This window comes from Alexandromys fortis, unplaced genomic scaffold (genome assembly GCF_014885135.2).
Source record: "Alexandromys fortis isolate MF-2015 unplaced genomic scaffold, M_Fortis_MF-2015_v1.1 scaffold_3, whole genome shotgun sequence".
NCBI lineage: Eukaryota > Metazoa > Chordata > Mammalia > Rodentia > Cricetidae > Alexandromys > Alexandromys fortis.
Genome location: NW_026067909.1, coordinates 8,461,247 through 8,531,182, shown reverse-complemented (window position 1 = coordinate 8,531,182; position 69,936 = coordinate 8,461,247). Strand labels below are relative to the sequence as shown.

Below are 69,936 nucleotides of genomic sequence, written 5' to 3'. Positions count from 1 at the left end.
GCTGATAATTTTTATTTTTTTCAGTAGGAAAACCAGTTTTGCCAACAGTTTTTATTGAGTAAATTATCCTTGTGGATTATGGTAAAAAGCTTCACACAGAGGGAGGTCTGGGAGTGCATACCTTTAATGCCAGCACTCGGGAGGCAGACAGGAGGACCTCTGAGTTCTAGGCTAACCTGGTCTATATAGAAAGTTCCAGGACAGGCAGGAGTATAGAGAGATCCTGTCTCAAAAAGCAAGACCACACACACACACACACACACACAAACACACACACAAACTTTACACATAACAAGCCCACACCTGGTTTATGACTCCGTGTACTCACCTATCAATTACTTACAAATTCACTCTTTCAGTGAAAGAATAGTTTAAAAACTTCTTCAGCTGGGGTTGGAGAGATGGCTCAGAGGTTAAGAGCATTGCCTGCTCTTCCAAAGGTCCTGAGTTCAATTCTCAGCAACCACATGGTGGCTCAAAACCATCTGTAAAGGGGTCTGGCGCCCTCTTCTGGCCGTCAGGCATACAGACAGAACATTGTATATATAATAAATAAATAAATATTTAAAAAAAACCTTCAACTGAGCTGGACATGGAGGTTCATGCCTTTGATCTTAGTACTAAGTTTAAAGTTAGCCTGGTGTACAGTGTGAGTTTCAGGACAGCCAGGACTACACAGGAAACTCTGTCTTGGAAAAAAAACAATAACACTGGGGCTGGAGAGATGGCTCAAAGGTTAAGAGCATTGCCTGCTCTTCCAAAGGTCCTGAGTTCAATTTCCAGCAACCACATGGTGGCTCACAACCATATGTAAAGGGGCTCAGTGGTTAGGAGCACTGGTTGTTCTTCCAGAGGACCCAAGTTCAGTTCCCAGCACCTACATAGTAACTCACTGGTGTCTGTAACTCCAGTTCCAGAGGATCCAACACCCTTCCACAGACACAACAAAGCACAGAAAAAATAAAATAAAACAAACTATTAAAAAAAAAAACCGAGGCTGGAGAGATGGCTCAGTGTTTAAGAGCACTGACTGCTTTTCCAAAGGACCCAGGTTCAGTTCCCAGCACCCACATAGCGGCTCACAACTGTCTGTAACTCCAGTTGCAAGGGATTCAGTGACCTCATACAGACACACATGCAGGCAAAACACCAAAGCAAATGAAATAAAAATGGCAAGTGGTGGTGGCACACACCTTTAATCCCAGCACTCAGGAGGCAGAGACAGGTGGATCTCTGTGAGTCTGGGGACAGCCTAGTCTACAGAGTGAGTTCCAGGAGGGCCAGGGCTACACCTTGTGAGGTGGGGAGGGGGGGAGGATGATCAGTTAAAAAAATAAACAAACAAATTTATTCGGTCATAAATTCCCTCATATTTTAGGTAGGCCTGAGGTCCCATCCATGGAATGGGAGCGTTCATACCACGACGTACAGGATGAGGCTACCGTACCAGGAATGTAAAAAATGAACATCTAAACCGGGCGATGGTGGCGCATGCCTTTAATCCCAGCACTTGGGAGGCAGAGGCAGGCGGATCTCTGTGAGTTTGAGACCAGCCTGGTCTACAAGAGTTAGCTCAGGACAGGCTCCAAAGCTACAGAGAAACCCTGTCTCGAAAAACAAAAAAAACAAAACAAAACAAAAGGAACATCTACCAGGCATGATTTGTGAACTCTGCCAGTGGAAAGGCATAGAATAAAGTGCTTCCTCAAAAGACACACTTTGTCATGGGCATAGTGCACAAACCCAGAGACCCAGAGACAAAGCTGATCCCAGTGTGTGTCCCTGGCTGCCAGGGTCTGGGAGGTGGGATGTACAGGCAGAGGCCTGGGGACTTGACCCACTTGACGGAACTCCCAGGAGGAGTCAGGAGCATCATGAAAGCCAGGGCAAGAGTCCTCACAGGTGTGGTAGCTGTGAGTCATGTTCCAGGGTGGGAGACAGGGAGAAAGAGGGAGAAAGTCATGCTGCATGCTGAAGTCCCCAGAAGGGTGCATTCAGAGGGGAGTCCTGAGTTGGACTTTTGTTTCATTTGATGATTCTGAAACCATGTTTATCTGTAGAAATCAACAAGCCCAGAGTAGGAGTGAGAACCCAGCCCAGCTCAACCTGATGTTGGCCCACTCACCTGCACTTTTTACCCATTCTAGGGACCCTAAAAATGAATGGGGTTAAAAGACATCCCCCCAGCCGGGCAATGGTGGCGCACGCCTTTAATCCCAGCACTCAGGAGGCAGAGGCAGGCGGATCTTTGTGAGTTCGAGACCAGCCTGGTCTACAGAGCTAGTTCCAGGACAGGCTCCAAAGACATCCCCCCAAAGTACTAAGTCTGCACCGGGTGCTGTGGGTTGAGAGGCAATGGTGTAGGGCTCCTTGTTCAATCCTAGGGTCGAGGAGGGAACACTGGGTCCACAGGCTTAAATACCATGCACATAGGGCATGTTTCCTAGTTCACAAGGGCTACCATGGCTTGGGGCCTGCAGGTGGTGAGCAGATGAAGGGGATGGAATGGCCCAAAGGCCAAATTCTCATCAGCTGCCCATCCCTGTTCCGGCATCACACGCAGTACTAACAAACAGTCACCCAGTGCTTCGTGTGAAGCAGAGTCCAGAGATACTCAGCCCCGATGACCAAGGGACCCAAGGTTTCCTTTTGTTTTGTTCAGACAGTTTTGTTTAATGCATCCTACAGTGCTCTTCCTATGTCCACACGGACAAGGCTCAGAAACATCTGTAGCCAAGGTATCCAGTGTATGGGGGGGGAGTGGGGAAGGAGGGGGTTGCAGCCCCCGCTGATTCAAGAATGACTGCCCTGTGGCAATCACCCACTTGTTTAATAATGAGCCAATCAGTGCAACTGTCGAAAAGAATGCTCCAAATCTACACAAGCTGCTAAGGAATGGAAGCCACCAAGGCAATACACAGTAGAGAGTTCAGAGGTGGCACTGAAAAAATAAAGCCGCCCTCCATGACTTTTGCTGCTGCTAATGGCTGTGTTCTCTGGTGTCGGCCTCCTGCATGTCCCGTAGTCCATGTCTGGTTCCGAGCGACTCAGTTTCGTCTGGAAGGTTGTTGCTAGCAAAGACGGCTAAAGGGAAAAGTAACATTTACTGTTTCCCGGGATTTTTGGTTTTTGTTCGCTTGTTTGTTTTGTCTTTTTTGTTTTGAGACAGGGATTCTCTGTGTAGCCCTGACTGCCCTGAAACTCACTCTGTAGACCAGGCTGGCCTCAAACCTACAGTTCTGCCTGCCTCTGCCACTCAACTGTTGGGCTTAACGGTGTGCGCCACCACCACCACCACCGGGCTATTTCCCGGTTTTTATTCTGGGCCTGGTAGAAGCTCAGTACTAAGTATTATAATCCTGAAGCAGCTGCACTGTTGGGGGATGATGGGCATTCAGACTGGCCTTGAACTCAAGGTAATCCTTCTGCCTCAGCCTCCTGAAGGTTGGGATTCTAGGTGTACTCCTCTACAGGTGGCGCTAACTGCATATTTTATGACATGATTCCAACATTTGTAAGTCATTTCATTTCTCAGGTTTGTGTGTTGGATTTTTGTTTGTTTGTTTTTGATTTATTACATATAGTGTTCTGCCTGCATGTACACCTGAAGGCCAGAAGAGGGCACCAGATCTCATTACAGACAGTTGTGAGTCACCATGTGGTTGCTAGAAATTGAACTCTGGACCTCTGGAAGAGCAGTCAGTGCTTCCAGCCCTTGATTTTTTTTTTTTTTGAGACAAGGTTTACCTGTATAACCCTGACTGTCCTGGAGCTTCTCTGTAAACCAGACTGGCCTCGAACTCAGATCTGTCTGCTTTTGCCTCCTAAGTGCTGGGATTAAAGGCATGTGACACTACTGCCCAGCTTTTTAGATTTACTTATCTTATGTGCTTGAGTGTTTTGCCTGCATATATATACATATGTGCACCACATGAGTATCTATGGATGGTCACGAGCCAACATGTGGGTGCTGGGAACCAACCCAGGTCCTCCACAAGAAGAGCAGGTACTCTCAACCACTTAGTCATCTCTCCAGCCCCTTCATTTCATGTCTTTCTTTCCATTTTTTTCTTTTCTATTGTTTTGAAATAAAGTCTTACTATATAACCCTAACTGGCTTTGGACTTTCTATGCAGACAAGGCTGGCTCTGAACTCACAGAAATATACCTGCCTCACACCTGAGTAGACAGGATTCGAGGCCTGCGCTACCACATTCAACCTCTTCTGCTTCCTGTGTAGGTTTATAGCCCACGACACTGTCTAAAGACTGGGATTCTAGGTGTGAACCACCATCACGGTTTCCCACATCATAAGTTCTACCTTTCCTGTTTTTAATTAATTAGTTAATAACTAATTTTTGAGACAGGGACTCACTGTGTAGTCTTGTCCGGTATGGAGCTTGCTAATGAAGACCTGGCTTGGCTCAGACCCACAGATATGCCTGCCCAATGCCCAGCCCTCTGTTGTTTTGATGTTTCCTAATTTTTTTATTCTCACGAGCGTTGGCACTCTGCCTTTTGTACAGCATTTTTTTTCCCGATTTTTAAAAATCGCATTATTTTCTGCTGGGCGGTGGTGGCGCACGCCTTTAATCCCAGCACTCGGGAGGCAGAGGCAGGCGGATCTCTGTGAGTTCGAGGCCAGCCTGGTCTACAAGAGCTAGTGCCAGGACAGGCTCCAAAGCTACAGAGAAACCCTGTCTCGAAAAACTAAAAAAAAAAAATCGCTTTATTTATTTATTTTGGGGAAGGAAGTGACACATACCTGTAGAAGTCAGGGGACAACTGGAGGGAGGTGGTTCTCTCTTGCCACTAAGTGGGACCTAGCGTTGGAGGCAAGCCCTTTACCCGCTGAGCCACCACACTAAGCATCTTCCAGCAGGGTGCACTAGCCCCACAGAGGTCACCTAGGCAGGAGTGCTGCCAGGGATTCTAAGCCTTCTTTTCCTAAGAAGCTGTCCTCAGAAACAGTAGACAGCCTACAGGGCCCTAGTCTGGACAAAATGGTGTTGCCCAAAAACTGCTACCATGAAGCCCCAGTTCCTACTATAGCTGCACCTCAAGATAGGGCCTTCAGGTGGTCATTAAAGTTGAAAGACGTTTTGGGTCTGCTAGAATCAATTTAACCAGAGTCTTCACCAGAGGGAAACAGCTGGGCAACCAGAGAGAATCAAGGCCATAGAAGACACACAGAGAGCGTCTGTCAGGCAGCCACAGAGTGGCCTTGGGGAACTAGGACTGTGTGGAGGCATCCAATCTGTGGGTGTGGGGTTTTGTTTTGGGAACCCTGGCAACCAAAAACACCTTTGTCTAGTTCTTTGTAATCACCTCGAAGGTCCAGGCTCAGAGCCGTCAGATAAGAAGAAGCAAGCGTGAAAGCTGCGCTTTCAGGGAAACAACTACAATAAGCTGACAACTGAAACTGGGAAAACGGGCGGGGGGGGGGGGTGAACACGGGGGGGGGGGCACGGGGGCGGACACGACTCCCATAAAAACCCAGATACAAAGCCACACACGGCTCATGTTTGGAATCCCAGCAGGCAGGACTTTTGAAGAAGTTTCAAGACAGGCGGGCTTAGTAGAGATACCTTGTTTCAAAAACACAAAAACAAAACAAAACAGAGCTGGCAGGATGGCTCATTGGGTGAACCAGCTTGCCACAGAAGTTTAGCAACCTGAGTTCCACCCTCAAACCCAAGAGGAGATAACCTTGTCCATAAAGTTGTCTTCTGACTTCCATAGGGCGCTGTGCAGGGCAGATATTCTAGAACATACAGGTACATAGAAAATGATTGTTTGTTTGAAGCTGGGGATGTAACTCGGTTGGCAGAGGGTTTACCTAGCATGCCTAAGTTTGATCCCCAGCGCCACACAAACCAGGCACAGCACGCACGCGCGCGTGCACACACACACACACACACACATACACACACACACCTCTGCTATCTCTTCACGGTTCTGCCTGACTAACCTCCCAGAAGCAGAACCACGTACTTTCTCTTTTGAAGCTTTTAAGCCGGGTGGGGGTGGTTCCCTTCTTTCCGGAACCAATCTCCGGATTTAAGTCTCTCCACTCCCCTCCCCAATCGCTCCTGCAGGCAACTCCTCTTCTGAGTAACCCGCGCTAGTCCCGGGTGTCTCCCCTTCACCTTCTTGCTCTTAAAGCCCTTCTAGAGAAAGCGCTACCCCGGTAGACGCGGTGCAGTCTCCAGGCCCAGGAACCCGCCCCAGCACTCCTCCAAAAACGGCGCATTGATTCCAGGGAGCATAGGGCGAGCCTCAAGTTCAAGCGCTAACCAGGATCAAGAAGATCCGGAATTACAGCCTTCACACCAGGGGCCCTTGACCCAGCCAGCCCACTCCTTCACTCACGTGACCACCCCCGCCTTTCTACACTCTGCTCCCCCCCCCTCCGCCCCCAGACTTTCTAACCCTTTCTTCCCCCATCTTTTCTCTACCGACCCTCTACCTCGTACCATCCCTCATTTCCTCCCTATTGGCCTTCTATGCTAATCACAGCCCCACACTCATCCTTGTTGGCTCTCCAGACCCTCCTTACCCCTTGCCCCAAACCCGCATGCCTTTAGTGGAGAGCGGAAGGCTGAGTGTGGGGGCTGCGTGGGCATCAATTATGTCCTAACTTGGCCAACCTTGGGAAAGACCTCCTGGTAAATGGAAGTTTCTAGGTTCTCCGAAGGTTGAGTCCTCCTGCGCATCTAGGGAGAGGCTGCCTTCGGTCCGAACCTCTGAGCGCCTTTCGGAAGTAGCTGCTCCCAGGACAGAGTGCTTTTTGCTGTATGTTTAGGAAGGGGCTTGCTTCGGTTTAGCCCACCGCCTGTGGTTCACCACGGCTCTCAGAAGGGCTCGGTGAGAAGAGAATGTGGTGAAGCTGAGGCCAAGTTTGAAAAAACGCCCCCTCCTCACTAGGAAGCTTCGTGGCGTGTGGGAAGGCCCGGTCCCAGCAGGAGAGTAACTGAGAGGAAGGCTGCAGCTGCTGATTGAGCTTGTTATGAACGCTGTGGGCAGGCGGCCCCCTGCTGGTACTCAGAAGATTAGAGCGCCATCTCCCGGGAGGGGGCTTGTTTCCGCCTTGCATCAGGCTTGGCCCGGGCATCACTAGCTTCACCAGTGCTAGGACAGAAAGGACCTTGCACAGAAAGCTCAGTCTTTGCTGGCCCCAGGCTTCCAAACAGCTCACCAACCCCTCTTAATGCTGGTGATTTAGAAGCCCTTAATGTCTCTTGCCATGTGACCTTTGAGTGTGTGACTTCCAGGATGGCATGCTCATGACTCTCTTACTGTACAGAGAACCCCTCCTCTCATGGGCAGTCCGTTAAGATGCCGTGTTCATAGCATGACAGTAGCGTCACCTTGACTGGCTCTTGAGATGCTCCTCAAAGATAATAAATAGCAGGAGTGGGTGCTGAAGGTGAATTTGGTCCTTAAGGGTTGGTTGGGAGCTGCTCTCAGATAGATGACTGAGCAAAGAGCCCTGGCCAGTGCCTCTTTGTGCCAACTTTAGCGCCCCCAGGGTTGTAACCTGTGCTGGAGGGAATAGAATTTTGTACTGGGACAAATTTAAATAGAAAGTGCACCCAGCACAGATAGGAATAGAATTATGACCCCCGAGGCACTTGCGGCTGGTAGTGTCTTGAATTAAAGGAAATCAAAAATTCCGTTTAACATGGTTTTGGTGGCGCATACCTGCAGTCCCAACACTCAGGAGGCAGAGGCAGGCAGATCTCTGTGAGTTCAAGGACAGCCTAAGGTACACAGTAAGACCTTGTCTCAAATGAAATAAAATTCAGTTCTGTGGTTATACTGGCCAGATTCCAAGGGCTCAGGTGAGTTCTAGAACATTCTACAACCCCAGGAATACTGCTAAGCGAAGGGTACTGGGTTCACCAGTGCTATGAGAAAGTCATCAAGGACTGAGACAGCACACTTTTAAACACAAAAGTTCAAGACCTTGTACTGGAAATGAATGACAGAGATGATGTTAGTGGTTCCAGACCAGGAGAAAAGAGATCTGTTTTTAAGAACTCACTTAAGTTGCCAGACATAGTAGCGCACTCCTTTAACCCCAGCACACCAGAAACAGAGGTGGACAGATATCTGTGAGTTCGAGGTCTACAAAATAAATTTCAAGACAGTCAGGGCTGTTACACAGTGAAGCCCTGTCTTTAAAAAAAAAAATTAAAAAAAGAAGTCACTTAAGTGTAGGTAGCATATCCCAGGATAGTCACATATGGTGCCAAGGGACACACTGCCTCAAGGTTGAGGGAGGGGCCTGTGCACTCAGGAAACTAGAGCAGCTAGCTATGGGCCGGGGAGGGGGGGGGGACAGGAAGCACCACAGAGAATCAAAAGCACAGGACCAGAGAGGGATAGGAGCTTGGGCCTCGTCAGATGCCTCACCAAGCCCCAGTTAGAAGCAGGACCTGCAGTGACAGCCATGTAGGCAACTGAACATTAGTGAGAAATGATACAACCAGTAAACGGGGGTTGATGGTCACAGAGGAACCAATGAGAGTAAAACTCTCCTTCAGATTGGCACGGGCATCATAGAGAAGCAGGAGAATGGAACCACAGTGTTGCAGTTTAGCCTGAACAGGAAGGAAGTAACTAGACTCTTCACTTAGCAGAAAACTCCCGTGGAAGAGCAACTGCTCACGTGTGTGTGACTGGCTGAAATCAGGCTGACCATCAAGGGAAAGGATTGTGATGCCCAAGGCCTGGGAACAGCCATGAGCTGGCATGGTTATTCTCCGTCAAACAGAAGATGAAGCTAGATTTACCAGGCATGGTGATGATGCTAAGAAATGCCAGCAGGTGACCAAGAATCAGACAGCCCCGCAGTGGGCATCAGGTGAGCAAGACCAGCCAGTGACTGACTGGACAGCTTTAGGATGTTGGAGGAAGAGCTGTGGGGAAAAGGCAATCTTTGAACCTCCGAAGTCATACAAAGAGGGTTTCCAAAACCCAAAGATGTGTTCTTTTCCGATAGGTCAATGTCTTGGTTAGTAAAGTCAATAGTCCCAAGTCTGTGAAGGGATTTGAGGATTCATAAGATAAAAACAATTTGCTGGGCATGGTGGTGCACACCTTTAATCTCAGCACTTGGTGATAGAGGCAAGAGGATCTCTGTAAATTTGAGGTCAACCTTGCCTGCAGAGAGAGTTCCACGATAGCGGGGGCTGTTACAGAGAAACCCCGTCTCAAAAAAAAAATCAATGAAACAAACAAGTAAATACCACCACCACCAACAACAACAACAAAAAAACTTGTGGGACATTGTTTACCTGACATAATTCAGAAAAGCATGTGTAGATCAAGCATTAATTTAGAGAGACAAGAACCAGGAGATGGGGGATTATGAACTCGAAACTGGAAAGGATTTATCTATGCATCGGTGGTGTTAGGGCTGGAGCTGAGGGCTCAGTGCTTGCTTACAAGAGCTGTTCATCATTTACATTTGCTAAATTTTAAGAAGAACAGAGGTAGGAACACAGCTCTGTTGTAGACCCTCACCCAGCATGGACAAGGCCTGGCCTCTTATTTCCATCACAGCAAAAACAAAACAAAAATATCATAAAAGCCACAGAGCCGCCTACTCCTGGGATAAAGAGCCCCAAACTGATAAGGTTGTCCGCATATAAATATTCATTTATCAACACTGTACTAAGCCACTCGAAGAGCTGACTTTACAGATCATATATTAGGCATAAATTTGAGGAAGCATCAGGATGCTGGTTCCCTCACAGCATCCTGTCCACACAGGCTGTCCAGTGAAGAAGCGGGAAGCCTGGTCCTCACAGTGGGGGGCTCATATACAAAACCTTTGTCTCGAGGACAGCCCAGTGGTAGAGGGCGTTACCCAAAGGCCCACCGCAATTTCTTACGGAAGCCCGCTCCCAGCTCAGGGTAGCAGTAGTCAGGTACTCACTAACTGAGCTGGGAGACCGAGTTTCTGAGACCAGGCTCAGAAAATGGGAAGGCTGCCCAAAGGAGCAGGTCTGCCTTGTAGAGACACCATACTGACAGGCTACAGCACAGAACTCTAAGCAGGAAGCACAGTCCACTGGGATGAGGGGGAAAACAAAACACTCACTCATGACAAGGGCATTTCCGTAACTCCATCAGTTGTAAAACCAGGTGTGAACCTCACACCCAATGGGATGGGGACAACTAAGTTTAAAGACTTAAGAAACCAGGCCAGGTGGTGGTGGTGGTGCACGCCTTTAATTCTAGCATGTGGGAGATAAAAACCGGCAGATCTCTGTGAGTTTGAGGCCAGCCTGTCTGCAGACCAAGCTTCGGGACATCTAGGACTACACAGAGAAACCCTCTCTTGAAAAGAAAGAAAAAAGAAAATAAACTACTGGGCTAAGAGTGGCAATTCACAGCTTTAATATCAACACTCCAGAGGCAGGAGTGGTCAGCTTGGTCTACACCGGGAGCTCAAGGCCAGACAGGTTAACATAGTGAGATTCTGCTTCAAAACAAAAACCCAAAAACCCAGGTCAGGTCAGCTAAAGTATTAGTAACAAAACCCAAAACTTTTCATCTCTCTAAGGCCATTAAAAACAGACAAAACTTATTCCTCAAGTTTGAAGACAGAGCCAGTTCCTAGGTCTCCTCAGGCTCACAAGTAGCTAGTTCAGCCAGACCGTCAGGTGAGTCTACCTCAGGTCCAGGGAACAGCTTCTTCAGAACTAAGGTTACTGTGGGTACACTTGCTGGTAAATACAATTAGATAGATAGATAGATAGATAGATAGATAGATAGACAGACAGACATATTTTATTATCTATCGAGACAGGGTTTCTCTGTGTAGTCCTGAACTCACTATTGACTGGCCTTGGACTCAAGAGATTCAATTCCCTCTACCTTCTGAGTGCTTGGATTAAAGACGTTGTCATCCCCCCCAACCCCCGATAAGAGAAATACAATCTTTTAGAGTTGTAGAAGCACCTGGGCTGTACCTGAGGCCCCCACCTCCAGTGTCTACATCCTGTGGCTCTGCTGACCTCCCAGGTGTATGTCTGGGCTGGTAATTTGCAGGGTGAGTGCATCCTTAAAGATTCAGGAACTTTTTTATTTTGTTTTTCATGGAGTTTCTTTTTTTTTTTGGTCTCTTTTCTTTTTTTTTAATTAATTAATTAATGTATTAAAGATTTCTGCCTTCTCCCCGCCCCCCCCCCCCCTTTCCCCCCCCCCCCCCCAATCAAGTCCTCCTCCCTCATCAGCCCGAAGAGCAATCAGGGTTCCCTGCCCTGTGAAAAGTCCAAGGACCACCCACCTCCATCCAGGTCTAGTAAGGTGAGCATCCAAACTGCCTAGGCGCCCACAAAGCCAGTACGTGCAGTAGGATCAAAATCCAGTGCCATTGTTCTTGAGTTCTCAGTAGTCCTCATTGTCCGCTATGTTCAACGAGTCCGGTTTTATCCCATGTTTTATTTTTTTGAGACGGGGTTTCTGTGGCTCTGACCTCCCACGTATGTATGTGCAGGGGAGGTAATTTGAAGGGCCGAACTTTTTTGTTTTTCTGAGACAAGGTTTCTCCGTGTAGCCTTGGCTGTCCTAGAACTCACTCGGTAGGCCCGAGTGGTAGGATTAAAGGCGCGCACCACCACCGCCCGGCTGAGACTTTTTATCTCAATATTGAGCGGGGTCCTCCCCAAATTGGTCTCTCACACGAGGAGGCCCAGTACCTGGCTGTAGATCCAAACCAACAGTCCGTGCATAAGGTCCATTCCCAGTCTTTGAAGGGACTGAAGACCTTGGGACCACCTGAACAAACTCCTCAGGACTTCCCTTCAGCAAGACTGCAGCAGTCCTGGGGCTCTCAGTGTGGCCGGATGGACCCAGAATTTGTAAAACGGTCGCAGTCGGAGGAGGCATTGTCATGCTAGTGAAGCGCTTACAGCTACATCCTTTTCTAACTGCGGTCCAACCCTCCCCCACTCGGACTCTAGTCTCGGAGGACCTAGGCATTTCAATTAAAATTAGAAAATTCTAGCCGAGAAGCTAGGCTGTGGGTTGCAAGCCAAGCCGCCTCTCTTAAGGACCAGACACTCCGAGAATCTTCCCCCGGAGCTGTGCTCTTGACTATCGATCCCCGTTAACAAGGGCTGGAGTACAGCTTGTATTCAAACTGAGTTTGGCTCAAGATGGTAGAATTGTAGGGACGTTCTACACGTCCAGCCTGCCCCCCCGCCCCCCCCCGCTTCACTCGCTGCTAACCAGTGCTCCTGGTGGGCAGAGTCCCGCACCTTGAGAACACTGGTAACCCAACGAGCAACAACTGTGCAGCATCCCACACAACCCTTCACCGAAACGCCTGCACGATTCTGGGGAGTGGGGCTGCTTAGCCTTTCCCTTAACGTCCTAGTATCCTCATATCCGTAGGGGTCCATTCTTACTTAGACGTGACAGTGAAACCCAGACTCATTCACAGGATTAAGTACAAAACACAATCTTTATTTTAATAAGCTAGGTTGGGGTAGGGATACTAATTGGGGTCAAGGTAGACTGGGGGTCGGCTCTGAAGGGGAGAACTGACAAGCTTTATTGGCGCAGGTCGCCAAGGATGCCCCGCTCGGAGGCTGCACTGCCCAGAATGAAGCCCACAGCCAGGGAAACTGTTTGGTCGAAGGAACCTCGCAGTTGCTCCACGTGCTGGTTCAGGGTCGCCAATTGGTCGCGCAGAGGGCCCAGAACTGTCGAGATGTCGCCCAAGTGCGTCAAGGCCTGCAGCAGAGCGCTGTTTAGAGACTGCGGTGCAACTTGCGGGACCGCACGATCCTGGGGAAGGCCAGGAGACTCATTTGGTTCCTCCGTGTCATAGTTGAGGGTTGGTGGCGGGGAGGATCCGAGGGCCCGGCCGGGCTCAGCAGCCAGAGTGCCGAGGGCCGTAGGGGCAGGGGAGCTAGTGATGCGGCGGGAATCTGCAGACTTCGTAGTGGAGGAACTGAACCTGAGCGCGGACGCGGGGTCCGCGTCTTCCGCAGTCACCTGCTGCGTAGCCCCTACGAAAGAAACGCGTGGTCCCGCTAGTGGTCCGTGTGTAACCTTACCTCCGGGTTCCACCCCCACCCCCGCTAGAACCAGCCCATTCCAGCCCGCACCAGGTGCTCCTACCTGGCTCGACTGCTGTAGGTGCGGGCGCTAACACCGCGAGGGTTGAGCGGCCGCGGCGCTGGGGACGTCCAGGCCCCGCAGGGCGACGGCGGGTTCGCCGATGCCCATCGTCGCCCAGCAGCCCCATGAGCTGGCGGATCTGGTCGTCGTAGGGTCCGGACGGCTGGCCGTGGGAGTCTCGGAGTTTGTCCTTGAGAAACTTGTAGCGGCGGCGGCACTGAGCCGGAGTGCGCTTAACTTGCTGCCGGGCCAGCGCGGCCGACACGCGGCGGTAGGTGGGCAGAGCCTGCCGGCGGTCGAGCAGTAGTGAGCGCCACATGGCCGGCTGCAGCAGGGTGCCCAGAAGTAGCTCCGTCTCTCGGGCACTCCAGGGAGTGCGCTGCGCCGAACCCGGGGACACGGGAGCCTTGGGAGAACCAGGCTCCGCCATCGCGCCCGGAGTAGGGGCGAAGGCATCAGACGTAGTCACCCGGACGTCCCCGGTCGGCCGCAGCTCGGCGTCGGGGCTAGCTGGCGACGGCGGTGAGAACGAGGTTAGCCGCCGGGGACGAAGCAGCATGCCGGAGCCAGAAAATGCGCGTATTCTGAGGCTGTAGCCTCACTGAAGGAACGCTCCTCCAGAACCGCCCACACACGCGGTAAGGACCCCGCGCGCCGTCCTTTGCGTCTGGGTTGAGTCGATACGACCCTCCCATTATCCAGCCGCCCCGCCCTCCGCGTCCCGCCCCTCTTGCCCACCTTGTTCCGTTTTGGAGGTGCTTTTTTAGCCCAGCCCTTTTCTAGCTCTTTCCTTCAGGGCCCTAGCCCCGACAACAAAGTTTTGCCCCATTACACTAAGCAGACTGTGTAAAACAAAACAAAACCAAAAACCAAACCAAAATAAAACAAAACCCACTTACAAAAAGAAGTTAAAAAAATCATTTAATGAACCGGAGGAAGTGCCCACACCTTTAATCCCAACACTGGGGAGGCAGAGGCAGGCTAATCTCTGTGAGTTCGAGGCCAGCTGGTCTACAAAGTGAGCTCTGGGACAGCTAGGGCTACATAAAGAAACCTTGTCTCGCCACCCCCCTCCCCAATGAAGAATCCAAAAAATATCTAATCTAGGTACAACATAATAAGACTGAGTGAGGAATATAGCGTGTTTTTACATTTGTTATGTCCGTTACTGCTCACAAACAGTTCAGGAATACCTCTAGAAACACAAAACTCTGGAAACACCAGCACCCTTTCTGTCTTTGTGCACAGGAACTGTTACTCATTCATATAATTAGTGAGACAGTGTTACCCTTCCTATTTTCATCTGGCCATGGGCTTTGGAAGATAGACATATTTTGTATCTAACTTACTAATCTAGCAAACAGTGGGGTGTTCATTACTGTAAGGAGGCCACTTGGATGCTAGATTTATAGAGATCAATGACCCACTGCTGGGATTGGAGTCCTAGTTCACATACACTACAAGAAATCTCTTTAGTATAGTAACATATATCTACTAATATCACCTCCCCTCCCCAAAGTTAGGATCAAGAAAAGGACGCTGTGGGGTGGTGGTGCATGCCTTTAATTCCAGCATTCCTCACACTTGCAGTGGGGAGGCAGGAGGCTGATGGATCCTGAGTCTTCAGAGTGAGTGGGTTCCAGGACATCTGGGGCTACACAGAGAAACCTTGTATCAATAAAACCAAACCAAAACAAACCAAACCAAAACAACAGAAAAGGATGCTTAAAGTTAGATGTTTTTGACTAGCATAGTAAGACAAGAAAAAGAAATGTAGCCGGGCAGTGGTGGCGCATGCCTTTAATCCCAGCACTTGGGAGGCAGAGACAGGCGGATCTCTGTGAGTTCGCGGCCAGCCTGGTCTACAAGAGCTAGTGCCAGGACAGGCTCCAAAACCACAGAGAAACCCTGTCTCGAAAAACCAAAAAAAAAAAAAAAAAAAAAAAAAAAAAAAAAAAAAAAAAAAAAAAAAAAAAAAAAAAAAAAAAAAAAAAAAAGAAAGAAAGAGAAAAAGAAAAATAAATGTATAAAGATGGGAAATAATCCCTTGTGACCTGTGGGTTGGTTAGACAAACCGTAGCTTTACAGAGAGCAGTAGAGTCAGGAGGAAGTACCAGTCTTGTGCCCTACCTCTGGGATTTTACTGGTCTCCTGCTGCAGGACGGACTGCTACAATGCATCGCTAAACTGTTTTATTATTTAGTGACTTGTGGTCAAGGGCTTGAACAGAGACCAAGGATCACCAGTTGGGCTTCTCCTGACTAGGGCAGGCCAGGATGACCTCTAGCTGGCCATATCAATTCAAGTCAAGCCTAGCTGCCTGAGACAGCATTCTGAGCTATAGCTTGTTGTTTTTCGGGTGTTCATCACCTGGTTCAAACCCCACCGGGCTGGTACTTCCTGAGTGGCTCTAGGGTGAGGCAGCTGGTGGGGGCGCCATCTTTGCCCATTCAACACACCAAGTGTCCATCTTGAGCTTACTCTCAGTATTGTGGTTTTAGGGTAGTCAAACTCCATCTTGTGTTGGAGGCTTCCCTCAAGCACAGTACTCAGGACCAGACTACAGGGCAGAGACCAGAGAGGTGGGAATTACTGAGCCTTGAAGGCCAGTGACTGTCACCTTTTCCTCTGCATAACCACCAGGCAGATCGCTCTGTCATCATTATGGAAACACCCCTAAGAACCTGCTAGTTTTCATTAACAGCAACAATAACAAAAATTCAGTAAACACATTTAAGAACCCCTGGCCTTAAGCCTGTCTCTTCACGGCGTCCTGAATGAGTACACTGAGCTGCAAGCCACTCCCCACCCCCTTGGTGTCTCTGAGACACCGTGGGAGCTCAGGAGTGGTTCCAATGGGTGGTCAAGCAAACCAGCCAGCTCTGTCCTGTCCACAGGCTGATCACTAGACACTGGTTGAGGTGGACAGGTTACAGCAGGCACACCCCTCCCCCTCACTATAGGAAAATGAGCTGTAATCATCAGAAGTCTTGGTTTGGGGGGAAGACAGCTGACTGAATCAGAGGTGAGTCTCTCACCCCTGGTCCCTGTGATAGTGACGGTGTGAATGTCACCAAGAACGTGGTGTGATATGGAAGTATGGTTTTCAGTCCTGGACTGGGTATATTTCCTATCGAAGTCCTTTGAGACCCTAGGTGAGGTGCCCCTGCCAAGCCAAGGAGAACTTACTTTAGCCTCAAAGTGAGCGTTGTTTTTGAAATCTCCGAAAACAGACCATACGGCAGTAGCTTGGTAGAAATGACTTTATTTAGAAATCTGTATCTTGTGACATCAGGGCGCCATGCAAACAGGGCTGAAGCCAAAAGCCTGTTCACTTCCCTACGCAATAAGTCAGCATTATTGCACCGTTGGAATGCTGGTTTGCGCTGGACACCTCCTGCACTAGATACAAAGTCTGAAAATGTCGGCGTTGATCAACAGAACGAAATCCTTATAGAAAAGCTCCCAAACGGTTATGTTGCATGTGCATGGCCAGGACTCCCGGTCCCACTTACATCCAGTGTAAGGAGGGCCTGGTGTCTCCAGCAAATTCATGTGAGGAAACATACATCTCAGCATTAAAGATCCAGCATCTGGTCACAAGTCACAGCTTCCTAGAAATACTGCTAGCCTTCTTCACTACAAAATCCCTACTTCTAAAATACGGAACAGTCTTGGTCTTGTGGCAGGCAGGGCTCAGCCGGTGCCAGTTGCTTAAGGTGTCTGGACAACCAGCTGCGCTCCATCGTATTCTCAGCCCTCCTGGCCAGCGGACCCCTTCCCACGAAGCCAGAGCCCAACACTAGAGGCTGAGGATCCAGAGATCCAGGTGCCTGATGCTGCGTGGGCAGCAAGCTTCGCTCACACCTTTGTCTGGCTAACAAAGCGCAGAGCGGAGGGAACACAGTGGACGGGTGTGCGCATGCACGGCTGCTGAAGGCTGATAGGCAGCCATTCTCGGGGCCCACGTGGCTCCCAGAGACCCCAGGAAGGCGAGCCTGCGTTGGTGCTGCCGTCAGTGTACAGTGTTCTTTCCCCTTTGCCAGGGGGCAAGAGCCTCTGCCCAGCAGCTCTGTCAACTGCAGCTGTTGTAAGCTGGGGGCAGAAGGCAACAGGCCATGGGGAGGGTCAGTTGCTGAGGCAGAAAGCCCAGCTGGGACAGAGGCTTCTCCCACTCTCTGGAGGCCGAGAGGACGGGGGTGGGGGGTGGGGGCTTGGCAGGATCAGCTGCAGATGGGTGGGGGTGGGAGTATAAACCTGGCCAAGACAGGTTGCTAGAAACCTTGGGCTCCAGTGGTAGGTTCCAGACCCTTTGGAGCTGCTAAGTGCAAAAGAGAGTTTTGGTCCTTCTTGCTGAGTGGAAATAAAAACACTGGTCAGCAAGCGGCTAAGTTTGGGCTCTTCTGGAGTCAGATGTGGGTCTGTGTTGGGGTTTGGAGAGATCAATGAAAAATAGGGGGGAGCCGCAGGTATTGGAGTCTGAAGCTCTGGGGGTAGTTTACTCGATTCCCTTTTCATTTGTAAATTTGATTTTTTAAATTCCAGCCAAAACAGGCCCGCCCACCAAACTCTGTGTTCACCCTGCCTTGGGGGTGGGGCCAGGTTGGAGTTGGCTCAGCCCTCCATGTGAGTGACCTCAGGCTAGTCCCTTGCAGCTTCCAATTCTGTTCTGGGAAGTAAAAGCAGTTTTCTCCAGGCCACTCAGAGGGTCCGAGCCTCCGCAACCAGACCTGGGAGTTCCTTCCACCTGAACCCATCTTCTGGTATTACTCGGAGAGAGTCTACACCAAGATGGAGCCCTTGGCTACTGGAACGTGGCTTTCATTCTCCTCAGTTTGTCTTGGATCTTCCGGGAGTGCTTTTCGCCTGGGATCTGGTGAAAATTGGCCCTGTTATCTGCCGCTAAGATGGAAACATCCGCCCCGCTAAAACGGGCAATTCTTTGTTTGAGGTGCGCCTGTAGCTTGGGATCAGGGCTGAATGTGTAGGGGTTCTCCTGGAATGCGTGCACCTGGCTTGCCACCTTGGCGATGTTTCTTTTGTGGGGGGGGGGGGGAAAGAAAAAGTTTGTTAGTTTGCATGTTAGCCAACTGATCCTAATGTCTTCTCGGGAATGGCTCAAACCACGCCTTTCCAAAGCGCAGCACCGCAGGGGCAGTTTTCTGTACTTAGTCACAAGGGCACACTTCATGACTGTGCACCCCCATCCCCATTCTCCCACCCCCCACTCCTTTCGCCCTTCATAAATAGTCACTGAAAACCTCTGTGTCGGGCTGCTCCACTTGAGGTCTTCAACAACACGGAAAAACAAACCTCCCAAACCTATGCTTATTGTCCTAGCTCTGCTAGGGCCTCTGGCTCTTGTGTACTGGGAACACATCACTGGTGGTTCCTGGAACTCAGAAGCCCTTCCTCCTGCCGGGGACAACAGACCTGCAGATACGCATGTCCACCTCAGTTCGAGAACAGTATGTTCGTTGCTTTTGTTCTTTAAAGGACGGTCATGTCTGTGCGTACATAAAGTTGTGAAGAGCAGATAAGAGCTCTTCACCCACCTCTGTGGCATTCCCTCGTCTTTAAGTTTCTTTTTGCCCACATAGCTTTCTATTGCAATAGGCATGTACTGCTAGTGAGTTTTCCCTTCCTTCCTTCCTTCCTTCCTTCCTTCCTTCCTTCCTTCCTTCCTTCCTTCCTTCCTACTTGGTGGCTATCTAAAAAGGGGATCTTGGGGCTGATTAGAGGCTCAGTTGGTAAAGTGCTTGCTGTACAGCATGAGAACCCAAGTTGATCCCTAGCACTCATATAAATAAAAATGCCAGAGGCAATGGCAAGCACTTGTGGTCTTCGTATTAGGAACGTGGAGCCATTTAAAAGCCCGAATCCTGCTGGTCACACAGCCTAGTCTCCAGCAAGCCTCAGGTCCCAACCCAATGAGAAACTCTGTCTCGAAAAACAAGGTGAATGGCTCCTAAGGAATCACATCTAAGGTTGACCTTGGGCTTCCATATGTGTATGCACATGTGCGCGCACACATACATAGACACACACATACACGTGCACACACACACACACACACACACAAAAGGCGGATCTTGCATTAGGCAGGTTGTAGTCACTGTTCACCAGATCCCCTGGGTTTCATCTACCTAGCAAGACCATTCTCTCATCACTGTAGACAATGAGAGGAGATGGGAGGATGGGAGAAGAGAAGATTGTCTGGGGCCATGTGGACGGCACTGGGCAGAGGACTTGCACTTGACTGTGCTCACTGGTGGGACGAATTGAACTGGGTGCAGCCCCTTACCTCTGCTGACTTCATCTGCGCAATCTTTTGGTCACAGGGAAGCCCCCTCACCTCACCTTGCTCTACCTGTGGGCTCTGCTGGGCAGGGTGAAGGCCCCTTACCTCAGCTTACTCCACCTGTGGGCTCCATTCGTCATGGTGAAGCCCCCTGTCTCTAGCTGCTGGATGTGCATGGCCAGCAGGTGGGCAGAGGGCAGGGTAGGCTGGGCCCGGAAGCGCCGCCCTTCCATCAGACACAGGCTGTCGCTCTTCAGGAATACCTGGAGGAACAGTCAGGGAAGTGAGCATGGGAAATGGATAGTCATTACCTAGGAGGGCCTGCTCACCTGTCCCTGTTAATACCTGTCTTCCTCGGGCATGAGAGCCCCCCTCAGACCTCACTGAACATACAGTCCAAAATGAGTCTGCAGTTTCTGAACTGTAGGTCAAAAGCCCAGATATCATAAGCTTGCTGCCATGGAAACACTGACAGCCACAGAAAGCTTTTGCTACTCAAACAGCCAATTCCTTACTTCCGATTCCAGAAAAGAATCCCTTCGCGCAGGAGCTGCTGCAGGCCCTGGGCTTTGAATTCTGCGACAGCACAGGCTAGAACTACTCTGGGTATTTGCCTCAGGCTAATGTCTGTGAGGCTCCTGCTGCCTCAGTAGGAAATGCTCAGTCATTTAATCTGTGTGTCCTGCCTGTCAACTCACTAGGCCACCTCTGCCACTGGGGCAGGCCTCCTACTTGCCCTGGTCCAGGCATCCCTTGCACCCATAGCCTGGGCTGGGATGTCAGACTAGTCAGGTAAACCAGCAGGCAGGCATCTTCATTCTACAGGCCTGAGGCAGGGTCTCACTAGGTGGCTGTAGCTGGCCTAGTACTTGCTCTGTAGACCAGGCTAGTCTTGAACTCACTGAGATCTGTTTGCTTCTGCTTCCTGAGTGCTGGGATTGTAGAAGTGTGCCACCACACCCAGCCTATGTGTTTCGGATTCCCTGCTGTGAGTTCCCTGAGATGCATGGAGCAAGTCGTTCAGGGGAAGCTCTGCAAAGAACTATACAAACCTCCACAGCTTTCAGCTCCTCCATGACCTCAGCAATCTTCGCAGGCAGGATTTTCCAGGCCTGAGATGAAAACACAAGTGAGATCTTGTGGTCTTGTGTATTTGCCCATACCCTTAGCCCCCTAAATCCCACATGACGCACAGGGGACTGCCTTACAGCCAGGTGCTCCAAACCTCCCAGGATCTGCATGGCTGTTGCAAAGTTCCTCTGTTCATAGCAAGACTTGGCAATCAGCAGGAATTTGGACAGCAAGTTCACTTGCAGCTGAAACGAGAAAACGACGCTCGGTGTCTTTAAAGATGTACAGCTCAGCGGAATTCTGCACAGGCTTGCACAAAACAGTAAGCTTGTGCCCCAGAACCGACATGACAAGACTGAACAAAAGAGATGAGCAACAGGAACAACCGAGACCCGCTGAAATAGCCCGTTCTCAAGCAACAGAGCCCCATGACTTTGAATTATTTGTTCAAAAACAAAGTGGTATATAGATGTAGAGCCCTGAGTGTTGCCTGCAATTGGTTTGGGGTATCACGTGCAATAGCTTTGAGAAAGCCCCCATGAGCTCCCAGGACATCATTTGAATGGATCAGACTTTTTCTCCCCAATGCCTTTGGTTGACCCCACTGTACTGTCTGTCCAATCTCCATGTTTCAACAATTTTCTGTAAGTTTATAGGTGTTAAGACTCAGTCTTTGGCCGGGCGGTGGTGGCACACACGTTTAATCCCAGCACTTGGGAGGCAGAGGCAGGCGGATCTCTGGGAGTTCGAGACCAGCTTGGTGTACAAGAGCTAGTTCCAGGACAGGCTCCAAAACCACATAGAAACCCTGTCTCTAAAAATTAAAAAAAAAAAAAAAAAAAAAAAAGACTCAGTCTTTGGAGTATCTTGGCACCCTAGTAAGTAAATGCAGAACAGCAATACAACATGTATTTTAAAATGCGATAAGCTCACTGGTCAAAAGGACATGGTGCAGTCTTATTTCATGTCTCCCAGTGAGAGTTCCTGATCCATAGCTGAACACGGCTCCTTCTACAGCAGTGGCCAAGCTGTCACTGTGGTGCTTTGTATTTAGATGCTCGGAGGGCAGGATGTAGGTCCTCATGTCCCACCCTGCAGACCCAGAAGGATGCTTATGCACCAGGATGTATCACTCTGGCTTTTACCATTGGGTTCGGTGACTTCAGGCTGGGAGGGGCCCTGGGTGCCTGGGGATGGGGCATGCCCAGGGACACTGAGGTCTGTGACATGACTTCCATCATCTTTCTTCTGGTCCTGTACATCACAGTCACATGGACTTTGTTGAGGACCTGACCTTTTTTTTTTTTTTAAAGCAATTTATTTCCTCTTATTTTATATACATTGGTGTTTTGCCTGCATGTATGTCTGTGTGGGGGTGTCAGATGTTGGAGCTACAGACAGTCATTAGATGTCATGTGGGTACTGGGAATTGAACCCAGGTCCTCTGGAAGAGCAGTCAGTGCTCTCAACTGCTGAGAGCCTCTAGACAGGGTCTTTGTATGTAGCCCTGGTTGTACTGGAACTTGCTATATAGATCAGGCTAGACTTGAGCTCATAGAGTTCCACTTGCCTCTGTCTCCCAAGTGCTAGGATTAAAGGCATATGCCACCCTACCCAGCCCCTGACACATTTTAATGTCATACATGATACTAATGGCATCACAGATTACAGCAAACTAAGAAGCCCGCACCCTGTGCTCTTATGTTCTGGCAGAAGTGTGACTGTTGAATTCATGTAGCTAGTGTGGGTTTCATGCTGGGGGAGCCCTGATCACTGGGGTTCAGTTATCTTTGGGGGAGTTGTGGTCCTGGTGGTGATGGGAGCCCAGCATGTTCTGAGGTCTCCATCCTTCTTGCTGCAGAGGGAATAAACTGCATTGCACAGACAGCCTTTGCATCCTGATGCTCAGTCAGATCTTCTGTTTGCTTGTGTGGTAAGGAACTCATTTGATCCTACCTTGCACTGACTAGGAGAAGAAATTAGAGCCTTGTGTAACAGAGTGTTTACTGGGTGAAGGTGCAGAACTTTAGGATTGGGAGGACCCTGTCTTGAGAAGCTGAGGACAATGGATCTTCCTGGGTGGGAACCTGGAGGGAAGTCCTGACCTGAGGCAGGTGATAGTCCCTTTGCTGGCTAGATTTATGTCAACTTGACACAAACTGTAGTCATCTGAGAGGAAGAACTTCGACTGAGAAAATGCCTCCATAAGATCAGGCTGTAGGTCAGCCTATAGATTATTTTCTTAATTAGTGATTGATGGGGGAGAGTCCAGCCCATTGTGGGTGCTGCCACCCCTGAGCTGGTGGTCCAGGTTTCTATAAGAAAGCAAGCTGATCAAGACATGGGGAGCAAGCCAGTAAGCAGCACCCTTCCATGGCCTCTGCATCAGCTCCTGCCTCTAGGTTCCTGGCCTATTTGAGTGCCTGTCTTGACTTCCTTCCATAACAAATAGTGATATGGAAGTATAAGCCAAATAAAGCTTTTCCTCCCCAATTTGCCTTTTGGTCATGGTGTTGCATCACAGCAATAGAAACCCAAACAAAGACAGCCTCTTTTAGACTGCCAGGACATGTCTGTGAGCAGTCTGAATCATCCACAGTCTAGCTCAAGGCCCATAGGATTTAAGGGAGAACCTGGGTTTGGGCCCACAAAAGCTGGATCTTGAGCAGATACTGAGCAAGTATTGGAATTCCACAAGCTTGGTGAGAGCCTGCAGTGTAGGGGTCTGTCAGCGAGGAATAGTGGCCAGCAGTTTAGCCAGGAAGATCACTGCCTCGGCGCAAGCAGGGCAGCTCAGGATGACAAGTTTTTCATGGACAGACTCAGATAAAGATGGGACAAGATACCATGGTGATAGGGATGTGTTGTGAGTGGATGGGGGTGGGGTGAGGGAGTGTGCTTGAAAGAAACTGAGTGGAGGAATGGATACATGTGAAGAATTTTGCACGTGGGGAACTGTGTGTGAGAAGAACTTTGTGTTTGGGAGTCTGTGGGTATGGAGGAGTATTATGAAGACCGGTTGAGTGTAAAGGACTGTGGGGGACTATGATGGACTGGGTGTGAGGAATTGTGTGTTTGTACAACCGTGCATGAGGGAGTGTGAGGATTCTCTGTATAAGAGGCTATATTGTGTGTACGAAGCAGTTGGAGGATCATCCGCGTGAGAGACTATGTATTCAATGGCTAATCCTTGTTCACTTGACTGGACTGGGGCTCTAGTCTAATGAATGGTTTATTCTACTGATGGTTTCCACATCCGAATGGACTCTGACAGAGCTGTGGAAAGATGGCATAGCTGAAGAAGTGGGTCCGAAAGGGCGTGTCTTGCTCTGGCCCCTTCCTGTCTCGACTCTATGTCTTATCCGCCATGATGTGAGCAACTCCGTCATGCCGCCCCTACCGCGATAGACTGAAAACTCTGGAGCTCTAAGTTAAACAAATCGCTCCTCCTCCTCACTTAAGTCAGACATTCTGTTGCGGTTACAAGAAAGCTGACAGCTTTGTAAAGGGCAGTGTGTAAGCTATTGTGGGTGTGCAAGGGACTGCGTCCATGAAGGACTGTGTGTGCTGCAGGTGACTGATTGCAAAGGGCTAGATAGGTGAACTGTGGGTGTGAGGGGCCGTGAGAGAGGGAGACTGAGGGATTGTGTCAATGCGTCGGTTTCTTTCTTTCTCCCTTCCTGCCCCGCCATGTGTGACCGTGTCTTGTGAGGGACTGTGTACGAAGGATTGTGTGTACAAAGAACGGATGAGTGACTGTGTGTATATAAGAGACTGTGTACAGTCCCCTGCTGGAGGTCTCACACAGCCTGCTTTCCAGGTGATGCACAGGTCTGGGTCATCCCCAGCAGAGAGAGGAGATCGTCTCAAGCTGGGCTGTGACCACCGTGCCCTCAGGAGCTCATGGCGTGGGATGTTTCTGCTGACATTAGTAAACACCTCACTCTTGCCCTTTGCCTTGAGTTGACTGTGGCGCTGAGACACAAAGTGTGGATTCCCTGCACCCGGAGAAGGGACTGGCTGTGGTCTCGCAGGAGCACGGCCATGCAGAACCCACCCCACAGGTCATTCTGACCCCAGAGCCATGGAGGTGTCTACCTTGGAGGTATGGCTGGTCACAATTTCAGCAGCCACCCAGGTGCTGACATCATCGGCGTTTCTTAAAAGCTGTAGCAGATACTTGTCCTGGACGTAGTTGGGGAGGAACAGACTGCAGGCTTTGGCGGACAGAGACTCAGAAGAGCTGGCTCTGGAAGAAAAACATGGTGCTTGTCGCCTGGGGGTGTGAGAATGTGTCTTGCCAAATCCTGGGGGCGTGGGGTCTCTGTGCAGAGTGGGCAAGGTATCCTTCCGTCAGGATGAGAACCAAGTGTTTCCCTTCAGCCAGGACCTTGGGGGAATCCCCTTTCCCCAGACCCTCTCACCTTCCAAACCAAGGACTCCCAGGGCCACCCTGAGGAGTGAATACTCACTTGGGAATGGCTGCATTTTTGTCCATGACACCCAAGGCCCGTGAATTTAGGAAGTGGACAGGGTGGCACTTTTGAAACAGTTCCTGTCGGGGACATGGAAGTAGATGGTCAGCCCACTGTTCCCAAGGGCCTGATGGTCAAGGCGGTGTCCCAAAGAGAGTTTCAGTATTTTGAAGCCATTTGTGCAACCAGAGATCAACCTTGCCAAGCATGTCATGGCTCGGCTGGAAGAGTTTCCTGTGTGCAGGTCTGATGATAGTGACAAGGATCACTTGGCACTGTCACCTGCCTCATGACATTGGGTTACAGGATGGTGAAGACCTGGGTATGGCCTGCCTGTGCCTAGGTTCTGGGCTGAGGGCAAGGACAGAGGCAGTAACTGATCAGTGCCCAGGCTGGGCAAGGACCTAAGGAACTGCGTTGGCAAGGGATGCCCTGTGCCCTGTGTAGCTGGAGACGAGGTTCCTGCTGGGCACAGTCTTCTTTCTTTAAAGACAGAACTTGTGTGCCCAGCAACCATATCCCTCTATTGACCATCCAGCTGTTCCCCTACAAAGTGTGCACTGTGTCTTCATCAACACCAGAGCATCCCTGGGCCCATCCCATGACACCAGCAGCTGACCCAAATGTGGAGGTGTGTCCCCTTCGTGGTGGTGCTAGCTCCCACACACCTGCTGCAGTAGTGTCAGCTGGGTGAAGAGCTGGTTGGTGCTGTACTCCGTCAAGAAATAAGGCCCCTTCTCACTGGCTTTGGCATAGGGGCCATAGAAGTCTTCAAAGAAGCAGGGCTTGGGCAGGGCTGATGCAATGGTGTACTGGCGTTCCTTATGGTGAGGCAGCACCAACCCGTTGGCCCGGGGCAGCCTCCAGGAGAAGCTCTGCAAGTAAGACAGATGCCCCCCTCCAGGGTGAGTGGGCCAGGCTAGGCTAGGATGGGGCCAGTGAGGGTAGGCTGGCCCAACCTAGAACTCTTCAGACTGGCTCAAGTAGAGCCAGAGAATAAATCCCTTCCATGTTGGTAGGATTCCCGTCCAGGTCACTTGAACAGACCACCCATGCACATTGCTTAGATTTGGAGCTATCTCCATGTACTGGTGGGAAGACCATTCATTGACCCCCGTGGATCCTTCCACTCAGTCTGCTGCCCTGGGAATCAGGAAGGTGAGTTCAGGGAGTCACAGTAGGACCCTGGCTAGGATAGAATGAACCCTGCTAATCCATGGCTTTCCTTCCACAGGACAGGAAGTGCAGGTCCAGCAGGGAAGTGCCTGGGTCATGCATAAGCAGCACTCATGCGTATGTGTACATGTCTATATGTGCGCTTGCATATGGGCATGCGTGCATGCATGTCTTGTTTCTGCATGTGTATATATGCACACGTCATGCCTTCCAGCATGCACTACTGGCTAGAGAAACCATCCCCAGGAAAGATTCCCCACCTTCCGGGAGATGCCATCCTCTGAGAACCTCTTGCAGAGGGCATTAAAAGGTCTGGTGTCCTCCTCTGCCTCCTTAGGATCCTCTAGGTCTGCACCTCGCGAGGTACTGTCAGCCCGCCGATCGGTGCCCACCTCCAAGAGGCCCAGCAGATGCTTGGCAGTGCCATCTAGGGGCAGGATCTAGGCAGAGGCACAGGGTGTCACTGTTGTTCATGGGACGTGGCAGTGAGTGCTTTTCTCTGCCAGACCCCAGAAGTCGCTGACTGGGCTGGCCAGTGCAGCAGTCACCTTGGAAGAAATGAAGTCCTCAAGCTGTCCTAGAAGCCCCGCGTTCCTGATGAAGTCCACGGTGTAGCAGTCTTCCACCCAGGCCTGCAGGACGCAGAGGCTCCGCCTGTAGATCTTAGTGAAGGTCGAGGTAGGATCCTGGTGAGCCCTGGAGGTAGATGGTAAGGCTCAGCAGAGGCCCCAACTGGGCACGTGCAGGGTGAAGAATTCGGGGAGAGCCCAAGTGATGACAGGCCAGGTGAGGGTTGAGGACAGATCACTTCCTTCATGTTCACCACCCATCTGGTCACCGATCTGGTGCCCCTTCCCCAATCTGCTGGCCTGGGTGCCCTGTGGAAGGAAGCTATGGTCCACAGGCCTCTTTCCACTTGGACTATCCTTGCTAGGCTGGTGAGCTTGGCTGCCTCTTGTCTTCTAGCTTGGGCCTCGGCTACCCCCTGCTTTCTTTTTTTTTTTAATTACTTATTTATTATGTGTACAGCATTCCTTCCATGTGTGCCAGAAGGGGGCGCCAGATCTCATTATAGATGGCTGTGAGCCACCATGTGGTTGCTGGGAATTGAACTCAGGACTTCTGGAAGAGCAGTCAGTGCTCTTAACCACTGAGCCATCTCTCCAGCCCATACCCCCTGCTTTCTTTCGGAAGCAGTCAGGCCCCTGCCAGTGTTCTTCCCCACCCTAGCACATAGACTCCAGCTGCCAACTCCAGCTGGGTTCCTTTACCCATGATCCCTCAGTTCCTCCATCTTGCCCTGACTTTTCCCAGGGACACTTCATCTGTAGCCTCATCCCTGTCCTACCCCTGTTAGCCAGGAGCCCGTGTGGTACCTGGATAGGGTGCTGCTGATGCGGTCGAGGAGGAAGTGCAGGAAGTCGTGCGGTGTGCAGAAGTACCGGAAAGTGTAGAGAAACTGCTGGACGTAGCCCTCAAGGAAAGCGTCACTGAGGGTAGAATGTGACATTGGTTCTTGAGCCTACGCCATCCGGGACCCTCCCTCCAAACTTGCCCTGCAGTGAGTGAGTGTCCTGGAGAGAGTGTGTGTGCCTGTGTGTTCTAAGTGTATATGTGAATAGGTGTGCAGCCTCTCAGGGTGTGTGTGTGTGTGTGTGAAAGAGAGAGAGAGAGAGAGAGAGAGAGAGAGAGAGAGAGAGAGAGAGAGAGAGAGAGAGGTTTGTGTGGTGGAGATCATTTATAGTTTGAGAGTATGTGTGAGTTTTCTCACATATATGTATTGTTTGATGTGTGTGAAAGCTATGTGTGGTGTGAACAAACTGAGCTTTGTGTAATCTTGTGTGTGAGCATATATGAACTGTGTTTGTGAGCATGTGTAGGGAGAAGTGGTAAGTTTTTTTTTGTAAAAGATTTATTTATTATGTATACAGTGTTCTGCCTGCACACCAGAAGAGGGCACCAGGTTTCATCACAGATGGTTGTGGGCCACCATATGGTTGCTGGGAATTGAACTCAGGACCTCTGGAAGAGCAGCCAGTGCTCTTAACCTCTGGGCCATCTTTCCAGCCCCCGAGGTGGTAAGTTCTATGTGAGAACAGCACACGGTAGTTTGTTGAAAGACTCCTTTGGGGAGCAAAAGAGAGTCAGTGACCTAATTTCAAACCCATGCCTTTCTTGAGGCTTGGTGAGGCCCTCCTCATTGCCAGACCATCACCGTGGCTCTCAGTGCCTGCAGTTCTGTGTCCTGTGTACCGAGGGCTGGGACGACAGGCAGGTGTGCGTGCTCAGTGAGGTGTACAGGAGGAGCTGCTGTGTGAGGTAAGTGACCCTGTGTGCTCCCAGGGACAGCCCTCCTTAGTACAGTATGTGTATGTTGAGGGGATCTGGGGTCTGTCGCATCTCATTGGACATCTCTACCCAGAGCAGTGGTTTCTAGAAAGTCTCATGCAAGGGCCGTTAATAGGAGCTCTAAATGTGACGCTTCAACAATCTGGGCAATGTGATGGCTGGCAATTATAAAGTTGAGGGTCTTGTGCAGGAGTTCCAGGGTGGAAGACACTGTCTCCAAGGTCAAGGATGCTTAGTCACTGGTCTGTCTCTCTGAGTTTTCTTAAACATGAGGTTTCTGATAGCCATATTTCAAGCCACGGACTAAGCAGTCCCCTACCCAGCCTGTCTTGTAGAGGCAGTGCCCATGGAGTACTCAGAGCTGAGAAAACACCTTGTGAATGTTTACTTCAATGGGGAGGCTCTGCCTTCCTCTGCTCTCTGCTCAAACATACACCACAGAACATAAGCATCCATGACCCAAACTACACAGTACTGCCACCCACCACATACTCCCACACATGTGTTCACATCCACTAGAAACACCTCCACCCACTCTAAAGGGAGGCTCTTTAAACAGGATGTTCTAAAGGGAGACTATGAGCAAGTCAACAACTCAGAAGTCTCAGGAAGACCCTGAAGTTTACCAATACACCACAGCCTCCCCTTCTCTAAGTTATAGAGTAGTCAGGACTGCTGAGGAGACCCATACCGGCTGAGCTGCCTGGGAGAGGCTGAGACTACCTGTGTGGAAGAGACAGTCTCTGACCAACTGTGCTGCCTGAGGAAAGGAGACCGTGACCCACTGATTTGCCCACAAGTTGTGCAGTGAGCTCAAGGGTTCTAGCTTTCGTGAGTAGTCACTCATGCTGGGTGGGCTTCTAGTTATATCATTGCTGCCTTTGAGCCATTCATGCTCTTGAGTCACCCCTCAACCATATTCCTATATGTAACTTCAATAAACTCATTGGTTTACCAAGAAAGACTTTGATGACATCGTTACTTTTGTCTGTCATTGGTTCCCCATCTGGGGTGAGTAAATATTTATTCATGTCACCCCAGGAGTAATGTCACACACCACCAGCATACACACCGACACACGTATCAGATATACCACATTACACAGTACCCCCAGTACACACCAGGCCTCATTTTTACATGTGCATCATGCACACATACTCACACATTACACACACCATATAATAGTGACAGCATACTACATATATGTATACTTAAACACATGACATGCATACAGTAATGCATTAAACTCACACACACAAAATTATGTATACTATGTATGTATTCCACAGCCCACTACATGCCTGTACATTACATATGCAGTACATGTCATACTACATTATACCTCAAAACACCATACATATGCATGTCTACTAAACATGCACACATCAAGTGTATCCCAGAAGGCCTGGGCTTCTATAAAGGGAAGTTTGTTTTCTAATTGTTTTCTCAATGCTACTTGCCAATCAGATCTGAAGTTGATAGCCTCTTGCTCAAAGAGGACTCTAAAAGTGTGTCAGGACTATGGAGGTGACAGTGGCCTTTCTGGCTCCAGACCTACACACAGGACCAGCCATCAAGGCGAGAAGAATTTTATTCAGGGAGCTTGAATTATCTAGAAACAAGGCAAGACTGGAGCTCTATGGGGCAGAGGAAGGCAGGGTGAATGGAAGGAGGGAGGGAGGGAGGAAGGAAGGAAGGAAGGAAGGGATGAGAGTCCAGTCCCAAGTCCCATGAATGGCCCTGCAATCCTGGGCACCGGTGCATAGATGTGAGGACTCTTCCTGACTTGGGGGCAGGCATTGCAACATTTATCTCCCAGGCTGCCACCAAAGCCATGTGCACACTCAGAGAGACAGAAGATAAAACTACCACAGCTAGAGCTCTGTGTCCGTTATGGCATATTTTGATTAGTGATTTGGATCCAGACAATACCTTGGAGGCCCTTGTAGATGATCGTGTTGAGTTTTTGGTTTTTTCACATGTTAACTTGCAGCCTGCCCTAGGCTCTCCCACAATGCTGCTCCCACACCCCGTGACCCAGTATCAGGAGGTCTTGAGGGGACTCGGACAATCCTCAAAGTCTAAATAATTACACAACCCATACCAGACAGTACTTTCCTTGCTTTTCTGCCCTTTGTTCTCAAAATCTCAAAAAGGTCCTTCTGGGGCACCGGACACACCTGGAGTAGAGGTAGGCCATGAGTCCCAGGGGCGTGCCAGCCTGCAGGATGCGGGCCTTCTTCTGCCGGCCGCTGCACGGGTGCTTGTTGACGTTGTAGAAGATGAGGGAAGAGGACTCGTCCAGGGGGCTGAAATCTAATGTGTCACAGGGGGCCGCTGCGATGTTCACAATCACTGGCAGAGCACAGGGCTCCAACCCCCAGCGCTCTGCATACATGACCTGTGGGGAAAGGAAGTGAATTATGGCTGACCACTAGATATGTGTCTATAGGTCACTTTGCTACCGACTTAGGGGTGTCAGGGCTTCTCAGTACTTTGAACCTAGGGCCTGTGTGTATGGCTAACATGTCTTGATACATAGAACGATGGAAGGAAACCCATCTGAGGGCCCATACTCATTCTTGGGGTGGGGGTGGGCAGGGCAGACGTCTGCTTGCCTGGAGGTACTTTTTCACCAGGCCCAGGAACTGCACCTTCGACTTCATTTCTTCTAGCTGTCCTCGAAGTTTGGACAACATGGTCCTTACCTCAGAACCTGAGGGCAGAGCAAAGTCAGCAGGTGGTTTCCAGGCGCCCCAACATACCTCCTTTGTTGCAGGTAGCTGATGTACAGTGTTACCTTTGTTCCGTTTTTCCTTCTGTAAGAGTTTCTGGTAAAACTTGAGGGTCTTCCTGTAGTTTCTTTTCTCGATCATGAGCTGCTGCTCCAGCTCCTAAGAAGAAGCACAGCGCCATGAAGCCAGAGCAACTGAGCGTTCGGATACCACTTGTCTTCCACACAAGATGCAGACACAGAAGGCACAGTAGCCTGGTGAGTTGCCCGAGCGGCCACAGGAAGAACAAGTGTGTCTTCGGGCTGCAGCCATTTGGTTGGCATAAGAAAGGCAAATGAAATAATTGAGAGAACACCGTAGACGTGGGCTCTGAGGGGCTGGAGAGACAAGGCTCAGCCATTAAAGGTTAGGCTCACAACCAAAACTAGGAGTGGGCTCCAGAGGTTCACCTTGAAGCCACTGCTTGACGGATGATCTCTCAAGGATGCCAGACCCCACCTGTACCCATGGGTTGACTGCCTAAAGGGGAGGCACAGTGAAGATCCCCATCATCCCCTAGGGATGATTCCTGAGACATGGTCCAGTCTTAGGATGTGTCTGTCTTTTGAGGTATCCTTCCCCTCACCCACCAGGCTGGTCCCACCTGGCTGCTTCTGGAGAGTTCTCTAGACTCTGACTCAGAAGGGCCAGGGTCAAGTCTCTTTGTGGCTTCCCTGCTCTTAAGGACCATCGGCAGAGTAGGGGTCTACTAAGACAGAGGCTTGTTCAGTAAGCAAAGGCAGGCCCCGTCGGTGTAGCCCCAAACCCCTCTACTGTCTCCAGCCTCCCGGGCTCATCCTGGCTCAGGGTAGACTACCTTCCTTCTCTGTTCACAGGGAGCCTCCTCTCCAGGCCCTTCACTTTGTCAGGCTCCTGGGGACACAGATGACCTTATGGACAGTGGGCTTGGGTATGTGGTTGTCATGTCTCTGTATCTCATTGAAGTGAGTTTTGGCTCTGATGTTTCCTCCCTGTTTGGACACACAGTCTATATAGTATGTTTCTGCCTATGGCCAGATCTGATTCTGAATTCATTATAAAAATTTAAAAAGCTTTGGTTTCTTGTGTGTGTGTGTGTGGGGGGGGCTTGAGGAATAATTTAAGCAGGAAGGCAACTGGGTTTAGTTGGGAAAAGGCTGATGAATATTGATCAGATATACATATAAGACAACAATCAGAAGAAAGCAGAGTAACCAGAAAATGTAGACAAAAAGAAGATAAAGATGAATCGAACCGCAGCACTCCCCTGGATGCCAAAAGCAAGGCCTAGAACCAGGCCAGGATGCTGGGGTGGCAGGAGCCGCCTGTGTGAAGTGTGGAGATGCCTGTAGTTCACAGATGCCATATATATAGGCGTACTCAAGCTACTGACACTCCCTCCTCCCAGCAATGGGTCTGCCTGTCCATGCTAGAGCTATCAAAGTTCTTTTGTATACCATGCTGGCCAGACTCCTTTCTTCCTATTGGCTAGGTCTTTCCTGGTGCTGTCTGTCAGGGAAACCCTTGTTAGTCCACACTGACCCCAAGTCCAGCTTAAACTTGCTGCAGGCATGCTGCTTCTGGTGTTTTCTCTCACCTAGGGTCAAGACCCCATCTGCAGGAGGCTTAACCCAACACTTCTCATGCTCACAAAGACCAAGTGACCCCTCCCTGAGTAGTGTCATCTGGAAGTCACAGACTCAGCTAATAGGAAAGAAGTCATTCTCTGCTTCCAGCTGTGGGAACATGTGCCCACAGTATAGAACCTCTAACGCAGGCTACAGGGAGACAGGCCACCAAGTGTTAGAGCTCTGAGAACAGACACAGCCGGGATAGGGTGTTCTCGGAGTCTTGTCATTGGGCCTAGGTGGCCTGGAAGCCTTGCCTGAGGAGAAGCCTCCTTGCCCGTGGTGCTCCTGAGGCCACAGATGCCCTCCCCGTCAGCACTGGGTAGACTCCTCAGACTCACTGGACTCTGGGCTTCCAGTTCTGTATGCCCATTGGCCTTCTGCCTCTCCAGGTCCTTCACGTAGTTGTAGACATCAGCTCCAAAGCAGTCAGCTTCGTAGAAGGCACTGGACCATCCAGGGCTGCAGTTCTGGAAATCGGCTGCACCTGGGGACACAGCTGGGCCACCGTCCTCCGATTTGGCCAGCCGGGTCACCGTGTCTGAGGCATTGCTGGTTGGCTCCTGGCTCGGGCCTGGCTGCCCATCCACTTCGGCCTCTGGTTGTTGCTCTCGTGTGACTTTTATTGACCTCTGGGACCGAAATCCAACCTCAAAGTTTCCCTGAGAGAGCGCGTCGGAGTCTATATCTGATAGTGCTGTGGGCGAGCAGGGCCCCCCACTGCCCCAGGCTGTGGCTGGCTTCTCCTTGCCTTGAAAGAAAAATAGCAGTCAGTGGGTCACACCCTCACCACCCCCCTCAGCTGTGGAGGAAACCCAGACACCCTCATGAAGGACCTTAGCCACAGCTACAGTGCTAGGTGGAACTGAACGGGGGTCGGGGGACACAGCAGTGCTTGTGAAGGGGCAGGCTCAGCCAGGCCCAGCTCCCTCAGGAACTCACCCTGCTGTCTCAAACCTCTCTGGGACCTGGACTTTCTCCTCTCCCAGAACTGATCCCAAGCGGATATGTTCTCTCAGTTCCTATGTGCACTTTTAGAGTATTTAAGAATCAAACCTAGCTCACTCATACACATTTGTTTCATATACAAACCTGTCAGGGTACTCGGAACTCTGGCCACTCCAGAAGCTTCTCTCTGTGCTAGCAGCCTTCTGGCTCCTTGGCCATGTGGGAGCAGGTAGACTTCGTGCCCGAGACATGATCACCCTGCTCCTTGACTTACTTAAATAGGGATGAAGTCACCACCATGGTCTTATCCTAGCCAGTAGACACACCCAGGTGATCACAGCCCTGCACTGGTCCCTAGGGACCCCCAGACGGTTGGTGGGCCTCTCTCCCTCAAACTGCTTATTGAGGTTTTTGTTTGTTTTTTTTGAGATAGGGTCTCTTTATGTAGTCCCAACAGTCCTGGAGTTTGCTCTGTGGAGCAAGCAGGCCTTGAAGTCACAGAGATCATCCTGTCTCTGCCTCCTGAGTGCTGGGATTCAACGCGTGCACCCCTAGGTCCAGCTCTTTGAGTTTTTAAGTTGACCTGGTTCTAGCTAGCAATCTAGAAGGCCAGCTCTGGTATTTAAGTGGCTTCTACTTTCAGAGGAGCTGTGGACAGCCAGTGTCAATGCTGGCTAAGGAAAGCACGGGAAACTGTCCTGTGACATTCCATGCCCTAAAATCCGGGCTGCTTGGATGTCTCCCAGCACAGGGCTGTCCTTGACAACAGAAGTCTTCCTGCAGCTGTCCAGGGGACCCCACTGAGTATAGTCCTTGCCTGTCCTCGTGATGCAGGCTTGTCTCTTACCGAGTCCATGTAGTGAGGGCCTTTTGCTTGACAGCGAGCATCTGCTCGGCGAGTGTTCTGGCTGGGATCCAGGCTCCTCAGAAGTGCTGGGAATAAGAGCATCAGTCAGGCCCCCATTTGGATGAGGCCTGTGCAGAGTGGCACCACCATGGAAAGTCACCTGAGCATACTCTGGTAGGATGGGACCCTGTCATCTCCCTGGTGTCGGAACCCCTGGGCACTGGCTCCATAGTGCCCCACTTGGAAGAGGGTGGGTATAGTCTCAGCTGTGGAAATGCTATAGGATTGGGTGCATGGGAAAAGCATGTTTGCCTGTGACTATTCATTTGCTTGTTTGCTTATCTATATTTTTGAAACAGGGTCTCACTATGGCTTACCTGGAACTCAGTACGTTGGCCCCTAACTATGGCAATGCTCTGGCCTCTGTCTTCCAAGTACTAGAATTAAAAATGTATACCACCATGCATGGCTGCCTGGTGCAATTTCATTGTTAAAAAGCAGAACTTGTGGTCACCAGTGTCTCCTTCCCTTCCTGCCACTGTCCCCAACTGTGAACACCAGCAACAATCACATGCAGCACCACAGAGTTGCCCTGGGGTAGCCAGAGTGGATGAGGGTGGCTGTAGGCACTGAGCCCACAGGGTTTGGTGGCTCGATCTGCCCAGAACAGGGATGGCTGGGCCCAGGTACTTACCTCTCAGAGGGTGAGGCTGGCCCGTTGACCACCCTGAAGAGGTTCTGCAGCAACTGCTCATCCCAGTACAGGTCACAGAACTTCTCAGATATGGCACCACAGAAAGTGGCAAAAGTGAGGTCTTTCAAGGCGTAAATATACTCCCCTGGTTTGCAAAGGATGGCTCAGGTTATATAGGTAGGCTTTCTGGTTCCCTTGCACTGGGTCACTGGGAGGCAGTCTCAGGGCTTTGGGATCAGAAGGGTACAGGCCCCAAGACTCTCTTCCTTCATGATATAAACTGTAAGCTGCCCTTGTTTGTCCTGACTGACTCCAGCAGGACAGATGTGTGGACCCCTGAGTCCCCTCTAAACTGATGCTCTTTGGACCACCTCCCTCTACCTCTCCCTTGTCTTGGGCTTCCAGAGAGGCCCCTGTGGCTTCCATACCCATGATCAGTGCCTCTAGCCCGTTGTCCAGGTAACCATCGAAGGCAAATTCCTCCTGGATGAGGCGCATGGCTTCCTGCAGTGAAGGGCAGGCTGTCATCTTAGGGGGTGATGAGGTATCCACACTGGATGGACAGAGTTTGCGGTCTGCTGGCCGAGGCTTCTCAGGATGACCATCTGGGCCCCTAGGGCTGCCGGGACTCACTGCAGCCTTGCCCCTGGGTGGCTTAGATGGGTGTCGAGGGCCTTGGTTGGCTGAGGTGGACCCTGAGGGCAGAGTGGTTCCTAGAGAACCCTGACCATCTGACCTGTGCTCAGGGGGCAGGGAAGAGACAGGAGAGCTGGGTGTTCCTGATGTTCCTTTTTGTTGGCTGGCCAGAGAGGGGCCGTGTGGGCAGGAGCACTTCTTGGCTGAGCTGTGGGGCACTGAGTCACCAGCAGGGTCGGGTGGCAGCTGGTCAGACATCTTCAAGTCAGTGTCTTCTGCCAGCTCCCGGGAGACCTGCTTTCCTGGTCCCTCCCTTTCCAGCTGACCACTTCCATCTTCGGGCTTCTCATTTGGCTTTGAAGACAAGGCAAACTGGTCTCTGTGGAGAGAGAAGAGACCTCAGGAGGGGCCGCTTGTGCCTGGGACCACTGCTAGCAGGGGATGGGGACACTCACCTGGCAACACCCGTGTCCTGAGCCAGGACTATGGGCTTAAAGTGAGTGGCCTCAGAGGTGAAGGCCGCTGGCAGCTCGCAGGCTTCTTTGCAGCAGTGGGGTAGACTAGGCACAGGCCCTGGGACAGCAACAAGCTTGGTATCACTGCTGACCTGCAGGAAGCCTGGGGACAGTAGGCAGTTGGGGCCAGAAGGAGCAGTGGGCCTTTGTGTGACCCTACACGTACAATCTCACAGCAGGGCACCTCATAGGTCCATAGGCAGTTCTATGTCAAGCTTAGCCCTGGAGCCTAAGGGTGCGTGTGTGTGTGTGTGTGTGTGTGTGTGTGTGTGAGAGAGAGAGAGAGAGAGAGAGAGAGAGAGAGAGAGAGAGAGAGAACACCTGGGAAGAGCAATAGCGAAGAAACAGGGCCATAGCCAGGAGGCTGTGATGCTGCTATAAGGTGGGGGGGGGGTCCTTTATCCACTGGCTTATAAATGATGAGGACTGGGGAAGGAAGGTTGGGACTGACTGTGAAGAGCACCTGTAGGTGGCAGAGTCCTCAGTGAGGGAGGGTAAGGCTCAGGCCAAGGGCAGACAGCCGTTCTGACCTGGCCATCCCGCCTTATGGGTGTAATGTGTTGCAAGTGTCCACTCGGGGCAGGACTACGATGGAGGACAGAGGTCAGCTGCGGCTAAGGGGTACAGGGGTCAATGAGAGGGAAGGCTTGGGCAGGCCCACCTGGACTACTCTCAGGAGCAGGCTCCATGGCAGGTTTCAGATCAACCACTGAGAAGGCATTTTGGAGACCGATGGTCTCTTCCTCTGGGTGAACCTGGGGTGGAAGGTCATAAATGGTCAGTTGGGGTCCACTGGGGCTGAAGAGGAGGTGTGTACAGATGTGTGCTTTACAGCCACAAGACATAGCCTCCAGGCTAGTTCAAGGAGGTTTCTGTGGCATGGGGGAGCTGGCACAGGCAGAGTGGGAGCCATCGGGCCCCTTCAGTGAAGCTGGGTAGCTTTCTAGGGAATGTGAAGATGGTGGAAAACCAACCCGCAAAGCCTGCCAGAGAGCCCAGTGTTCCTGCCCACTACCTGTAATCCTCAGTTTGGGACCCCTTCTGGGTCCCCCTCCCTGTTAGGAGACTACAGATTCCTATGTAAAGGTTGTGGGGGGACCAGAGAGAAGGCAGTCTTTCTGAGGAAGTGCATGCACTGTGCAGTGGTTGGCATCACATCTCGGCAGGGGCTGCTGGGAAGGCAGCTGCCTAGTCACTACCTCTTCCCTAGATTCCCCCTAAGTCTCCAAAGCAGCTAGAGACAAGCAGGGCCCTGTGGGAGCTAGCGACAGCATGGCGGAGTCCTTGTGAGTTTTGGGAAGCATTGTCTTGCCTTGCAGGTAGACGCCCGCAGGTGGGCCAGAATCTTGCTGCTGTCCATGCCTCGTTGAAGGAGGTAGCTGCTGCACACCTGAAATAAAGGCGACATCCCTCCAGGATAGCCCAGCAGGGCAGGCATTGGCTCTGTCACGCCTGCCCCATTTCTCCTGATACCATAGGGAACATTTGTGAGGGCAACCCTTGGCACTTTTCTGTATAATCCTAGTCCTGGGCAGCCTGGTGTCTAGATTTCCTGTCATAGCTGTAAATAAAACTGAAGAGCCGGAGTCTCAGATAACAGGGGCTGGGGGGGGGGGGCGTGCCATGGGCTGCCTGGTATTGGGGAGTTGAGAGGCAGGCACTGGGAAGGAGGGTCACAGCAGGACTGGATCAGGACCATGTACAAGATGTGCCAATCATTTGCATGCTGCCTACACAGGTGAGAGGCATTCTGGAAATAACTGGTTATCAGCTTCAGCTTCACAGGCTGAGGCCATGAACTCCCCACTGTTCCCCAACCTAACCCCTGAGACTTTTGAGTAGGCCTGACCATAGTGTGTTACCTTGATGGCCTCGGCTGCAGATGGCCGTTCTGAAGCATGGCGTCTGGCCATATCCAGAAGGAGGATCTTGAGCCTGCGTGGCAGGGCCAGTTTGTGGTCTCGGGGTACACTGAACTTGGCTGCTGTCCAGAGAACTGCAGCCACACAGTATACAGACGCCTAGACGATGGGGAGACAGAGGAGGAGAAAGAAGTAGTAACAGTGGGCGCAGGGGAGATCACGAGGCCTGACGGCCCACACCCCAGAGCACAGCCTGCTCAGTGCCAGCACCAGGTCCCCTCCCCCATTCTGTTTGGTTTTCAGACACTGCAAAAGACCCCAGTAGGGCTTGCCATCTCCTTCCTCGCGAGATCAAAAACTAAATAGTTTGAAAACCAGTTTCTAATCTATCACCCAGAATCTGCGCAGCAGGAACTCCATGCCAATTAACAGTGTGCTGCCACATGCTTAAGAACTGGCTCGGAGTGGACAGCCCTCGGGCTCACAGAGCAGCCGCTGTCTGCTGTCTCTCTGATGGAGGGGTGCACTGCACAGGGTTTAAGATGTTCTCTTTGTCCGGCCAATGGCTCATACTGAGTGCTCTCCTCAGTTTTTACTTAACTGCATCATCAATAGCAGCCTTTGGCAAATGCATGCTTCCTCACACGTGCCTGGGAGATTTTCTTTAAAAAAAGGTTTTTTTTTGAGTCAGTGTTTGTGCATCCCTGGCTTTCCTGGAATTTGCTCAGTTCCAGGCTTGCCTCGAACTCACAGAGACCCACCTACCTCTGCTTCCTGAGTGCTGGGATTAAAAGCGTGTGCCACCCCACCCCCTTCTTTGATCTTGATAGGTAACAGCAGAGAAAAGCCTAACAGTGGATACAGGCATGCACCTTTAGTCCTAGCACTGTGGAGGCCGAAGCAGGTAGATTTCAGAGAGTTTGAAGCCAGCCTGGGCTACCCAACTTCAAAATAATCAGCTAAACCCAAAACTCTGGGTAGAAGATTACTTTCTTTAGCTCCTGATTTTATTAGCCATTTTTTTTTATCACCGCTGTGATCAACACCTGAGAAAAACAAGATAAAGGGACATTGTCCTGTCTGACTTCACTAACATCCTAGGTTTCCTCTGAAGTTTAGGCTTTAGCTCCAAGCATTAACCTGTCAGGGACACACCTTGGCCTTGCTTTCCTTTGAAGTCTTCCCTTTGAACCTCCAGGGCTCTTATAACTCCTGCACTTTCAGCAAAAACAAAGCAAAACAAAACAAAACAACAAAAACACAACAACACTCTGTGGATGATGCCAGGCATGCAGTCAGCTGGAGCAGTTGCCACTTGGACCGTGGATGTAGGAGTGTCTGAGAGTCTGGAAGGCTGAGCTCAGTGAAAGGAGTACCAGGGAAACATTTTTCCAGGCTCATCTTTGCAAACAGGTCACCCTGAAACAACATTCCTATCTTTACTGGGGAGGTATTATAAAAGCCTTTACAATTGGTCCCCTCGGGTGGAATCGGGCCATTCCTGAGGTTCCCTCCAGGCATGTTCCCCATTGTCCCGGTTCAAAGTATTTGTCTTCTTAATGGTTGTAGTCTGTTCAGCCATCTCTTGCCTTGGCCCCAATTTCCAGATGCTCCTATTAGGGGCAAACTGCAATTCCACTCTACTTTTTGATCCCAAGTCTCACTGTAAATTCTAGTGAAAATCAGTCTCAGTGAGAATCATGCTACAACCTAAACTATGTGGTATCTTGAAACTGCCTCCATAAATGTAATTAGTCCACTACTTTTGAATTTAGTCTCTTACCGAAGTGATTTGCCAGAATGAAACACAAGCGACTTCCAGTGCATTTCCCAGTAAGGTCTTCTTTTCACTTGAAATCATGTGTGCCCAGCCTTTCCTGGTGGCATTTCTATTAGCATTTTAAATTAACTTGCTTCTTCTCCCCTCCCCCATCTTCCTTTTTTCTTTTCTTTTAAAAAAAAACAACTTTTTCCAGACAGGGTTTCTCTGAGTAGCTCTGGCTATCCTGGAACTCGCTCTGTAGACCAAGCTAGCCTTGAACTCCGGCATCCACCTGCCTCTGCCTCCGGAATGTTGGGATTAAGGTGCACACCACCTCTGTCCCACTACTGTATTGAACTTTTACCAGAAACCATAGTTATGCTTTTATTTTGCCCTTTGAGCTTTGCTTACAGCTTTCGAGGGCTTCTCTAGTCTGCCTCATTCATTGTTTCCAAATTCCCACAAACCAGTTCCCAGGGCTTTAGAACCACTTTTCCAGGCAGTCAGAACAGTCAGCCCAATCTCTGGTACCAGGGCTTTTTACATTGTTTACTTTAAAATTTTTATGCGTATGGGTTTTGTTGGTTTTGCCTGTGCACCGTGAGAGTGCAATGCTCTCAGAGGCCAGCAGATGTCAGATCTCCTGGGACTAGGGTTACAGATGGTTGTGAGCTGCTGTGTGGATGCTGGGAATTGAACACAGGTCTCTAGAAGAACAGTCTGTGTGCTTAATCTGAGGCATCCCCCCAGCCTGCACCAGCTTTTTGTTTGTTTTGCTTTTTGTTTTTTACAATTACAATGATTAAATAAGTACTTGGTATATACAACTTTGTTTTTCGAGACAGGGTTTCTCTACGTAGCTTTGGAGCCTGTCCTGCAACTAGCTCTTGTAGAGCAGGCTGGCCTTGAACTCACAGAGATCTGCCTGCCTCTGCCTCCTGAATGCTGGGATTAAAGGTGTGTGTCACCACTGCCCAATTGGAAATACATAATTTAAAGGAAGTGTTAGTCTGCCATGGCAGGGGGATAATGTGGGGCAAAACAGTCCTATTACAGTGGCCAGGAAAAAGTATGGGTGGGGCAGAGCGTGGTACAGCCCCAGGACGTCTCTCCAGTGAGGACTTACTTCCCCCAGCTAGACTCCCCCCCCCCCTGAAAGCTTCCAGGACCTCTCACAGCACCACCCGGGGACAAGTGTTTTAACACACCAGCCTGTGAGAGACAGTTCATATTCAAGCCATAATAGTCTGGCTGATAAACAAAATAGTAGCTGAGCCACAATGTGTGCATTTGTAATTCCCCTGATCCAAATATTCTTACACAGCCAACCTCTAGCTTCCACGGATTCCATATTCCAGGCATTCAGGGTACAGACAGCCCAAGAGCAAATCCATAGCCAACTGAAGCCACGTGACTGGAAAACTGCCAGGTCAGTGTTTACCGAAGTTTTTCTTAAATGAAGCCTTCTTTTGACATTTAAAATATTTACGTGTGTGAGTGTTTTACCTGTATGTATGAATGTATACCACATGAATGTCTGGTGCCTTCTGAGGCCAGAAGAGGGCACTGAATCCCCTCGAACTGGAGTTACGTGGTTGTGAGCTACCATCCGAGTGCTGGTAATTAAACCTGGGTCCTTTGCAAGGCCGGCCAGCGCTCTTAACTGCTAAGCCATCTCTCCACCCTCCATAACTATGTCTATCTTATATTCTTGCAGAACTCACTTCTACGTTTTAGGATGGTTGTTTGTTTGTATGGTAGATTCCTTGGATTCTATATAAACAACCCCATCTATAGTCTTATTTCTTCAGCTAAAGTTTTTATGCTTTTATTTTAGAATTGTGTGTGTGTGTGTGTGTGTGTGTGTGTGTGGCATTTGCCTACATAAGTGCAGTGCCTAAAGAAGTCACAAGAGGTCACCAGATGGAGTTACAGGAGCCACCTGCTGTGGCTGCTGGGAATAAATCTCTGATCATCCGCAAGAGCAGTGTACACTCTGAACCTCTGAGCCACCATAGAATCCCTGGATTCAGGGGCTTGAACCTGGACTGTTATCCTTGCTCAGCAAGTGCTTTACCCACAGAACCATCTTGCCAGCCCAGCGCTGCTGCTTAGAAGACAGCACTGTGACTGTCTATGATCCATTTTTAGTTCTTTTTTTCCCCTAACAGGCTCTTTGCTTCCTTTCTTTTTCTTTTTTTTTTTTTTTTCAAATAATCTATTTTATTTTATGTGCATTGGTGTGAAGGTATCAGATCCCCTGGAACTGGAGTTACAGACAGTTATGAGCTGCCACGTGGGTGCTGGAACTGAACCCAGGTCCTCTGGAAGAGCAGCCAGTGCTCTTAACCACTGAACCATCTCACTCCAGGCACAGGAGAGAATTCTGACACAAATGTGCTTGCAGAAGATTCTAGGTGAAAGGTCATCCAGAAGGAACTCACTGCCATTTGAACTGTTTCCCCTGTACATAGATAAACTGTTTCTCTTTTCTCTTTTGAGTTCAGCTTTCAGAGGTTTTACTATAACTTGGTGTTGGTTTCTTTAGGTTTACCCCCCCCTTTCTTTCCCATTTCTTGAATGTATATTGCTATAATTGGATATTTTTCATTCACCACTTGCTTACTCTTCTGCCTCACCCACCGTTTTCTTTCCTTCCTGAGTTCTGATGACACGAATGTTCCATTTTCTAGGACAAGCTCCTCAGGCAGGTTCAACTTTTGGTCTCGTGTTTTTTTCTTGTCCAAACATCTATGGTGCTAGCTCCCCCGCAGCTGCCGTGGGTGGATCCTCAGCATCAGCAGCCAAGGCCAATGTACCTCCGTGCTCTCGGTCTCAGCAGGCCAATGGGCCCCGTGTGCATTGCATAAGCAGCAGGCGCCGGCAGGGCGTCTGAAGTCACCTTGCTTTTTCCTGGCCCTCTGGCTAGGAAGCCTGGCCACGGGGAGGCTCTGTTTGCCTCTGCGGAGTTTCCCAGGGGCAATTTCTCTAGCAGCGGGTCCAGCACGTGAGCATGAAAAACCACTGGGCTTGCTCTGCCCTCTTTGGTGTCACCCTGTTCCCTCACTCCTTCCGCCCACAACGTTTCTGCCTTGCCCCTCAAGGCCCCGCCCTCTACATTGTCCCTCTCTCTCCCCTCAAGCAACCTGGCCCCTGCCCTGTCCAGTAGCAGGTGAGTCTAAGCCAGGAGGTTCAGCTAGCCTGGTCCCCAGGGTAGTGGTTTGCACCAGGTTCTGAGTGTAATTTAGCTAATTTCTTTAAAAAAAAAAGTTTGTAAAAAGCCTATTAGCCTGTTAATGGTGGTGGAGTCTAGGCCCGCGGGATAGGCGTGTCTCCCGCCCAAGGTTCCAAGGCACAGCATTAACTTTCGGAGGACTGCAGTGAACGTCGCCCCAGCAGCCCCACACGCGAGGCGGGTGGGTGTCGCGTTTGGGCCATCAGGCACCGCGACCGACTGGGCAGAGGGCGTGGATGGCGCGAGGGGTGATGCGCTTACCTTCTCCGTCACCAGTTTCTCTTCAGACACCTCTGGAGCCAGGAAGAGTGAGTTGCAGGAGCCTAGAAGTGCAACCACAGTTTGGTTTTCCTTCCCACTTTAGCAGACAGCTCTGGTCCTCCGCCCCCGACTCCCACCCCTCCGAGAGTGGCCGGCCCCGTGTGTACCATTGGCAGGGGGTGGTCCGAAGAGCACTGTCCCGTCCTCAGCCACCAGCACGTTGTCCAGGCACAGGTGAGCTGCAACAGAGCAGATTAAGGATGCAGCTGCATGTGGGCAGCTCCCTCGCCAGCATCAGGGGCCTCCAGGACACAGAGAGAGCCCAGAGAGACCTGTCAACATTCGACAGATACCAGAGGGCCTTTCATTCTAACAGGCTAGAGTTTCCTGGGAACACTATTGGGGCATATCACCCTCATCATTAAGAATAAACAGGAGGGTGGGTGGGGACACGGCCCACACTGCTCTGCCCTTGGGAATGGCTGGGTGAGGGAGGTTGGGCTTTTCAAATTCCCCAGACTCATGGTTGAGAGGCAGCTTAACAGCAGATTGTCCCTGGAGAGTATTTCTCTGAGGATGGCAACCTGGTCCCCTCAGGGGCTACCTCCATTGCTGCCCATGGCACCTTGAGAGCACAGATGGACTCTCCATTTATCTTTCTGTTCAGCAGGGTTGAACATGCAGGGTCACACACTAGGGTAACATCTTGAGCCCTTCCCTCACTCTTGGGGGCGGGGGGGGGGAGAGGTCATTGGCTTTAGAACCACATTTTAGACAATTGTCTTTACTGTCCCTATTTGTGCCAAGACCCAGATGCTTCTCCTAGGGTGTGTTGCTGGAGCCAACTGAATCATTGCCTCTGGCACACAGCCTTGACTTTGCTACTCCCCTCTCCCTCCCCAGCTTTCGGGCCCAGGGCTCAGGCAGAGCATCACCTGGGTGCTCCATGTGTGTCTGCAGAGTCTTAAGGCAGGAGAGGCACAGGGCCCACAGCTCGTACTCTCGGAAGGGCCGGCCTAGCTTAGACAGAAGGTCCTGCAGGGAGAGGCTCTGTGGAAGAGACGGGTCACGTAAGAACACTCAGTCCGCTTGGTGCCAAGGAAGGGTTTCCATGGAGGGTGACAGGTGAATAGTGACTCGGTTTCCACATGCAGCCTCCCCTGTGCAAGGGGCTGGAAAAAGGCTCCAGATTCAAAACTGGTGTGGGTGAGTGCATGCAGAAACTGGAGTCCTCACCCATGAAGTGGTACAGCTGCCATGGGAAAAGATGGCAGTTCTTAGAGGAAGTACAGGGAATCACCCTAAGGTCCAACAATTCCACTTTTAGGTTACCCCAAGACCTGAAAGGAAACTGAGGTGGACAGTTGTCTGCCCAGGTTCAAGGCAGCACCATTCACCAGATCCAAAAAGGGGAAGAAGCTCAAACATCCACGGATGGATGAATGGATAAAGAAATGTGGTCCAGCCCGGCGGTGGTGGCGCATGCCTTTAAAACCAGCACTCGGGAGGCAGAGGCAGGCAGATCTCTATGAGTTCGAGGCCAGCCTGGTCTACAAGAGCTAGTTTCAGGACAGGCTCCAAAACCACAGAGAAACCCTGTCTCGAAAATCCAAAAAAAAAAAATTAAAATAACGTTTAAAAATAATAGAGAAGAAATGTGGTCCATCCATGGGACAGAATATTGTATAGTATTGCTCAAGCTTTAAAAGGAAGAGATTCACTTCCCTGTGTATGTGTGTATATGTGTATGTGAGTGTGTTGTGAGTGTGTGTGTGTGAATTAAAATACATAGCATAAAACTTAATGTTTTAACTATTTCTAAGGGCCTGGCCCAGGTCAATAGAACATTCAGGAGCTGGGCGCGGCACCTGTAATCCCAGCATTTGAGAAATGGAGTCAGGAGGACCAAGAACTCAAGCCCATTCTTGGCTCCATAGTGAGTTCCAGTACTGTTTGGGCGCCATGAGACAAGAAGAGAAAAGAGGAGGAAAAAATCCCACAGTGTTGATTATTGGTGGATCTTGAGGAAACAAGCTGGACAACAGAACAGAAGCTGTTGGATTTCACACACAAGGTCGTATTTGTATGATTATAGAAGGCTATCAGGCTATGCAGAGGGATGGAGGGGAGTCAGTGTTCGCGGGAGGCAGAGTTCAGCTGTAGAAAATGGAAAAACCTCTGGAGCAGTGGTTCTCAGTCTTCCTAATGCTGTGACCCTTTAATGCAGCTCCTCATGTTGTGGTGACCCCCAACCATAAAATTATTTTCATTGTTACTTCGTAACTGTAATTTTGCTACTGTTATGAATTGTAATGTAAACATCTGTGTTTTCCAATGGTCTTAGGAGACTCTTATGAAAAGGTCCTTTGACCTCCCCCAAAAGGGTCATGAATACCAGGATGAGAAAGGCTGTTCTGGAGATAGTGAGATGTGAAGGTCTTTAATACACTGGGCCATGCACTTAGAGATAGTTGAGATAGTAAATTTTGTGTTTGTGCGTATTCTAACACATCTTCAAGTAAAAAGAACTAATGGGGCCTAGAAGATAGCTCCTGCCTGGAGAGGCTACCTGGAGGTCTGGGAAGGAGGTCACCACAGAAGTATACATGTTAGCAGAAGCTTTCAGAAGCCGCCACCTTCACCTGAGGTGCTACCCACTGGCTCTGTGCACAGGAAGGGTTGATACATTAGACAATTCAGTCCTGTGGTTCTCTACTTACCAGCTCATCTGTTCTGATTTTGGTGGTGCCCTGTATCCTGGGGTGGGAGCAATGAGCCTTGAAGCTGAGGTGAGAGCTCCCAGCTCTAGGGATCCCTATGCGGGAGCCTGTGATTTAGAGGGTCCTGGGTATACTCTGTCTGAGGCAGATTGACCAGATGGTTAAGGTGAAAGCCAGGCTTACTGGTCTGTTCTGTTCTCTTCCAAGCTAGAGACCTCAACTCTCCCCCTTGGCAGTGCATTCTCCACCACAGGCCACCCAGCTACCCAGGCCTATGTAGAAGATGGATGGTGTGGTCGGGTGGCTGTGCCCTGGGGAGAAATGCTGGTGACTGAGCATATGTGAGCATCACAGGCCCAGACAGCACAGACCATCTGTATCACCGACCCTACACCAGACATCTCTTTAAGTAACCACACTCCCCATGGGGATTCTTCAAGTTCTCATCAGTGTACAAATGATAATGTACACCCACAGAGTCACCTGCCTCACATACTCCTCTCCTTTGGGGCAACAAGGCCTGGTGGGAAATAGGACTGATGGTTCTAGATAGACAGAAATGTATGCCGGGCCAGTGGCTCAGGGGTCCTCACTCTGAGAAACACATGAGGACACAAGGCTTTGAGGAACCCATTAAAAAACCCAGTGTGGGGGTGGAGAGATGGCTCAGAGGTTAAGAGCACTGATTGCTCTTCCAAAGGTCCTGAGTTCAATTCCCAGCAACCACATGGTGGCTCACAACCATCTGTGATGGGGTCTGGTGCCCTCTTCTGGCCTGCAGGCATACACACAGACAAAATGTTGTATACATAATAAATAAATATATAAATATTTAAAAAAAATAAAAATAAAAAAATAAAAAACCAAGTGTGTGTGTGTGGGGGGGGGGGGGAATAGCTGGGTGGTGGTGCACGTCTTTAATCCCAGTACTTGGGAGGCAGAGGCAGGCGGATTTCTGTGAGCTCGAGGTCAGCCTAGTTTACAACAAGAACTAGTTACAGGACAGGTTCCAAAGCTACAGAGAAACCCTGTCTTGAGAAACAAACAAACAAACAAGAAAAACCAAGGGGGAAAACATTCAGTGCTGTGGTCCGTGTTGGACCTGCAGACCCCCACACTAGAATTTCATGCCGCTGTGGGTATGAAGCTCAAGGGACCCAGTCTGAGGTAAAGTGGAAGTGATTGGGCCCTTGAAGCAGCATTATTAGACGCTGTCTACTTCTATTGTGGAAGGTAATGAACCATGGGGATGTTCCTGTATATGGGTGGACCCGGGGCTGAGGAAGTTGGTTCTTTCTAGGGTGTCCTGAGGTAAACTTGTACACCTAGAAAGGCCTGGAGATCCATGCCTGGGGTGACATCCAGCCCTTCCCCCACTTTGCATGTGAAGTTCTCTTCAAAAATAGGGAATCTGGGGTTGGAGAGATGGCCCAGGGGTTAAGAGTATTGGCTGGTCTTCCAGAGTTCTTAAGTTCAATTCCCAGCAACCACATGGTGGCTCACAACCATCTACAGTGAGATCTGGTGCCCTCTTCTGGACTGCAAGCATACATGCAGGGAGAACACTATACAGAATAAATAAATCTTAAAAAGATAAACCTTAAAAAAAAAAAAGGTAATCCAAAAGACACTGTTAATTATTAGCCAGGAGTGAAGGCAGGGTGGGGCAGGTCCTGTGTGAGCTGCACGTCCAGGCTATGGACAAGCAGCCTTTGGCCCCTCCTACTCCACGTACCTGTTCTGTGGCTGCACTTTCCAGCTGTCCGGATCCTTCTGGAATCTCCTCTTCACTCCTAGGTGTTTGGCTTTCATGGTCTGAGTCTCCAGGGTCTACATGGCAGGGCAAAGGTTTGTACTCTACAGGCCCCCGGCTAGGAGATGAAGCCTCCAACTGCCCTGAGGCTCCCGGACTCCTGTGCGGATGGCGGCCTGTACTTGGTGCCTTCTCCAGCTGGACTCCAGGATCCTCCTGCTCTGGCCACAGTCTGCTTTTGGACTGTGCCTTAAAGCCAGAAAGGCCGTTTTTCCCCTCCAGGAAGAGCTTTCTGGGGTCTGGGGAAAAGAACTCAGATACGGTCAGCTGGTTTCTTGAGCTGGTCAGTGACAGGCAGAGGGTGCTGGCCTCCAGGCTTTCCTGCGGTAGCCTGGGAAATGTCTGAGCCTTTTTCAGCCGGCTTCGCCTGAGGATGTCTTTGTCCAGCTCACCCAGGGGGCACCTGGCGTCCAGGACAAGGTTGGCCAGCCCTTCTTGTCCTGGGCTCTCACCATTTCTCATGGGGGCCGGCAGCAGTGGTTTGGGGGAGGGGGCTCTGGGACCCTGGCCGACCTCCTCCTCTCTGGAGGCTGGAGGCTGCAGGCCCCTTGATGAGGACAGTGCCTCTGGATCAGTGCTGAGGTCTCCTGGCATCTTCTTGGGTCCCACATTTCTTGGAGCAGGTCTTCCCCTCCAGGTGTTCTCGCTGAGGTCTGAACAGAAGGCAGGATATGGTTACTGCAGGGAAGCTTGGATCAGGAGCCTGTGCTAGAGTGGTACCCTGAGAGCCACCCCTGACCCTGTCCTACAGGGAAGCTGGGAACAGGAGCCTGTGCTAGGGTGGCACCCTGAGAGCCACCCCTGACCCTGTCCTACAGGGAAGCTTGGAACAGGAGCCTGTGCTAGGGTGGTACCTGAGAGCCACCACTGACCGACCCTGTCCTACTCATTACCGCAGACCCCTCCCCAAAGTCCTGTGCCCCAGATTCCCACTCCTCCCCTCAGCATAGGCACCAGAGGTCCCCAGTATCTAGAGTCACACGGCTAAGCCAGTTACAGTCTTTGAATGGAGGCTTCTGGGTCTCCCTCTTGACTGAGCTTCCCAGGGGATCAGCTCTTGCTGTCTAATTACTGTATCCCAAAGCTCCTCATTTTTCTATTGTGATTACAACAGCCACTCCCTCAGGGGAGAAATGAAGCCTGGTGGCAGGCATAGGGCACACAGTCTTCTACACACATGACATATAGCGCGGTCTGTCACACATGCTATGGCACACAGCCTTGTACACACACACACACACACACACACACACACACACACACCGTGGCACAAAGCTGCATACACAGCACAGAGACTCTGCTGCCTGTTTTACTCAGTCTTTTGTCTATGGCTATGCACTCAGAAGTTACCCTCTGCTGTTGCTGGGGTGACGCTGGCAGCCACTAGGGCTGCAGCATTACAAACACTGATGCGTGCTTGTCAGGGAGGACCCTCCAGCCACTCTGAGGCTCTGGGTGGTTGTGGAGGCCAGCATGATCTTGAGACTCTGATGAGTTCCAGATGAACCGCAACAGATTTGCATGTAGAGAGGTAATGCATCCAACAAGGCTGGCTGGAGTCACTAAGCCCGAGTTTGAAAATGCCAGTGTGTGCCCAGCTTGTACATGTATGTGGTGTGCAAGGGAATGTGCAGACCAGTGTGCACACTTACACTGGAGTGTGTAGTATCAACAGGCATTTGTGTGTTTATATGTGCAGTGGTATAAACATGAGAGCGTGTTTGCATGGGATACACATGTGCTGGATTTGAACAAGTGTGCGAATGTGAGTGTGGTATTTATATGGTGTATGTGAACATGTGAACATGAGTAAAAGTGCATGTTTCTATATGTGCATAGTGCGTGCTTACTTCTGTGGGTGGTTGTGGAGGGATATACGCATCCATGTGCACATGTATGAATGTATATGTATGCATGTATACATGTGTAGGCATAGATGTGTAGGTAGTAGCGCTTACCCTGGAATGCTCCGAAGGACTCGATGGAAAGCACCCTTCTTCCGATGGCTGAGAGACTGCGACACAGGCGGCATGAGGACGCAGGCTGCATCTTCTCCTCGCACAGTGCTATGATGCTCTGCAGGTACCAGGGTGCCTCTCAAGTGTGCAGCTCAACAAGACCCACCCAACCGCACAGCTCTGGTATGGCACCCATCACCCCCAGATCAGGTCACCTGTTTCCACATGCACTTTCTGGTGCATTAGATTTAAAAAAAAAAAAAAAACAGCAAGGCATACATCCTGGCAGAAAAAGAAGATTCTGTTTCGTCCCTGATAGTCTTTAGTAGAAAATGTATAGCAAAAACCAGCTTCTATTTCAACATAATGCATTGCCTCCAGAGACTAGCCAAGGAACCCGGCTGAGGTTGCAGGGTCTGGGCTGTCTGTGTGTGTGTGCGTGCAGCTTGCATGTCCAGCTGGGAGCTTACCTCCAGGTCTGGCCGGTCCCTGGGGTCTTCTGCCTGCATCTGACTCAGCAGTCCCTCCAGGTCTGGGCTCAGCCTGGGCTCTAGCTCTGGTTCTGCCACAAACTCCAAGGCAGCCTTCAGTGTGGCCCCCAGGGAGTAGATGTGAGCCTGTGGTACCAAGGAGAGTTAGTACCTGCCTGCAAGCGACTGCTTTCCCCTGCCAAGACCAGCAACCTGCCGTTCCTGTGGTTGGTATGCTCCCTGGGCCTGTTGCCCAAGGCATAGAAATCCTGTTCTCCCCAGTACCTATTTTGCCTTAGGCGTTCTTCACAAACAGCAAGTGAGCAGGAGAAAAGAAGAGTTTCCTTTTGATTTGAAAGTTGGCATTTTCTGGTGTGTGCTCAGGAGAGTGAGGGTGGGCTCTGTACAAGGCTGGAATACCAGTTGTGTGGAAGGCCCCCATAGGTAGGTGTGTGTGTGTTTGTGTGTGTGTGTGTATGTGTGTGTGCACAGGCGCGTGTGCGTGCAGAGAAGTCAATGTTATTCCAGAAAGACTAGCTTTCCTTTCAATCTGTTTACAAAAGGAAATCATGATTATGTAGTCAGACTCTTTATTTATTTTTAAACACTTAATTCACAAATACCCATCTATATTTAAGGGGACGATAAGATGTCTCATTGTGTGCTCATTGTGTTGACTTACCTGGTTTTCCTATTTCTTAAAAATCCTGCTGTCATAATGACTGGATTCCTGTAGGTTTTGTTACTGTTATAAATGGCGCACTGAAGTTACATTTCTACCTTGAAGCTATCGATACAAAGGAATCCATTTACTTTGGGCTGTGTGCTGGTTTCATACATCGGAAGTCTTTTGTTCCTGTGTGCACCTGCTCTGGATGCAGCCCCTGCTGTGTGTACTCTGCTCAGGGTCATTGTCTGCTGCACTCTTAGCCGGTGCTGGGATCCTAACTGCCCTGACCACACTGCCTTTCCAGCCCTGATAACCCCATAACCCCGTTACATTCTGTGAGGGGAATATGGGTGAGGAGAGGGGACTGTAGGGCTGCCTCTACTGTGCAGTGAGTGTCAGCATCCTTAAGAGGTAGTATTCACTCACTACCCTGCCACCTCCCCGACACCTTGTTCCCCTGGAACTCATCCTGCAGTTTGTAGCCTGAAGTCTACCTGCTCGCAGAGGCCTCCAACCCCTTGATGAAAGCCAGGAACCTTGTTTCATCTCAGCTTGGCTCACAGGTCCCTGACTCATAGTCTCTCATCTTCATCATGGTCCTCTGTGTGGACTGTGGTCTCAAGCAAATGGCAGGTGACAGGACTGAGCCATCCTGGCTGGTACCACGGTAGCCCATCAGAGTGACAAGGGCAAGAAAATGGCCTGTGCATGTGGAGGAGGGGACAGTGCAGAGACTGTGGGATTGTTAACTTTTGGAAGCTAGGCAGCCTGAAGGGGTTTTGGATAAGGGGGCTGGCCATACTCAGTTCTGAGAAGACTGAGCAAAACAAGCCCCGGAGATTCTAGAACATGTACTGGGGAGTTGATCTCAGCAGAAGAAGAGAGAATCCGAAGGGGTGGTTAGATGGTGTTTGGAACGTGAAGGGTCCAGTGTGGATACCTGGATAAGCGGGAGCACTGAGGCTCGGAGGATACTGCCTGCTGTCTGGCCTCTGTGGGGAGAACATGGAGAGGAACTGTTCTGTAGTGAGAAAAGATCCAGGTCAGGAGGAGAAAGGAGTAGGGTCTGGATCTGGATGGATAACAACATTGACAGTGGGGAACAGAGCTATTGTGGTGGATCAGCAAGTGACGGGGCAAGCAGGTCCTCAGCCTGGCCACAATGCGCAACCTCTGTCCAAAGTGAGGCCATTCCGGAGACGCAAGGCTGACTGTGCAGCGTGGGTCTATAGTGGCAGGCCCTGCAGAGCCAGAGAGGAACAGCACAGAGATGAGCTGGTGCTAGAAGGTTCCAGAGTGGGTGTACCTGAGCCAGAGTGTCCAGGACACACACTTAGGCTGTGTTTCTGTCACTGTTTGCATCACCTAACTGCTAAGGACTTCTGGCAGTCCCCCGCAAAGGGTTCCAGAGCAAAGTTAATCTGGGACAGAACAGAGACCCTGGGCATCTTGACTCATGCTAGGGCCATATGTCCCAAAGTGGACATGGAACACTTCCCAGGACATGCAGAGTCTCTCCATAATCAGGGTTGGGTAGAAAGGACCGACGGTTCTGTGTCTAGAGCATAAGGGAGTCGCTGACCATCCAGGGAACTGAAGCAGCTCAGAGCCCTGGGGCCCCTCTCTGACACACATCCCCAGCCTCCTGTTTCTACTCTGGCTAACCACACAGGTGCTCTGCAGTCAACCCACCAGAAATCCCCTCCCCACAAGGCTCAGCTCCCAGGGGAGCCCTCGTCAGGATCCTCAGGGTTCAGTGGCCACTTGCTCTGCAACCATGGGAACATACCGCCCTTACAGCAAGAGCCCCACTCTCCTTCCCTAGAGGCAGATTCAGTGCATTTCGATGGCTACCAGGGTAAATATGTGGGCAAGTAGATAAATAAAACAGAATGGAGGCCGCAGAAGATCTGGACAGATGGATGAATGAGCTGAGCTACATGGAAAAGGCTGCCTCCTGACCGGGGAACACGAGGATTCACAGAACAAAGGAAACCTGCACACACTCTCTCTGGTAGGCGTGCAGGGGACATTGCTTCAGCCACAGCCTGACTGGGCCAGAAAGTCAAAGGAGAAAGACAAAGACAAAGATGCATGAAAAAGTCCCAGTGTGTTCAGAAATAGGAAATGATTATAGAGAATGAACATTTTCCAGTGACTACACTCTCATGGCAGTTCGCACCAGCCCTGCTGAGTCCAGCCACAGGAAGCAGGAGAACAAGGATGAGATCAACATCTCTGTTCCGTGTGGTTGGACAGTCACCGCGTGGGTAGGGGTGCCAGTTTCTCACTGTGATGACTCCCTTTGGCTACTGATTGCAGAGATCTCAGTTTTTGAAAAGTTGTGGGTTTGTATACTTGGCACACGTGTGCCTTCTGTGTTTGTGTCTTCCTAAAAAAGGAAAGCCAACCTATTCACATAGCTGAATAGCTCCTTTACTGAAAAAAAAAAACCCAGAAGCAAACATGACGTGACAAAGCTCACACGCCGGGGAGGCTCCCAGCCGGTTGACAAAGAGGATGAAGGTGGATGAGCACGTTCCCCCGGAAGTGAAGGAGCAGCCATTGAACTCAGAGTGAACAAAAGAAAAGAGAGAATCAACCAGGGGATGCAGAGGGTGTTCTGCAAGAACTAACAAGGTAAACAGCCTCTGGTTAGACCGGCAGCAGAAAGAAAGAGAAACCAAAGAAGAACATCCAGGGCGCAGGAATAGGAAGTCTGCAGACATCACAAGATGCACAGGGCATCACCTGCACCTGCAGTACATTAGGCGCATGTTTTCTTCTGCTGTAGTTATAAAAAAAAAAAACTATTGTGGAAAAAAAGGGCGGTGCTATAACTATTAACAATTGATGGCAGTTCGAAATCATTCACAAAGGAAGCTGAGGTTCTTTTCAATGAGCCTTTCCAGACTTCCAGGGCATCAGTGATATTATTCTTGTACAAACAGAACAAAGAGTCAAACCCAGAGCAATCACAAAATCTGTGCTGGCCAGAAACATTTGTAGGGTGGAAAAGTACCAGCTGCCATAAAAACCCCAAAAGAGCCATAATAAGCACTGGTCAGTCAGATTCAACACAGCACTTGCTCAGGCTAGATTTTCCTAAGTGGGGAAGGGCGATCCTATTAGGATATAAAACTGTACACAATGAATGAAATCACATGATCATTTCAAGGGGACAAAAAGAAATATTTCATAATATGAACTATGTATTCATGGCAAACCTTGATAAGTCAGAACAGATAGAAACTCATGTGGTCAGGCCAGTACCGTCCACATGGTTAGGTCAGGGTCATCAGTTCCCTGAGGTAGGATGGGTGGTCTCTGCACCAGGCTAGAATCTAGACACTAGATGCTGCTCTCGCTGAGGACTGGAACAGAAATAAGCTTTGTTCCTGGAGGAGGCAATATGAAACACTGCTGGTGATTTGATCAAGGGGGGAAAAATGAAAAGAACCTCTAAGTTGCTAGAAATAGTCGCAAGATTCTGCAAGATGTTTTGATATTAAAGTGGATAAAGTCAACAAAGGAACAGAAAACTGAAAATAAAAATCCAGTGGATGGTAGTTCATGTGCCTCACAGATAGCCAGGACACAGAGCTGGGAAAATGGCCAGCTATCCACAAAAAAGATGAAATGATTTCTATCTCATACTGGGTGAGGAAGAAAATCAAACGTCACTGATTGGGCCATTATAGCATCAGCATATACAGGACCGTCACCTGGTACGCTAAAACACACAGCTTTGGCTTGCCAGTCACAGTTTAGGGAAGCTAAGGAAACCAGACTCCTGTGAAGACTAGAACATTGAGCATCTGTTTGACTTGAAGGCCAGGAGGTCAGTTAAGGATACAGAATATCTTAACGGTGGAAGGAGCACTGGTCACTGTTGCTCTGTTGTTGCTGAGAAACTGGGCAGGTGTGGTGCTGCATCCATTCACCAGTGCATTTGGGAGGTTGAGGCAGGAGGATCACTTGAATCTAGGAGTTGTGAACTAGCCTCCTATGCAGGTTACTTTTGTATCAACTTGAACTGAGAAGATGCCTCCGGAAGTTCCGGCTGTGGGGCAGTTACTTAATTAGCGGCTGATGGGGGAGGGTACGGCCTATCGTGGGTGGTTCTATCCTTGGGATAGTGGGCTTGGGTTCTGTAACAAAGCGGGCTGAGCAAGCCATGGTATGCAAGCCAGTAAGCAATACCGCTCCATGGCCTCTGCATCAGCTCCTGCCCTGATTGAGTTTCTGTTCTGACTTCCTTCAACAGTGGAAGTGCAAGCCAAATAAACCCTTTCTTCCTCAAGTAGCTTTGGTCATGGTGTTTCATCACAGCAATAGTGACCCTAACCAAACCAAACCAAACCAAACAAAGAAGCTCTCTCCCACAGTGGACACAGGCAGACATTGGATCCCCTGGAACTGGAGTTAGTGACGGTATTAGCCACTATGTGGGAGCTGAGAACCATATTTGGGTTCTTTGCAAGAGCAGCAAGTGCTTTTAGCCACTAAGCTTTCTCTCCATTGCCATCCCCCCCCACCCCCGGCCCCAGAGGCATTTCTTAAGGGCGGTTAACACCCATAGCCTTTTCTGGCTCCTCCCACAAGTCACTGGTGAGACTCAGAGGTCATCTGATTTGACATTGCAATAAGTGAACTCATCTGACAGAGATAGATCAGGATGCAGCATCCACGTTCCAGCATCCCGAGTTCACTGCGAAAACTGCTAGCTCAAGGTCATGGGCGGAGAAAATACCCATGACATCACAGCAGGTCCCCAAGGAAGCCCTCCACCGGAGACAACCTATTACACTGAGGCCACAGGACTATGGTAACGAAGGGAACCCCAAAGATGAAGATGGCAAGACGCGGAGAATCACCACTTACTAACGCTTACCTCAAAGGTGTTTCCTGTCAGGTCAAACTCTGGGGGCACAAAGGCACCCTCGGGGTCATCTTGGAGAAAAAAAAAGAGAAGGCGTTCTGATCTTATCCTTTGGTGAAGAAAGCATCCCATCAATCAGAGCTCAGACCTTGGGAGCCTCCTGGGACAGCCCGGAAGGGGGCTGCATTTCCTGGAGCCTCCTTCTCTTTGCTCAGGCTGATGTTCTTAAGGAAGGCTGGCTGTAAGCATCTGAGGCAATAGTACACCATTCTTAAACCAGAAAAGGTCCAAAGGAGAAAAGGAATTTGTTTGGGTTCTTGAAAAAGGAACCTTGGGCTCTTCTTAACTTGAGAAAACCATTTTCCCTGGAAGGAGCCTAAAGGGTAGCCGGTCTACCTGGCCAGATAAATCCTGACTTCAGGCCCCTGCATGAACTTCCTGTAGGTTAGGAGTGCCAGCCTAGGAGGAAAGTGACCCAGGCATCCTCTTCTGAGGAAGGCCTGAATAGAGCTCTTCTCCCTGAGGGCATGCATGGCAGTCAGGATGGTGGCTTCCAGGGGCCACCCAAACACAGCATTTAGTCTCTGTTTCTTCCTCTGTGCTGCCTTGACCAGAGGATCCCCAAAAGGAAACCCAGGCTCGGGCCCTCCCTTACGACCTCAGCTGCTTGGTGCTCACACCCAGCTTCCAGGTCCTTCCTCGATGCTGCACACGGTATCCCCGCCCCACCTCGATCCCCTGTCTCCTCACCGCTGAGCTGCTCCATGAAGCACACGTTTCCACTGGTGTTGAATGCCAGGGTGTCAGGCGTGATGCACAAGGTCTGGAAGATGGCTGCGTGGGCGACACTCCGCATCGACAGGCTGCATTCTAGGCACACAGCCCAGGCCTCCTGCTCGCTGAGACCTCTGTCCCGTAGGGAGAGGATGTCAGCCAGAGACACATTTTCCTGCCAAGACAGGCTTGGTGTAAGCCCACAGAGGGCTGCCCCAGAAAGGACCTAGTACTCCGTGCTGAGACTAAGGCTCCAGGAAGACAGATGACTCGTGGTGGTACTTCACTTATGGTCAGCGAAAGCATCTTAGGTCAAGCCCTTTTCAGACAGTCATCCTGCTAGTCCTTGAATGTCACGGCCAGGGAGCATCTGATGAAACCACCGGTGTGCTGCCCGGAACAGGCACGCACATTCACACACACTTGAGTTCGCATACAGACACGCACACTTAGCAAAAACACTCCCATACAACAATAGACACTGCTGTACACACGACACGCACAAGCACAGCTTCAGTTGCCCACACATGCTCACACACACCTGGACTCATTCATACGAGACTATCGTAGACTGCAAGCGGCTTGCCCGGCTGCTGTCAAGGTCCTAGCATCTCCTGTGCTCATGTGTTATAGGAGTGGGTGAGCCTTTCTTCGGGAGTCAGGGTGGGAGCCAGTGTGGGCAAAGGATGTGGATACACCTTGTCTGGGGGAGAAGGCTGATGGAGAAGAGGCAGAGCCTTGACTTCTCCAGCTGTGGCCTTGGGACATGGGCTACTCAAGTACAGGCAGTTGTTAAGGGTGTCTGCCTCTAGCTGACATTGTAAAGCATCTCCATGATCACAGGTCACAGATGAGAAGACAGAGCGGTTAAATCAACCTAACAAGCAACCAGCCAAATGGATGAAATCAAGAGCAGGATGGATCCTCAAGCTGCTGGCCTGAGCCTTTAGGTTCTATGTGGGTGTTAGGTCTGGCATATCCACAGGCCGTTTCATTCCTGGAGCTCAAGGTGGGGCTTGGGGAGGTCACATCTCTAGACCTCCTACTCCTGCAAGAGATGCCCTCTAACTGTTAAGCTGATTTTCTAGCCAGGGCTCAAGCCTGTGGTTTCTTTTTAGTACCAAGGATCCCTCAAAACTCAGGAGAATGCAAGCTCCCAGTGATGCCTGCTGAACTGCCTGCTGAACATGGCTGCAGAGGCACACACATACACCGCACACACACGTGTACACCATCCCTCTACGTCTTCACACAGGAATGTGCATTCACAGTGGGCAGTACATGACAACATGCTTGTACATGCATATTCATGCAAGCCTACGCAGACACACACATGACGTAGTACGCAGCCTTGTAGACCCCGTGGGGCTGAGCTGTGTAGGAGAAATGAAGCCAACTCACAACGTGAGTCTGAGTCAGTCCCACGGCAGGGCCTGCCGGCACCCCACTGCTGCTGCTCATGCTGGCCAGCAGGTCTGCCTGCTCACAGCCATGACAGAATGTGCCGCCAGCAGAAGGCAGCCCTGCCAGACTTGCTGCTTGGCCATCCTGCAGCCCACATCACTGCCTCCTACTTAGGTCTGTTAGGAAGACACTCCTGAAAGTGGGGGGAGCCTGGTCAGAGCAGCTGAAGACCTGCGTCTCTCAGTATCATCTGTGGTAGGGGCATAAAACTTGGGAAAGCAGGAGCCCGGGGTCATTTGTATTATTCTAGGATGAACTCCATGGGCCCTGAGTCATTGCTTCTGGCTGTGGTCAAGGCTTTCTCTAATGACAGGATGCTCAGCACTTCCACCCATGACATCCTCAGGTCAGGGTCTATTTCCACATCTGCAGGTCCTGTTGGAGCTCTGCACTAAGAGCTGAGGGACCCCAGGTCTGAATTCTGAACTCTGGGGTCATCTGCCTCTAGGATCTCCAACTGCTCCAGTTTTGCTAGGTGGGAGAAAAAGACTATCTTTTGACCAAATCTACACCACTGGAGAGGAGCAGGAGAAGATTTTGGCTAATGGGCCAGGGACAAGGATGACAGACTGGGAGGAACCCTGTTGTTCTCCCCCGTGGATAGGAGCCCACCTTGTGTGTCTTCATTAGCTTTTTCAAGGTGTTACCTGGAGATATGGTAGCCAGTCTACCTGCCACACAGCTCAGTCCCCAGTGAAATGTTCTCAGCCAGCTGCAGGTCCCTGACTTTGGCTCCACAAGGTATCATATGCAGGAGCCATCATTGAGTTGATCTGCTGTGAGTCCCATGACCAGTAAAGGTCACTCATGCATATGTGGGGCTGGATGGCCTTCTCATGCCAAGCACACTAGGGTCTCATGCAGACCCGGACATTGCAAGCTCCAGGCCTTGCGGTCTCATACAGCTCCTGCCATGGAAATCAGCTGACGGCCTGATCTCCAGCCAACTCAGCGGCTCCATTTCCCTTATAGAGGCCCATGTTCTCGGTGGGTGAGAAGTTCCTTCACAGTCCAGCCTGCCCCTCACCATCCTTATCCCGGTGGCACTTAAGGGCGTGGGGTGGGGATCACCTATAGAATTTCCCCGCAGGCAGGATGATCAGTGCTCTGCCTGCAGTGTACTGGTGAAAGCTTAATCTGAGCTTGGCTGAAGGGATGAGACCCTGGGGACTGGGGGCTATGCTCTGGGGAGAGACACTTCAGCTGATCTCTGAGCTCCAGAGGCCAAGCCCTTATCTGGTTACCTCAGAGTGCCCTGCTTAAGGGTTTATATGCACTCATGAGCTCCCCTTCCCCTAGACAGACTTGGAGCTGGTTTATAGGGACTCTAGGGGTCATTGTGCACATTGTAAGTACATTTATAACCAATTAACTTTTCAGCTTATCATAACAGGACCTGCCAACAGAAAACTCAAATTGATGCTGGCACCATTTGTTGGCAGTCTCAGTTTGTGAGCCTCAGCCAAACCCCAGCAGGGAGGCAGGAGCTTGCAAGGTGCTCTGTGGGCTGTGTCTGCCCCCAAGAGCCCACCCTGCTGGCTCAGGGTTCTTTTCTGGTTTTAGGTTGCCTTCTGCTCAAAGCCCATTTGGAAACATTATATAGACTCTAAGGGAATGGTGGGGGAAATTCCCCTTTTAATAGTAGATTTTCTGCTTTGGGTTCCTGTTCATTTTTAGTCCCCAAGGCCAGCCCAGCAGCAGGAGGCATTTATTTGGTTGGCTTGGAAACAGTGAGAACTCTCTGCTGACACCTAATGTCGCTTGCCATCTTCATCACCAAACCTGAACAAGGCCAATGATATCTCCTACCTCTTGACCAGCACTACTGGACTCTGAACCACAGCCACTTGATACCTGCCTGCCTTCCTGCCTTTCTGGCAGCTATGGTTCCGCCTACATCCAGTCTTACTGGTTTGTTTCTGATTCCATTTTCCATGTCCAGAAAGACTGGCGTTCCATTTTGAATCCTGGAAATGCCATCTCCTCCAAGAAGTCCGCCTTGCATAGCTCCTGGTCAGAGCAACTTTACTGTGCACCCAGGGTCTTCTTCTTCTTCTTCTTCTTCTTTTTTTTTTTAATTTTCAAGGCAGGGTTTCTCCGTAGCTTTCTGTTCCTGTCTTGGAACTAGCTCTTGTAGACCAGGCTGGCCTCGAACTCACAGAGATCCACCTGCCTCTGCCTCCCGAGTGCTGGGATTAAAGGCGTGCGCCACCACTGCCCGGCCCACCCAGGGTCTTCTTGCTGTATCAGTTTAGGAGAGCAGGGACAGAGCATGGTTTCAGCCTCCACAATGTAGGGGGACACGCTGGCCCATTCATGGTGAGCTCTAAATGTCCAGCAGGCTTTCTCATAGGCACACGGCCTGCTCATATGCCATGCTTCTCTGGAGAAATTGTTAGGATGCGGGTATAGGTCTTTTCATAACAAGAAAATGCCAAGATGATCTCTGGCCAGCATTTCCCACTCCTACCACAAACGAGGGGCTTGCTCACACGTACCACAGTCTACTGTGTCATCGCCGGCCTTGCTAAGGCATCATGGTAAGGCCTTCAGTGAGCATGTTTAGCTCCCTATCAGCTATCAAGAAGTTAGACAGCGCATTCCCAAGTCATTTGGACTTTCTTTGAGTCATGACAGGGTAGAGATATTCAGGGGCCCCTGGAGGCTCTGCAGGGTTCTGTTCCTTAGCTGTAGCAGAGAGAATTCTGATGGCCCGTATACTCTGCACCTATCTTTGATCTGGCCTCACCTCAACTGCACAAAAGCTGTCATGGCCTGGGTGGCACAGGACCCCAAGGGGTTCTCCAGCACTGAGCTTCAGAATGGCAGCCCAACATTTTGCCTCCCTCCAGACAGTTTTCAAATGCAACCAGACACAGAAGGCCGTGCCAGGTACAGAGTCATGTGACCCTGATGTACGTGAATTTAAAAAACCTTAATGGGGACTGAGCTGACTGCAGAAAGCATAAAATCTAGACCTCAGCTGTATTCTTAGATGCAGAACTGTGCTGGCTCAGGGCCAGGCCCCAAAGACTCCTATTTTAGAGAGTAAGTTTTTGTTGTTCAGTTTCTTTGCAGCACTGGCTGTTGAAGCCAAAGCCTTGTGTTCACCAGGCAAGCATGCTACACCTAAGCCCCGTTACCAGCCCCCTCCTGAAGAAAAGAAGCAGTCTTCCCCAGGTAAGGGCCTCACTGAACTTCCCACTGAATGCCACTGAAATGGGGGAATTCCAGCTCACGCTCAGGACTCACCACAGAGGACAGAAACCTGACACGTTGTGTATACGGCAACTCTCCAACCCAGAGGGATGGGAACCGTCCTAACACAGAAGGTGCAAGGCTCAGCTTCAACCTGTGGCCCTGCGTTGATGGAGCGGTACCGCTGCCTCAGATGTCAGGCACGCAGTGAGCCCTCCAAGCTCAGTGGATGATATAAAAAGGTGCAGGGGTTCTCAGATCTGCTCCTGGCGCTAACCAAGAGCTGAGGCTCCCATAGACACTCTAGAACACGTCCTGTCCTCCAGCAGTGTTTGAAGGCTGTGTGCCGAGGGCACCCTTTCTCTCCCATCAAAGCCAGGGCGATGTCCAAAAGGTTTATTTATTCCCTGGCCTCTCCTCTCTGCAGCCTTCAATTGCACCAAAACCAGGCCACTTCAGGGTGGGGGCAGCATCAACCCCAGCACTACTCAGTGGGCCCTGGAGGTGGGGCAAACAGGAGCCATGGATGTTTATTCTTTCAGTGCCCACTCCTCCAGGGAAGGGGTCCGGTAGAGCTGTCAGACCCCTGGCTTATGCTTCAGGAGGGCTCTGGCCAACTTTCGCTCATCAGATGGCTAGGCCAGCTGCGAAGGTGGGTGGACGGTCTCTAGTACCAGTGTATTCAATGGCTAAAGAGTGGTGGATTCTTCCATAGAGATTCCAGAGCCTGCGTTGGAAAGGTCTCCCCAAAGCTCCTGGCTTGCAAGGATCTCCCCAAAGGTTCTTGAGGGAGGTCAAAGTGCCCCTGGAAGCATTTTGGGGGTCTGTTTGCCACGCTTTTCCAAGACGTGGAGTTTATGCCTGGCCATCATCTAGGAGCCTGGGGGCGGGGCACCTAGCTTCTCCAACCAGGAGGGGCTCCACGTAGCCCAAGCCAGTTCCCCAGTTCCGGACTAGAACCTCTCAGGGGACTTGGGGGAGGGAAGTTCCCCAGAGCAGGAAGCACCCTCAGCGCTGGGGTGGGGTCTCATCAGGCATTACCAAGCTCACCTGCTTTAGCACTAGGCCAGCTGAGGAGTTCAGGAGTGTACCTATTGTCCCTACCTGCCAGGAGCCCCAACCCCGAATCTGTTCAAGGATTAAAACCAGGAACCCACCCCTGCAGCAGCCAACTTTTGCAGGGACAGTCCCCATTGCTGTCCCATATAGCATTCCAGCTGTTCTGTGACGAGTGGGGCTGAGGACAGGAACCCTTAGCAATCGTTACCCCAGGGGCCAGAATCTATACAGCAGGAGAGCTGTGTTCTCTCCACTCTTTTTCCCCATCCCTCCAAAGGGGTAGGTGGGTTTCTGGGACCAACTCACCTCATCCTCCGGCAGGGTGGGGAGCGGCTCAAAGTCGTAGAAGTCCAGGTCCTTGCCATCTTCCTCGTAGAAGCCCCGGGAGGCTGGGTCCATGGCCTGCATCTTGGCGCTTAGCAGGGCCTGCGCGCAGGTTGGAACTCGGGCCCTGGACCACGCTCCGGTCTGGAATCCCCTCCCCCAGCAGGTTTCCTCTGGGTCAGAGCCCCTCTCTTGCGCGTCCTTTCTCCGACAGATCTCCAAGCTGGCCGCCGCCTCTGTGCCTGCCGGACTGAGCTGGGCACCGCCAGCTACGCGCGCCTGGCCGCCATGGCAACGCGCCCGCCGCCTGCCGCAGTGTCGCCAAACGGTGGCGCGGGGACGCCTGGGGCGGGGCCGGGGGTGGCGCCCTGAGGGCCGTGGTCACTGGCGGGCTGGGGCCGACTTTGAGCTCCGCAGATGTCTTCGACTACGTCAACCTCCGGGGTGCACCCTCCGCCTGCCTGCGCTGTCCGTGACAGTTCGGGGCGGAGTCACTCCGTACAGCGGCTGCCCGGGGGGCTGCACCCACCTGGGCTCACAGAGGATAGCAGGGTTGAGCTCACCGAGACCACACCGGGCCCCAGGACTTTCGCAGTTCCCGCCCCACCTACCCCGTCCAGGGGCGGGGTTGCTGCAGTCACCTCCAGCGGTAGCTGCCAGGAGGGAGTCTGGGGCAGATATTAGGTTCCTCAGCTCCTAGTGCCTTTCCCTTGGCTGGGTCCTGTGATGGGCAGGGAGTCAGGTGTTCACCCCAAGCACAGCAAAGGACTAGATTGCTCTCCCAAACTTGGCAAACGGCAGGCATTGATTCCCTGCACAGGCAAGTTTTTAGTTTACGACAGTCTCCCCAATCTTAGGGAGCATCTCCTGAAGGGCCCCTTGCTTTGCTGGCCCTATACCCTGATCCTAACCTGGATAGGCACGATAGTAGATTCTTTAATATGTGCTCCTTGAATGAAAGAGGGTGGGCGTGTAACTGGTCACGCAAATCCCAGGGTACAGCACACGCTGGGACACTAACCCTCAACAGCCTGCCCTTAAGGCTTCCAATTATTGGCCATTCATGAGCTTGTAGCCAGAGTAGGTGATGCAGGGTGCTGGAAGCTTGAGCTGGAGAAAAGCTGGCCTGCCCGACTCTGCTGATACCGGTTGGGGTTAGGAGGGCAGATGTGGCCAGCAGACCCTGCTCCAACCCCTGGGCTCCAGCTGTAAGGAGCCCTCTGCTTTGGAGACTGAGAAGCTGCCAGCTCCCTTTGCTCAAGCTTTGCTGCTTTTCACCTACCCTTTCCCCCAGCTCGTGCTCCCTGGCCTGTGCTCTCTCCACAGTCCGTGCTCCCTGTAGCTTAGTGCTTCCCTCTAGCCCCACGCTCTTCCTGTCTGTGCTCCCTAAGCCTGTGCATTCCTCACCTGGTGCTGCCCCTCCCCCCAGCTTGTGCTGTTTCTTTCTCCCGAATCCCTGCTGTCTTGGAGAACCTAGGTAGATATGACCACAAAGAGAAGGCTTCAGGGTGGTTATCGAGGTGGGACTTGGTCAGGTGGTTTCACAGGTGCCCTTGAGCTCTGGGTTTAAGGAAAATGCCTAACATTGACTGGAAGGGGCGGAGATAACCCCAGACTTCGGGGGCGGCCACTCTGTACCACTCCTGGCTGTCATGGCACAGCATCTACGTTAGGGAAAAGTATATCCAACTTAGGTGAAGTCTGACTACAGAGGCTGACTCAGCTTGGGCTGCAGCAGTTAAACCTGCTCACCAGGTCCTTGTCTTCTAAGCTGAGTAACACCATGGCTCCTTTGTAGGATTGGAACATGAACATTGTGGGGGGTGAGGAGAAGACTTTGGAGGGCTCGGATCTACTTTAAACTATCCGCTACTTTCCTGAACATTTGTGGTGTTTGGCTTTAGCTGGAGGTTTCATTACTCACTGAACGAACATCTGCCGGCATATTTGCCTTGATGGTGAGCTCACTGCTGGGGAAGGTTGTGGTCCTAGTCCTGGCTATCTGTTGATGGGGAAGCTCTGTTAACCAATCACACCCAGTTAAGGTGTGGCTACTTGGAACCGAGTAAGAAAAACTGAGAGGGACCAGGTGCGGGCTCTCTCTGCGCGATTCCCACAGGACACAGAGGAAGTCGGACTCTCCATTCTTGTGCCTTGAGTTTCCCATTAAAAATATAATTGTTATCCTTAGCTGGCCTGGTTATTTCCCATATCGAGCTCATTCGCAACACTCGGTGCTTTGCACACTGTAGGTGCTTACTAAGGTTGTGTGGGGCGTGATGCTGGAGGTCAGAACAAGCTTAGAATGGGCAGTCCACATTATTAGCGGATGAGCAGATGGTACCTGAATGGCCAAGCGGCCTCTGGAGGCTCACGCCAGGAATAGACCACGAGAATGTCTTCCTCCCCTTGTGGGCCCCTGTTCATGCCGTGTGCCTGACATATGCTCAATATTTTCCTCCTAAGGCCTATCCCAGACAGTCAGTACTCCGGAAAAGTGATGACTGCACCTTCAGGTGCCTGATCCAAGCCATGATTTGATACACTCTGGCTTTCTGACAGCCAGCTTCTTCCCTTTTTGGCTGGTCTGCTCATTCCTTACCCGTCCTATTGCTCTTTCCTGCAAGACTGCCCCACTGCTTGGAGAACTCTGCCTACTGCTGTTCATGGCCTGAGTTGTTCTCCCTGCCTGGGGGTGGCCTCCTCCTGATCTACCCCCTCTACCAGGTATATGAGACCCTGACCTCTTCTTCAGAGATCTTGCTTTGTACTGGTCATATTCAGACATGGTCAGGATTTATCTTGTCCCATGACCCCACCTGTCCCCCCCCCCCACCTCCTGCCTGACAGAGGCCACGTTTACTTCGTGGCAGGACTCAGCCTGACCACTACACCACACTACACGTGGTGGCAGGTGGAATGGGAGTTTCAAAGTTTGGCTCACACTTTTTTTTTCTTATAGGAATTTTGACAAGCTGCCAAATCACACGTACATTTTGAAGCCAATATTCATTTTTTTTAAAAAAAATAAAAATGCAAAGAATATAATCTCCAGTGTGAGGTAAATATTGATATTCTGAAACAAAACTGTTAGTCATTCTTATAAACACATCTAAGAGTCTAAGTCCCAAAGAAGCTTTGGTGCCCACTGTCAATCATTCAAGGACCTCAGAAGCACATGCCTCCCTGGTCAGAACCATCTTGACACTTTTCCTCCAGGCTCATTGCAGGCATCTAGTTTTCCCAGAAGTTGATCTTGCTGTTATATTTCTATTCCAGACAATTTTTTTTATAGATACCTTATCATCATTTGCTGACTCCCCTAGCATTTCCACTTTGGTTTCCTGGGACTATAGATCCACTTTATGAGAATACAGTGCTAGCTGGCTTCGGGGCATAGCCTACATCCACTCCTTTGTAGCCACGATGGAAATGATGACACACACAAGGACAGAAGTCTCCAGCTCAACTGCTCATCCTGGAGCCAGCCTTCAGGAGGACATTCCCAGGAGCCCGGTGTGACTCCTCACCCCAGCGGGCTGTAAGCCTAGGTCCCCATGTGGACCTGCGGTGAGAATATACATTCAGGAAAGCAGAGGCTAGAAGAACAGGAAGGATGCACTCCCACCCAGACACGCTCAGGTGCACACACCTGTGCCCCGGGTTTCTGTTTCCCGTTGTGTGTTTCCCACCCGCAAGCTGATGTCACCGCCTACAGTAGCACATCATCTGCCCACTTTATTTTTCTGTTGTGTGTATTGGGGTCTTACACAGGTCATGTGGATGCCTCGGTGAGGGGCCTCTCGTGTGCTGTTTCTGAGCGTCAGTCTGGCTGTCGAGGACTTGTTCACTGCAGCGGCTGAACTGGATTCAGAGACAAGCGTGCATCAGTTGAGGGTGCTGGGTGGCCTGTAGGTTTGAGGGTGTGTGAACAAAGATCTGGGAGCTATCTTTTGCTTCTCATTGCACATGTGTACTTGCTTTGGATACGTCAATATTTATGAACTGGCAAGTCATCATGAAACACGTGTTAAATTTCATGCTCCCCCTCACAAGGAGGCCAAAGGATCGGGCATCATGTGTTGAGATGAGTGTTCTTTGCCGTCAGCTCTCCCAGTTTGATATTGTTGAATCAAGTGTGTTTTATTTTTTTCTGTCAAACAGCACCACTCTGTCCTCACAATGGCAAAAATTTCTATACACAAAATTATCTTTCCTTTGTATGTCTCTTAAAAGAATGTCTTGGCCACGGGTTGGGTAGATGACTCAGCAGTGAAGAGCGCTTTTGCAGAGAACCTGGGTTTGGTTCCCAGGATCCACCCTGGGCACAGCAATCATCGGTAACTCCGCTTCCAGGGGAATCTGATGCCCTTTTCTGGCTTTTACAGGCACTGCATACATGTGGTACACTTAAAGACAGAAGACAAAACAAACAAAAAGAAGTCCTTGGCCATATTTGGCAATTCAGAATTAGCTATTGTGCCCCAGAAACCTGGATTTGATGGGATTGCATTAGGTCCGATTCCCTACAAATCCTCCTAAACGGTCACCATTGTTGCACGGTGTGTGTAAGCTTGCGTGCTAGGACAATGAGGACGGTAGAACAAACCTGTGGAGTCGGTCCCCTCCTTCCACCTTTATGTGGGTTTCAGAGGTCAGACACAAGTTGACAATCTTGTGCAGCAGGTGCTATTTTTGGGTCGGGGGTCTGCAGGATCTCACTGTGTAGCCTTGGCTGTCCTGGAACTCACGATGTAGATCAGGCAGCCTTTGAACTCATGAAGAGCACCTGCCTTTCCCTTTCTAGTGCTGAGATGTCATGGCTGGTGATAAATTTTTACTAGTCTTCTGCTGTAGGAGCATGCGCATCTTTCTGCGTTTTCAGAGCCTCCTTGTGTTCTTTTGATTACATTTTGTAGATTCCTGTGAAGGGACTTATGCATCGCTGACTATATTATTGCTGATATTTGATGTTTTGTGGTGTTATTGCAAATGGGATCTTTGTAAAAAAAAATCTGTACGTGGATGACTTACATATGCAAAGTCTTAGGTTTGATCCACAATACTACAGAAAAGTTAAAGAAGTTCTGTTTTGCCTTGTCCTATAAAAGCAACATATGTTTTTATGCTTTTGAATATGACCTTAGTTTTTTCTTTTTTTCTTTTCTTTCTTTTTCTTTTCTTTTTTTAAAGATAGCATTTCTCTGTGTAGCCCTGGCTGTCCTAGACCTTGCTCTGTAGAACCAAGGTGGCCTCAAACTCAGAGATCCGCCTACCTCTGCCTCCGCAATGCTGGGAATAAAGGTGGGCGCCACCATAGCTGGTTGTTAAACCTACTCATTAATTTTGATCTGTAGATTGCCCTGATTTCCTATGCAAGCAATTGTATTATCAGAGAATAGGGAATTTTGGGTTCTTTACCAGTAATTCTCATCATGTGTCTTTCTCTACAGTTCCTGCCGAGACCTCCTGTGCAATAATTGAGGAGAAGTGGTAATAACAGTCTTTGCTGAGTTCCCAGAGTGAAAGCAGACAAGATTTCTATTTTGCCAGGAAGGAAAATTTTATTGTGGGTTTCTGTAACACTATTCAACAATTTAAGTTCTTGTCTACCACTGATTTGCCTAATGCATTAAAAACGGGTTTTCTTTATTTTTGTTTTCTGTGTATGAGTGCTTTACCTACATGTGTTTCTATGCACCATATAATACCTGGTGCTCCCTGTTGCAGGAAGAGCCGCTGTTCGTCCTGGCGGCCCAGCTAGCTTAGTACCAAAATAACCACACGGAAATTGTATTAATTAAATCACTGCTTGGCCCATTAGTTCTAGCCTCTTATTGGCTAATTCTCACATCTTGATTTAACCCATTTCTAGTCATCTGTATATTGTCACATGGCAGTGGCTTACGGGGAAAGAGTCATCACGTCTGTTTCTGGCGGTTCCATGGTGTTCCTCACCTACTCTGCCTCTCTTCCTCCCGGCATTCAGTTCTGTCTTCTCCACCTACCTAAGTTCTGCCCTATCAGGCCAAAGCAGTTTCTTTATTCATTAATGAATACAAGCAACACAGAGATCAAAGGACCTCCTATACCAGCTTCCAGAGGCCAGAGATGCTGTCAGATTCCCTAGAAATGGAGCTAGAAATGGTTGTAAGCTGCTATGTTGGTGCTGGGAATTGAAACTGGGTCCTCTGGGAGAGCAGCTAGTGCTTTTTTATTTTATTTTATTTTTTCTAGACAGGATTTCTCTGTGTAACAACTCTGGCTGTTTGGAACTTTCTTTGTAGACCAGGCTGGCCTCCAAATCACAGAGATCCACCTACCTCTGCCTCCCAAGTGCTGGGATTAAGGATCTGTGTCACCAACACCAGGGTGCAGCCAGTGCTATTAATTTCTGAGCCATCTCTCCAGTTCCCACTAATGCTTTTTTTTTTTTTTTTTAAAGAAAATCTTAAGACACTGGATTTCATCAAATATGTGTTTAGTGCCTATTAAGATGATTATGTTTTCTCTTTTGTTCTGTTAATGTTTTGGGCTATACTGACAAATGCCTACTGTTAAACTAATTATATATTTCTGGAATTAATCCATATGAATAGGATATGTTATCTTTCCCAATATTGCTGGGCTTGGTTGAATAATATTTTGTGTAGGCTTTTTGTACTTGTTTTTATTGGCCTACATTTTATATTTTTATAACGTCCTTGTCAGATTTAATTAGAAGATTATGCTTACTCATGAGTGGTTGGATAGATTCCTACTTTTTCTGTTCTTTGGAAAAGTTCTTGTAAACTCATATTATTTCCATCTTAAATGGCTGGTAGCATTCTCTGATGAAGCCATCTGGACACTTGGACTAAGACACTATTTTTCTTAATGTGAAAGTTTCAAATTACAGCGTCATTTCTTTAAGAGTTATAAACTGTCTAACTGTTCTTGTATTTTCTT

At 50.4% G+C, this 69,936-nt stretch overlaps 2 protein-coding genes across 3 annotated transcripts; both read right to left on the bottom strand.

The window, feature by feature from the left end:
- Window positions 1-12,570: 12,570 nt before the first annotated feature.
- Utf1 (undifferentiated embryonic cell transcription factor 1) lies at window positions 12,571-13,783 on the bottom strand. Its single transcript, XM_050137847.1, has 2 exons — window positions 13,144-13,783; window positions 12,571-13,031 (listed from the first exon to the last, which is right to left on the bottom strand). Exons 1-2 carry the CDS (start codon window positions 13,700-13,702, stop codon window positions 12,571-12,573), a joined length of 1,020 nt encoding a protein of 339 aa, XP_049993804.1. The 5' UTR covers window positions 13,703-13,783.
- Window positions 13,784-16,394: 2,611 nt separating this feature from the next.
- Window positions 16,395-63,266, bottom strand: Kndc1 (kinase non-catalytic C-lobe domain containing 1). Of its 2 annotated transcripts, none has more exons than XM_050137910.1 (30): window positions 62,971-63,266; window positions 56,920-57,118; window positions 56,182-56,240; window positions 50,618-50,764; window positions 50,148-50,265; window positions 48,112-48,842; window positions 44,592-44,706; window positions 43,824-43,895; window positions 43,657-43,718; window positions 38,399-38,557; window positions 37,849-37,926; window positions 37,198-37,291; window positions 36,477-36,639; window positions 35,814-36,400; window positions 35,386-35,530; window positions 34,692-34,777; window positions 33,238-33,647; window positions 31,316-31,409; window positions 31,134-31,231; window positions 30,696-30,916; window positions 27,543-27,656; window positions 26,715-26,862; window positions 26,427-26,606; window positions 25,659-25,865; window positions 24,988-25,070; window positions 24,614-24,764; window positions 20,638-20,760; window positions 20,497-20,556; window positions 19,550-19,707; window positions 16,395-18,179 (listed from the first exon to the last, which is right to left on the bottom strand). In XM_050137910.1, exons 1-30 carry the CDS (start codon window positions 63,070-63,072, stop codon window positions 17,948-17,950), a joined length of 5,196 nt encoding a protein of 1,731 aa, XP_049993867.1. In that variant the 5' UTR covers window positions 63,073-63,266; the 3' UTR covers window positions 16,395-17,947. The 2 variants fall into 2 exon arrangements, with proteins under 2 accessions (XP_049993867.1, XP_049993868.1); XM_050137911.1 differs by having other exon boundaries at window positions 36,477-36,594.
- Between the last annotated feature and the right edge of the window lie 6,670 nt (window positions 63,267-69,936).

Bases quoted from the DNA above. Each gene is read 5' to 3' on its own strand.
- Kndc1 (XM_050137910.1), bottom strand. From the start codon at position 63,072: ATGCAGGCCATGGACCCAGCCTCCCGGGGCTTCTACGAGGAAGATGGC. The intron at 37,927-38,398 runs GTAACACACTAT...CCTTTATTTCAG, and splicing joins CTGCAGCCGAGGCCATCAAG to GTGTGCAGCAGCTACCTCCT. The intron at 26,863-27,542 runs GTACCACACGGG...ATCTACCTCCAG, and splicing joins ATCAGCAGCACCCTATCCAG to GGCTCACCAGGATCCTACCT.
- Utf1 (XM_050137847.1), bottom strand. From the start codon at position 13,702: ATGCTGCTTCGTCCCCGGCGGCTAACCTCGTTCTCACCGCCGTCGCCA. The intron at 13,032-13,143 runs GTAGGAGCACCT...TTTCTTTCGTAG, and splicing joins ACCTACAGCAGTCGAGCCAG to GGGCTACGCAGCAGGTGACT.